The 51,107-nt window shown below is 50.6% G+C and overlaps 4 protein-coding genes across 4 annotated transcripts; 2 read left to right on the top strand and 2 right to left on the bottom strand.

The window, feature by feature from the left end:
- Positions 1 to 3,136: 3,136 nt before the first annotated feature.
- LOC311216481 (antigen WC1.1-like) lies at positions 3,137 to 9,976 on the bottom strand (the record flags this gene model as incomplete). The annotated part of the gene is made up of 10 exons (XM_084298013.1): positions 3,137 to 3,234; positions 3,859 to 4,011; positions 4,715 to 4,810; positions 5,471 to 5,611; positions 6,042 to 6,356; positions 6,683 to 6,997; positions 7,078 to 7,395; positions 7,504 to 7,809; positions 8,219 to 8,356; positions 9,616 to 9,976. The coding sequence occupies 10 exons, from the start codon at positions 9,974 to 9,976 to the stop codon at positions 3,137 to 3,139; spliced, it is 2,241 nt and encodes a 746-aa protein (XP_084154139.1).
- Positions 9,977 to 17,719: 7,743 nt separating this feature from the next.
- LOC311216583 (olfactory receptor 14C36-like) lies at positions 17,720 to 18,565 on the bottom strand (the record flags this gene model as incomplete). The annotated part of the gene is made up of 1 exon (XM_084298116.1): positions 17,720 to 18,565. One exon carries the CDS (start codon positions 18,563 to 18,565, stop codon positions 17,720 to 17,722), a length of 846 nt encoding a protein of 281 aa, XP_084154242.1.
- A 17,131-nt stretch (positions 18,566 to 35,696) lies between these two features.
- On the top strand, positions 35,697 to 36,629 carry LOC311216480 (olfactory receptor 14J1-like; the record flags this gene model as incomplete). The annotated part of the gene is made up of 1 exon (XM_084298012.1): positions 35,697 to 36,629. The coding sequence occupies exon 1, from the start codon at positions 35,832 to 35,834 to the stop codon at positions 36,627 to 36,629; it is 798 nt and encodes a 265-aa protein (XP_084154138.1). The 5' UTR covers positions 35,697 to 35,831.
- Positions 36,630 to 41,312: 4,683 nt separating this feature from the next.
- On the top strand, positions 41,313 to 46,902 carry LOC311216479 (olfactory receptor 14I1-like; the record flags this gene model as incomplete). The annotated part of the gene is made up of 5 exons (XM_084298011.1): positions 41,313 to 41,316; positions 46,037 to 46,266; positions 46,486 to 46,569; positions 46,642 to 46,678; positions 46,808 to 46,902. 5 exons carry the CDS (start codon positions 41,313 to 41,315, stop codon positions 46,900 to 46,902), a joined length of 450 nt encoding a protein of 149 aa, XP_084154137.1.
- Positions 46,903 to 51,107: the final 4,205 nt, after the last annotated feature.

Genomic DNA, 51,107 nt, shown 5'->3' with positions numbered 1-51,107 from the left:
TTCTTCCTAAGCTCTAGCCACAACTCTCTGTTCAGCCAGGCCAGTCTTCTTCCATGCTGGCTCATCTTTGGGCACGTGGGGATGGAAAGTCTGCTCCTGAGCCTTGAAGATTTCCTTCTTGAAGAGTGCTCAATCTTTCTGGACCCCTCTGCCTTTCAGAACTGCCTCCCAAGGCACTCTGCCAACCAGTGTCCTGACCAGCTCAAAGTCTGCTTGTAGAACGCCTCATCTGTCTCCTCATCCTGGTTTGGCGGTCAATAAGATATCCCCACCACGATGCCTGCCTCGTTGGCCTTCCCGCTGACCCTAACCTATAGGTACCCAACAATATCATTCCCAGATTGAAGTTCTGCAACATCAAAACACTCCCTAATATAGAGAGCCACACCACCACCCCTTCTTTTCTGTCTGTCTCTTCTGAAGAGCCCATAACCAGTCATTGCAGCACTCCAGTCATGGGAGTGGTCCCACCACGTTCCAGTGATGGCAACCAGGTCACAGCATGCCTTTTATTTCTTTTATTTCTTTTTTATTTATTTTATTTATTTATTTATTATTTTATTTTTATTTTATTTATTCATTGCTATTGAGCAATGGCTACATTTATATTATATTGTACATGCAATAATAAAATCTCTGTTTATGGCCCAGAAGAATTAGGCACTTCAAATATCACTCAGATGTCACTCTGCCATCTCCAATATCACCTGGTGTCTGCCTCTGAACAGCTCCCTCTTGGTCTCTTTCTCCATTCAAAGTGCTGAGAGCTGAGACAAGCAGCTTCCATGCTGCCTGGTTTGTGCCCACCTGAACCAAGGCAAGAGGAATCCCAACTCCAGTGGGATTCTGTGAGGCACGGGGAGGCAGCTAAGCCCCCTTCTAGCCTCTGAACTGCAAACAAAATATGAGATGCCTGGTTTGACTCAGCTGAAACTACGGGACAATAATGGACAGCAGAAATCGTGTGTACATGGCTGCAGCTGCCTGGGACAGTGGTTTTTTCTATGCTGTGCTGCACACTGCCAATACCTTTTCCCTCCCCCTCTGCCAAGGCAATGCCTTGGATCACTTCTTCTGTGAAATTCCCCAGATCCTCAATCTCTCCTGCTCAAATGCCTACCTCAGAGAAGTTGGGCTTATTGTGCCTAGTGTGTGTTTAGCCTTTGGGTGTTTTGTTTTCCTTGTGCTTTCTTACGTGCAGATCTTCAGGGCCATGCTGAGGATCCCCTCACAGCAGAGATGAAACAGAGCCTTTTCCACATGCCTCCCTCACCTGGCTGTTGCCTCCCTGTTTCACAGCACTGCCTTTTTTGCCTACCTGAAACCCCCCTCTATGTCCTTCTCCTCCCTTAATCTTTTGCTGGCAGCTCTGTACTCGGTGGTGCCTCCAGCAGTGAACCCCCTCATCTACAGCATGAGGAATCAGGAGCTCAAGGATGTAGTATGGAAAGTGATGACTGGATGTTTTTCAGAAGGAATAAATTGCATATGGTCTTAATGTTAACTGTATACAGACCCAGAAATCTTTTTATTTTTTTTTCTATTTTTTTCTTTTTTACTTTGCTTTACTCCTCATAGTGTTTCCCACAAAGAAATACCATTGTTCATACCTTCCTACACTGTATGTACCTGTCTCACATGACTCCAAGTCTTTGTATAAATTGTGGGTCAGGCTTTCTTTGTATTTCAATAAAAGAAAGGACCATGCATTGACTTACTTGCCTGATACCCTTCCTTGTAGACCTGTGGTGGAGCTTCAGGGACACATGGCAGAGGTGGAGGGGAGAAGGATCCTGCCACAGCAGCATTGCCAGGCTGCACCTGTGATTGTTCTCTATTCTTGGATAGCACCACAGAGACAGTGAATTCACCTGCCTCTGTACACAGTGGGTGAGAGGGATAATGGCAGACAGGCTTCTTTCAGGAGGAAAGAGGGAGCTGCCAGGAGAGCCCAAGCACTCGGCAGGGACAGTGTGTGCCAGGGAGTCAGTAGCACGTGGAGCCCATAGAGCACGGGCACGTCCCAGGTGGAGCCACCCTGAGGTGCTAAATCTGGGTGGGAGCAGGAAAAGCAGAGCTCTGCAACTCCAGGGAACACAGCAGGCGTAGGGAAAGCTCTCTGTTGAATTGGTTGTTATACCTCAGATGAAATTTCATGGACTGAATACAGTGAATCACCCCAAAACATATCCTGACATTGGAAGTGAGTTGGACTCGATGATCCTTGTGGGTCCCTTCCAGCTCAGAATATTCCATGAGTCTCTGACTCTCAAGAAGGCCGGCTATCTGTGCCGGCTATCCATGGCCAAGGAACCACTTGTGTGGGAGGCAGTCAGTGGCAGTGCCCCCCACCAGCTGGCTCTGCCTTCCCAGCCTGACCAGCAGGGCCCTGCAGAGTGCCCCCACGGCTCCACACACCACAGCCCCCTTGCTCTGCAGAGCAGCACCACAAGATGGGGGGCTGTGGGCAGCATGGGCAGGGGCTGCAGGAATGGCTGCTCAGGCCATCGTCTGCAAACTTACTGAGGGTACACTCAATCCCCTCATCTAGGCCATTAATAAAGGTATTAAACAAGATAGGCCCCAGTACCAACCCCTGGGCGATGCCACTTGTAAAGGGACACCAACTGGACTTAACTCCATTAACCACAACCCGCTGGGCATGGCCCTCCAGCCAGTTCTTCACCCAGAGAAGACTATACACAGCCATGAGAGATGACCCAAAGGGATTAAATAGATGCTCCAAGAGGTGTTCCAGCCCACCATCCCACTACCAAAAGCACCTCCCAGCCTGCAGCAGAGGAGCCTGCTGGGGAAGAGCTGGAAGGCTGTGGGGACCCACCAGCAGGAGCTGGTGCCAAGTCCTGCCCAAGGGTCCAAAACATCGCCCTGTTCAGCTCTTTTACCTGATCTTTCCCTGCCTGTGGGTGCTGGGAAGACATCCTTGGGCTTCATGGGGGCCCAAGGCAGCAGAAGGTGGGCACTGCAAGGGAGTGTCTCATGGGACTTCCCAGAGATCCACTTTGCCTGGAAACTGCCTGTGGCTGGCAGGACGGAAATGTCTCTGTCAGTAGGAATAGTGTCCAGGGACCAGGGGCTCTGTCAGCCCCAAAGCCAGACCCCGATCCTGCTGGCTCTAAGATGTGTCCCTTCCCAGCCATTGCATCTTTGAGCTCCTCTCCACTCCATCAGCCTCAGGGAGATGTCCAGAAACATGGTCAGGGAAGACTGGATCTGGGGCAAAGCCCCCAGAGGGTTTTAATATGAACAAATACCAACATGCAGCATAAAAACAGGGGAATACCAAGAAGGCAAATACCCATGTGCATCTGCTGACTGCTGGAAAAGGGAGACCAGACCATTCCCTGGCACTCACGGCTCTCCCAGTGGCACTGAGCTCTCCTCCCTCCCGGCTGCACCCAGCTGCTCAGCAGGGCTGGGCTCTGCTGGCCTGGGGCTCTGGAACTCTTGTGCATGGGGCTCTGGTGTCACATCCTGGGTGTCCTCATGGGGACATGCCAGAGACACCTCTTCAACATCGTCATAGCCCGTGGTCCCCAGGAAAGGTGACGAGGTGTCTCCCTCAGCTCCAGGGACCCCAGCACTTCTCCGGGAGCGCAGGCTTCCCCCTGTAAGCATCAAGGCAGGCTGCTGTGGTTGGGCCTGTGGGGTGCCCTTCGGGGCTGTTTATCACCTTCCTCGTCCTCACCAGCCTGAGACATTTGGCCCATTCTCCAAGCCCCCACAAAATATCCCAGGACAGGTTCTCCATGGATGGTCAGGCTTTCAATATGGCATGGATTCTCCTAGGCCTGGGGTTGGCACCTAGGAAGTGGCAGTGCTGCATTGCCCTCTCACCTGTGGCTGCATCCCTGCGCCCATCTCCTTCCTCTGGTGTCCTGGGCACTTCCCAGTCCCCCTGCCCAGGGACAGGATCCTCCCCAGGGTCAGAAACCTCCCCAGCATCATCATAGCCATCTGCTGGGTCACCTCCGGGCAGGACAGGGACATCTGAAAGGAGAGGGAAGGTGGTGGCAATGAGAAGAGATGTCCTGCAGAGCAGAGGATGGGAGGGTGTGTGGGACACAGGGCTGACATGCTGCTGGTGTCAGGGTCACAGCAGAGCCTTCATGCTTCCAGCTCTGTTGATAATACTCGGTGGCACTGCTGTTCATCTGGTCTGTCTGTAGGGAGGAGAAATGGAGCCCTTCCTCCCCTCACCACCTCTTATACCTGGGTCTGGCCCCAGACCATCCTCCTCCTCATGTGCCTGGGGTAGGGCTGCAGCTGGGTCAGGGACCCCTCTGAAAAGGAGGCTGCAGAGAGCTGCAGTGGGTGCTGTGGGATGAGCCCTGCTGCCCTGACTGGTGGTCAGCACTGCTGGGGATGGGCACCCACAGAGCTGGGGGTGCATGGGGAGGAGACCAGTTCCTTGGAAAGAGACAATTCTCAGAGGAACTCCAACAGCTGCCCTGGGAAAGCCCTTCACTTAGTCCTTGATTCAGGGACAAGCAAAGAGGGGCTATCCGCTCTGGGATGGGCAGAGCTGGTGGGGAGGAAGCTCCTTTTTGGGGCTCAGCACCTGCATGCTCTCCCAAAATCCCCACAGCCCAGCGATTTTGGGGACCATGGGCAGGAGCTGCAGGACACAGCCCTGGTCTGGGGCAGGGAGAAAGGGCCCCGCAGATGTGCCTCCACAGGGACCTGCACCCACCTGAGAGACTGAACCTCGGCTGCTTCTCCCACGCCAGGCTGTAAGCGATCTCCTCATACACGGCCTCAGGGAAAGGCTCCCCAGCTCTCCCGGAGCCTGGGGACAGAGGCAGGGCTGGTCTGGGAATGGGCAGAGAGGGACAGAACCCCACTGGGTTCCCTCAGCCCCATTCCCTAGGCCAGCACAGGGCTGTCCCCACAGCACAGCCCCACTGTGTTGTGTTGGCACTGCAACCACATCCCCAGGGAGGGCAGCATCCCCATGGAGATGGTCTGGGGCAGCCTCACACCATCCCTTTGGAGACAGCCCTTGTGCCCCTTTGGTCCCTGGGTCACATCCCACTGCAGACCCTACACCAGTTCCCTCATTCCTCCTCCCCATGGAGCTGCTCCATCTCTGCCCCACACATCAATAGCACAGCCCGTGCCCTGTTGGAGGGTGGCTGACACCACAGTGATGGATTCTGCTGCCCCATGCTCCTCCTGCCAGTGCTGCCCAGAGCACTGCCAGCAGTGCATCCTCCCCGTCTCACCCAGCCCAGCTCTCACATTTCTCTTCTCACCCCAGAACTGATGCCTCAGGCTCTGGGCTCTCTCCACCCCTTGATGTTGGTGCCCCATGGTCTGTCAGTCAGTGGGGCAGCACATGGGGCAGGAGGCAGCACACAGCTCTGCCTGTACCCATCTCCAACACCCTCAGCACCCCCAGCCCTGCCAGGAGTCATCTCCCCTCCAGGACCACTGGGGAAGGACCCACCTCTGCGCCGAGCCCTGGCGCTTCGCACCTGCCCAGCCAGGAGGGCCAGGAGCAGGCAGAGGAGGGCCCCCAGGATGATGCAGAGGATGACAGGCACCGAGAGTGTCTTGCTGATGGTGGTCGGACGGCCCCGTGGGGGATCTGCATGAACAGGAACATGGCAGGGGCAGTGTCAGACAGAGGTTGGGGGCAGGACATGCCACTCCTGACCACACAAGGCAACAGGGGCTGGGGACGACATGGCTGGGTGATGGGGCAGCTCCCACCCTGCTGGGTACATCACAGACTTCCACCAGCTCCCACATATTCCCTCGAGTCTCACAGCCCAGCATGTAGCCCCCTCCTCCCGACTGGTCTTCTCTGAGACCCCGCCTGGAGGTGCCTCTGCATCCTGGCAGCCTGACCAGGTACTGCTGGTGGGCATGGGTAGCTTTGAAAGCTGAAGTCACCTTTGTTCCTCCAGCAGCTACAAGGTCTAATGCAGAAAGTCAAAGCTTCTCTGGGTTCCTTCTCTGCATTTCACCTTGTCCAGTGGGGAACAGGACCTGGTGCCTTGATGGCTCAGATTTACCATTGCAGATGATGTGGGTCTCTTCTCGGCTGTCATTACACGACTGCGGATGCCAGGGAGCAGAGGGACACTGCCAGAAGGAGCTGTTGCTCTTCCCACACTCCACGTGATCCAGCCATGCAGTACCAGACAGCTTGGCATAATTAGAACGCGTTTCCAGTTCCCCTTCATTCCCGCAGCCCAGCTCCTTGCACACCAGTGACACCGTCTCGGTGGTCATGAAGTTGGAGCAAACGCTTCCCCACTTCCCATTGTAGAAAATCTGCAGGCGCCCAGAGCAGCCGTCGCTGTTCTCCAGACTCAGGGCCATGAACTCTGGAAGGAGGAAAGGCCCCAGACAGAACAGGCTGGTCTGGGGCTGGTGGTACAGAGGCTCCTCTGCACCCCAGGTGCTCAGGAATTCGGAGGCACAGCCAGCAAATCTCTTTTGCATCTGGGGGCAGAGAGGTCTCTGAAATACTCCTTTGCCCTCCCCACTCACTGTCAGGGTGGATGGGCTCCCAAGAGTCTGTGTGAGGTTTTCCCCAGGATGGGCTTGGGCAGGGGACCCAAGGCAGCCAGGGACATCACCGGCCTTGCCCAGCTCTGCCCTCACCCTAGTCTCTGAGGCTCCAGCTCCCAGCCCCACTCCCAGCACAGACCTGAACAGATGACTCCCGCGTCCTCCTTGTGCCCGCAGTCGTGCTGCCCCCAGGCCTCGGCAGGGCAGTCCCAGAGAGCAGCTTCGGCCCCGGAGCAGTTGACGCCATCCAGCCAGATCTGCCCGGAGCCCTCCCCAAACCGAGCAGAGCCGGCTGCCTCCAGGGCCCCTCCACAGCCCAGCTGGCGGCAAACGACGGCGGCGTCGGCCAGGTCCCAGGCGTCGTCGCAGACGGTGCCCCAGCGCCCCTGGTAGTAGATCTCCACTCTCCCGGCACAGCGCCCGGCCCTGTCCACCAGCCGCACCCGCTGGCTCCCTGCAGCAGGGAGAACCCCAACGCTCAGGGGCTGGCTGCCTTCCCAGCCCCACACCTGGGGGACGTGCAGCACCACTCACCCTGGCACACGACCCCCACGTCCTCCATGATCACTTCTGCCGGTGTGCTCTGAGGCAGGGAGGTGTTGCAGAGGCTCAGGTTAGCCTCGTGCCCTGCACACCGCACCCCACGCAGCCCCACAGGTCCGCGTCCTCGCTCAGCCCTCACGGGGGTGTAGGCTGCCTCTGCCTCTCCGCACTGCAGCTGCCGGCACACCACGCTGGCCTCCTGCATGTCCCACTGCTCATCCAGGACTCTGCCCCACGTCCCGTGCTGGAAGACCTCCACGCGCCCGTCGCACCGGCTCCCTCCGCCCACCAGCCGCAGGGACTTGGGGCCTGGCGAGAGGAGAAATTCAGCCTGGCACTGCCGTGGGGTCCCCAGCTGTGGGTGGCCGTGTCACACACCAGGGGCAAATGGACTTTGCAGCACTGCCCAGCACTCACCTGAGCAAATGACAGCAGCAGCGTTCTCCTGGGAGCACGGCGAGGCCCCCAGGGCAGTCACCGGGCACTGCCCCAGGTGGGCTTCAGTCCCGTCACAGTGGAACGAGTCTCTCCAGACGGGGCCAGTTCCTCTCCCAAAATGCCCTCCTCCAGGAATGGACTCAGCAAAGCCACAGCCGAGGTGCCGACAGAGAACGTGGGCGTCCGACAGGTCCCAGCGGGAGGCACAGAGGGTGCCCCATGTCCCCAGCACGTCGACCTCCACCCTGCCCTCACACGCTGTGCTGCCGTTCACCAGCCTGAACCCTGTGTACACAAGGACAAAGGATGGTGAGAGAGGCCACATTTGTGCTCTTGCTCCCACAGGAGCTGCAGGAGTGGCCAAAGAGACAACGTGCCTTTCTCCTCCTGCAGCACTCTAATTTTAGGGCTGCAGACCACCACCTCTCCTCACATCTCCCCCACCCAGCACAGCCCAGTGCCCACACTGCTCTCCAGCTCCAACCACAGCCCCCATGGCCATCATCCCACTCCAAGTCCTTACGTGTGCAGGTGACATGAGTGCCATTGCTGTGGGTGCAGGGCTGGTCCCTGGTGGCCGCCGTGGGGCAGAAGGAGAGGACGGATTCATTCCCCACACACTGCAGCTCTCTGTCCCAGACAGGACCGGCCCCTTCTCCCAGCTGAGCTGCCCCATGGACAGACAGGGCTGTGCCACACTGCAGCTCCCTGCACACCACCTCGGCAGCTTTGGCACCAAAGTGGGAGTGACAGACAGCTTTCCACTGGTCCCTGTCGTGGACCTCCAGACTTCCTGAGCAGGGGCTGTCCCCTCCGACCAGCCGGACAAATCCTGGAGCAACCAAGGAGATCTGTGAGTTCCCAGAGCCCTCTGGCGCTTCCATGCCCACCTCCCACCTCATCCCTAAAGTGGCCAGATTCAGAGCTCCACGGCCATCCCAGCAGCTCTCAGTGGGTGCTGATGGCACAAAGAGGTCAGCCCCCCCCCCCTCCTTGATGATCCTCTGAATCCTGCGCAGCACCCATGGGCTGCCCTCTCTCCCAGCCCCCAGCTGCAGGCACCGCTCAGACAAACTGCTGCTACCCGGAGTCCCTGGGCTGCCCAGCACCGGCCCCAGCACTGCAGCACTCAGAGCATGTGGACCCATGGAAATGGGCCCAGGCACTGGGGGCTGCTGCAGTTGGCTCTGCCCCACCGGGCTCAGGCCAGGCTGAGGAACCCCTTGGAGCTTCAAAAAAAGTCCCCTGTTCCCAGGGGCTGCTGCAGCTCTGGTGGAGCTGCTGTTAGAATGGGGCACATCCAGGGAGCAGGTAAAGGGGGGGTCCTCAGACAGGGACAAAGTGTGGTGCTGGGCATGGATGACCCCATCCACCAGCCACACACAGAGCAAAAAAGCAGGCAGAGAGCAGCCCTGGGCTGACACATGCTCCTGGTATGAGGGCAGGCACCAAGGAGATCCAGAAGGTGTTGGCACAGCCCCTGGCACACAGGGTAGGCAGGAGAGGCTGGGCAGCGGGTCAGCACGGCCTGGAGGGGCCATGTCCCTAGAGGTTACCTCTCATGGGTTGACCCCGGGACAGGAACAAGGTGCTGCCTGCCTCACTGCTCCTCTGTGCAAGCCCAGTGCTCCTGCCCTCTGAGTAGCCCCTCTGCTTTGGCTGCAGTTCTCTTGTCTGCCAGGGGTACAACCCAAAAGTCCTGGGCCATTGCACGCCCTTCCCTGAGGCTGCTGGTGGCTGGGGGAGCTGCTCTAGATTCCCCTGGCATAGGGACCAGCCTGCCAGACAGGGCCTGGGTGAATGGAAGAGAAAGATGGGAACCAGGCAGCACAGTGGGGAAGGGTGGGGGCTTTCCTCTCCCAGCCCTGGGCACCTCCCCAGGGTTGGCTGCTCCAGCCTCATGACCAGACTGGGTGTGCTCCCACTGGGCTTTCCCCAGGGACAAGGGACACCAGCAGTGACAGACCCAGCTCAGAGTGCAACTTGACACACAGAGCCATGTTCTGGTGTCCACTTGTTGCTTCCTGAGGTCACAGCCAGGTCCCTTTCACTGTCCTGGTCCCAGAGATAGGGAACAAGTTCAATCCTTACCTGAACATCTCACTCCAGCGTCCTCATCGTGATAGCAGTTTGCTTGACCCCATCCCTTGTGGGTGCAGTCAGACAGGGCAGACTCCATGCCATTACATTCAACATCATCCATCCAAATGGAACCAGATCCTGGCCCAAATTGTGCTGTCTGAAGAGCTTCAAGAGCAATCCCACAGCCCAGCTGCCTACAAACCACTGCAGCATCGAAGATGTCCCAGTAGTCGTCACACACGGTCCCCCACTGATGCTGGTGTTTCACCTCCACTCTCCCAGCACAGCGACTGCCACCATCCGCCAGCCTCACCTCCGCAGCCCCTTCAAACACCAACACAGGAAGGGTCAGGAGAGCTTCAATCCCCATACTGGGGGTCTGTGAGAGACCCCTGCCCAAGAAGAGTCACAGGTCCCAGGGTGGGAGCCCTGCCCCACGTGCGGTCCCTGGGGTAGTGTGTGAGGGTGTCTCTCCACTCCCCATGGGCTATGCTGGCTGGGGGTACCCAGCTCTAGACCCCTGGGCCATTCGCTGCCCCACAGCCCTCAACACCTCCTCCCACCCCAGTGGCCCCCTGCCCCCACCCACCCCCACACAGCCCCCAGCCCTCCTCAGGGCTCCCACTCCTCCCCAGTCCAGTGTCCCACAAACAGCCCCATGCCCCTGGGCAGCTTCCATTGCTCATTGCCTGTCACAGGCACCTCCCAAAAACACTATCCTACCCAGGACCTCTAGGGTGCCCACAGGGCACTGAGTTGATCACAAGGATACCAACAAACTGCGTCCCTTCTCCGTCCCTGCTGTCAGACCAGTCCCTGTGCTTAGCCAGGGCCCCAGGAAGGACACCTCTCTACCACTTCTGGGTGCAGATGCTCCAGTCCACTTCTGTTACTGGGACACAACCTGCACTCCTGGAGTCCGTATTTCCCCAGATCCCAGGGGCAGGGAACAGGACACAACCCCTCCGGGACATCCCAGACATTGGCTGTGCCCTGGAGATCACTGAGGGCCACTCTCACTGTCTGGGAGTCCTCCAGACCCAGGGTGACAGTGCCAGGAAAAAAGGGGTCCCAAAAGGGTACCCAAGGTCAAGGTTTCTAGAAATGAAGCCAGGCATGGTCTGCCAAATACATGGGAGCTGTGGAAATGGATTACCCTCTCCCACCCAGACAGGCACAGATTAAAACACAGGGATGAGGGACCGAGCACCTTCTGCCTCTCATTTCAGTGGTGCCTGCAAAGCAACCCCACTCCAAGAGGGATCCCAATGACCGCACAGCTGCCCACTGGCCCCAATCTGTTGAAGAAAGCAGGTGCCACTTACCTCTGCAAGGCTGCACCCAGAGGAGCAGCCACAGCACCCAAGGGGACAGGAGTCCCTCTGTCCCCATCCTGAGGCTCCTGTCCTGACAGCAAGGCCCTGCTGGTGGAGTTCCTGGGGACCCACAAGGAAATGGAGATGATGGGAGGGCAATATATCTGTGCAGATGCTGTCCCAGCTGCAAGAGGAGCCAATCAAAGCAGTAAGCACCTTTTTAGAAGTTATCGGCACTTATCTCCCCTCCGACGCAGCCCAGCTCTCCAATGAACTTCTCCAGCGCTCTTCATGACCATATATGAGGGACGGCTCCGCTGCGGGTCTCACGTCACTGCGGTGGGAGATCATCGTGGGGTAGGGCTGGGTGTGGGGGCAGATGGCTCTGACACCCCTTGCAGCCTGCTGTGGGAGCACGGAGCATCTCCTAAGCTGTAGCATCCAAGAGCCCAAGGTGTGATTGTCCGGCCGTCTCTGAGCCATGGGATCCAGGGGACTGGTCCTGCAGCGGGGCTGTGTCAGTCTAGGAAGAGACCAGCCCCTGCCCCTGCTACAGCTCCCTCTGTGCTGGCAGCAGCAGCTGGGAAAGGCCCTTGGGCAGGGCCAGAGCCCCATTATGGGGGTGCTGCCTGTCTCGTCCCTCCCCAGGGAGCCTCGTGTGGGGTCCCGGCAGCAGCCAGAGCTGGTCCAGGGCCTGCCCTGGCAGCAGAGCTGCAGCCCAGAGCCTCAGGCGTCTCCCTGGCTCTCAGCGTGTCACCCAGGGGCCGTTATTCCCCGCGGCGGGTCGGGAGCTGGAGCCTGCCTGCCACTGCAGGTGCACAAACCGCAGCCCACGTGACATGGCGCCCGGGCAGGAAGACGGTGGTTTCCTCCTGGCCCCGTGCCCAGGCATGGCCCTGCGGTGCCTCCCAGCCTCCGCACAGCTCCAAGCCTGGCAGAGTCCAAGAAGTGTTGGGACAATGCTCTCAGATGTACAGTTTATTATATATATATATAAATATAAATAGACACATATATATATATTTTATATTTTTAATAGAACACATGTTTTTATGAATATATACAATATATATATATTACTTATACATTATTATATTTTTAATATTTTATTAGATTAAATATTATTCTTATATATTTCATGTATTATTATATAGTTCATATTATAATATATAATTACCGATATTATATTATAGATTATATTATATTTTTATTTGATAAATATTTTTATTACATAAAGTATTCCAGTATATTATACTGGATTATGTTATATTATACAGTATAATATATTATATTAATTATATTATATTATATATTTTATCTTATTTTATTTTATTTTTCATTAAATTAATTTTACATGTATTATACATATGTAAAAGGTTTATTTTTTATAAATCTATACATTATATATTTTAGTATTTTTAAAATATATTTACAGTTTGTATAGTTTTTTAGATACATATATAATTTATTTTATTGTCTGGTGGCTGGAGTTTGACTCACTGATCCTTGATTCTTTCCAACTCGGGCTATTTCATGATTCTGCCCAATACAGCTCCAGGTGATGCCATAGCATCTTCACATGCCATGGGCCTGCTCCTGGCCTATATTCAGACAGCAATGACCTCACAAACACCTACAAAAGTTCTTGGCCTGTTCCAGGCCTGCCACCTCCTCAGGCACCAGTGACCTCACAGGTACCTGTACAATCCGTGGGCCTTGCCCTGACCTATCAGCTAATTGATCACCAGTGACCTCCCCACAGACCCACACAAGCCATGTGCTTATTCCTGGCCTCCTGGCTTCTCAGGCACCAGGGTCCTCCCAGCATCTAGCACAGGCCACCCTTGCTCTCAGCCAGTTAGTTACACAGGCACCACTGGCATCCAAATGACATCCACAGGCCAGGGGACTGCTCCTGGCCTATCAACTCCTCAGCTGACCATGACCTCATAGGCACATGTTGCCTAATGGAAGGTGTCCCTGCCTGTAGCAGAGGGATGTGGACTAGATGGTCACTAGAATTCCTACAACCCAAACCATTCTATGACTCTGTGATTCTCTGATATCCTTGCAGCTGATGCATACTCACCATGGAAGTAGTCAGGCTCCAGTGACCTCCCAAGAACTTATATGGCCATGCACCTGCTCCTGCCCTGTTGGCTACTCAGCCAGGAGTGGCATCACAGGTACATTTCCCAGGCATGGGTCTCCTTCCTGCCTGTCATCTTCTCAGGCTCCTGTGACCTCACAAGCTCTTACGAGAGCTGTGGGCCTGCTGCTGGTCTGTCAGCTCCACAGGCACCACTGACCTGAGCACCACATAGACACCTGTTTGGTTTCTGTTCCCAATGAAGTAGTGTGATGCACCAGTAGACAGGTGCCTGGGGTTTCTGTCGGATTTCAGGAATAATCAAGCATGGGGTGCCATCGCTGACATGACATCATAAGCTCCCAAAGACCCACACAAGACATATGCTTATTCCTGGCCTACTGGCTTCTCAGGCACCAGGGTCCTCACAACACCTAGCACAGGCCACCCTTGCTCTCAGCCTGTCAGCTACTCAGGCACCACTGTTATCACAGGAATATTCACCTGCCATGGGCCTGCTCGTGGCCTATCAGATCTTCAGCTGACAGTGACCTCATAAGCACAGATGATCTATTGGAAGATGTCAGTGTCCCTGTCCATGATGGGCGGTGGCTGCTCATGTTCAGCTGGCTGTTGACCAACATCCCCAGGTGCTTTTCTTCTGGACAGCTTTCCAGCCACTCTTCCCCAAGCCTGTGCTACTGCATGGGGTTGTTATGATCCAAGTGCAGAAGCATTGTTGAATGTCATGTGATTGGACTCAGTCCATTAATCTAGCCTTTCCACATCCCTCTGTAAAGCTTTCCTACCCTCAAGCAGATCAACTGTCCCACCTAACTTCTTGTCATCTGCAGATATACTGAGGGTGTACTTGATCCTCTCATTCGGATCATAGATCTAAATATTAAATAAAACTGGACCCAATCCCAAGCCCTGGGGAACGTCACTGATGACTAAACTGGACATCTGGAAAACTGACACCAACTGGACTGAACTCCCCTCACTCCTTCACTCTTTGAGCATGGCCATTTAGAAAGTTCTTCAACCAGCAAACTGTACACTTGTCCAAGCCATGAGCGGTCAGACGGGTTGTCATTCTGCAGGGCTACTTCTGGTGAGGCTGAGTGAATACTAAGATGTAGCTCCTTCTTTTATGCTTTTTCTAATGCGCTGTTCTCAGTCCTTTCAAACCAACTAAGAATGAATCTGGTGCTTGTGATGAGCTGGTGCTCAGGTCGTGTTCCAGTTACTTGCTATATCATGTATCATTGTCCCTGAGTTTGTACAGCACTGGCATTCTCGCACTCCCTTGTATCTCTGTTTGCTTGAGTCTGCGGTGTCAATGGTAGTTCAGGAAGACTGGGAGGGGAGTGGCTTCAGGGGAAGCACGAGGTTGCTTCTGTCACAGTGGGACTTTGGTCTGCCTGCACAGTTCAGTGGCTCAAGCTGTGACACAGCCAGGAGTTCCACACTTCAAGGGAATCCCAAAGGTAGTTCCTTCCTGAAGGGCGATGCCATCCTGAGTCCTGTCCTTGCCTGTGCAACATCTATCAAAGTGTCGATACAAGTTTGTCCTCATAAGAAAGGCCCCATCACAATGGGCTGCCTAGAGCTGGGCTCCTCTCTACAGTTCTGACCTGGAGTCTTCTCCTGCAGGGCCTCTCCGTGGACTGCATCCTCCTTCAGGCCACATCCACCTGCTCCCACATGGGGTCTTCCATCAGTTGCCATGTGGAGATCTGCTCCAACATGGTGCACCATGGGCTGCAGGGAAACTTCTGCTCTGCCACCTGGAGCACTTCCACACCCTATTTCTTCATTGACCTTGGTGTCTTCAGGGTTGTTTCTCTCAGCTTCATGAGGCCAAACTGCTTCAGTTAAGTGACTAAACCAAAAGAATGCAGGATTTGGGGATTAGGTGTTCAGGTTAGGGTTTAGGGATTAGATCTTGCCTTCCAGGGTTAGTGGTTGGGCAGAGTATTAGAGGGAGGCCTGTGTTTACTGCTTTGGGTTCTAGTCTGTGTCTAGTGTAGAGACTATGTTATGTTACATTGGGATTTTCTTCAGGGCTCTGTTGAGGAATTATGTTAAGGCTGGAATTCAATGCTAGGGATGAAAGGCTGAGGAATAGGGTAAGAAATGAGCTAAGAGTGTATGGTAAGGCCTTATGGATTTGGGACTTGGCTAACCCATGCCAGGTGAGGTTTGAGGTTGGGGTAAGAGTAGTGGATTCCTTGCAGAGAGAGGGATAGCATTTAGATGTAGGGGTAAGTAGGGCTTACGGTTACTGCTTCAAAATATTGCCAGGGCTTGACCTGGATGTTTTCCTAGTAAGTGTTGCAGCAGCACAGCCTTGCCTGAACCCCTCTCACCTCTTCCAGATCTTTCCTTTCTGTTAGCCAAGTCCCTCTTCTCACCCCCAAATCTCCCACCTTTATTCTCTCAGCTTTCCCCTGGTCTCCCCAAATGTGTCACCCTGTTGGGGGCAGCTTTCTGAAGGCCTTTATGACCTCAGAGGCTCTTCCTCCCTGCTGTTGGCCAGCCAGGTGCTGGGACAGAAGTTACCTCACAGCCAGCATCCACAGGGCTACAAGGAGGTGTTGTGCTCAGCAGGCCTCTTCCCAGCCCATCCAGGAATAGCCGGTGTAGGGGATGCCCTGCACAATCCCTCAGGTACCCTGTGGGCTGAGCAACTCATGCTTCAGAACACCTGCCACATGTCTGGACTCACATTTCCCTGGGAGTTCTTCAGCTCCTTCAGGGCATCCTGAAGGAAATGACCACCTCAATATGCAAAAAAATTACCAAGTACTGAGTGCACATGTTAGGGAAGTGTTCAAAACTCTCTGTGGTAGGTGGGAAAGTCTTCATGTCTAGATTTGTTTCATTCAAGTGCATTCCCAGGGCACATTGCCATTAAAAGGAAGGTGACCTTGCGTCACTGTCTGTCCCACAGTATAGTCCTAGGGAATATCTTATGGAACTTCTGCTCACTGGTAGTCATCTCTCCACGCCCACATCTTGTGCACTGTCATATGGAGAATAAAGACATGGACTCCTGATACACTAATTCATTATCCCTCAGAGGAGGAAATATCAACCACTTGTGTGAGCTGTGGCAAGAGCCCCGTCTGGGAATGGTGGTTGCAAGGAGTTGTTCTGGGACCATTGCCCTGAGGCAGCATTTCCCAGAGTGTCCAGAGAACAGTGGTCCATCCCAGCCGGTTCTCTGCTGGTTCTCCCTGTCTCACCCAGGAGGCCAGCTCAGCCCAGACCCTCCCAAGCTCTCCACACCTCCATCTCCTATCCCCAACCCAGCCCAGCCCAGAAGAGCAGCCCATGCTGGGCAGACCCCAAAGTATCAAATGGAGAAGTGGAGGGCAGTGGCAGTATCTCTGCTGCTGCCATCTGCAGGAGATTCCCCTCCCACAGGCATCCTGCAGCTCCCCAGGCCAGCCCCAATCCCCAGCACAGCACAGCACCACACTGCTGGCCCTGGGGCTCTTCAGGCACCACCACTGCAAACAGAGCTCTGCTCTGCTCCCAGGACACCCCATGTCCCACACAGCCTTGCCCCAGCCCAGCACGTCTGGGATGGTCTGAGTAGCCATTCCTGCAGCCCCTTCCCATGCTGCCCACAGCCCCCAGCTGGTGGTGCTGCTCTGCAGAGCAAGGGGGCTGTGGTGTGTGGAGCCGTGGGGGCACTCTGCAGGGCCGTGCTGGTCAGGCTGGGAAGGCAGAGCCAGCTGGTAGGGGGCACTGCCACTGAGTGCCTCCCACACAAGTGGTTCCTTGGCCATGGATAGCTGGCACAGATAGCCGGACTTCTTCAGAGTCAGAGACTCATGGAATAGCCCGAGCTGGAAGGGACCCACAAGGATCATCGAGTCCAACTCACTTCCAATGTCAGGATATGTTTTGGGGTGATTCACTGTATTCAGTCCATGAAATTTCACCAGAGGTATAACAACCAATTCAACAGAGAGCTTTCCCTATGCCTGCAGTGTTCCCTGGAGTTGCAGAGCTCTGCTTTTCCTGCTCCCACCCAGATTTAGCACCTCAGGGTGGCTCCACCTGGGACGTACCCGTGCTCTATGGGCTCCACGTGCTACTGACTCCCTGGCACACACTGTCCCTGCCAAGCGCTTGGGCTCTCCTGACAGCTCCCGCTTTCCTCCAGAAAGATGCCTGCCTGCCATCATCCCTCTCGCCTATTGTGTACAGATGCAGGTGAATTCACTGTCTCTGTGGTGCTATCCAAGAACAGGGAACAATCACAGGTACACCCTGGCAGTGCTGCTGTGGCAGGATTCTTCTCCCCTCCACCTCTGCCATGTGCCCCTGAAGCTCCACCACAGGTCTACGAGGAAGGGTATCAGGCAAGTAAGTCAATGTATGGTCCTTTCTTTTATTAAAATACACAGAAATCCTGACCCACAATTTATAGAAAGACTTGGAGTCACATGAGACAGGGACATACAGTGTAGGAAGGTATGACCAACGATGTTTCTTTGTGGGGAACACTATGAGAAGTAAAGCAAAGTAAAAAAGAAAAAAAAATAGAAACAAATAAAAAGATTTCTGGGTCTGTATACAGTTAACATTAAGAACACAGGCAGTTTATTCCTTCTGAAAAACCTCCATTCATCACTTTCCGCATGGCTTCCTTGACCTCCTGATTCCTCATGCTGTAGATGAGGGGGTTCACTCATGGAGGCACTACCGAGTACAGAACTGCCAGCAAAAGATTAAGGGAGGAGAAGGACATAGAGGGGGGTTTCAGGTAGGCAAAAAAGGCAGTGCTGATGAACAGGGAGACCACAGCCAGGTGAGGGAGGCATGTGGAAAAAGCTTTGTGCCGGCCCTGCTGTGAGGGGATCCTCAGCACGGCCCTGAAGATTTGCATGTAAGAAAGCACAAGGAAAACAAAACACCCAAAGGCTAAACACACACTAGGCACAATAAGCCCAACTTCTCTGAGGTAGGCATCTGAGCAGGAGAGCTTGAGGATCTGGGGAATTTCACAGAAGAACTGGTCCAGGGCATTGCCTTGGCAGAGGGGGAGGGAAAAGGTATTGGCAGTGTGCAGCACAGCATAGAGAAAGCCACTGCCCCAGGCAGCTGCTGCCATGTTGACACAAGTTTTGCTGGCCATTATGGTCCCGTAGTGCAGGGGTTTGCAGATGGCAATGTAGCAGTCATAGGCCATGATGATGAGAAGAGAAAACTCTGCTGAGATGAAAAAGAAAAAGAATAAAACTTGTATAGCACATTCCGAGTAGGAGATGGTCCTGGTGTCCCACAGGGAATTGGCCATGGCTTTGGGAACAGTGGTGGAGATGGAGCCCAGGTCTAGGAGGGCGAGGTTGAGGAGGAAGAAGTACATGGGGGTGTGGAGGCGGTGGTTGCAGGCTATGGCTGTGAGGATGAGGCCGTTGCCCAGGAGGGCAGCCAGGTAGATGCCCAGGAAGAGCCCGAAGTGCAGGAGCTGCAGCTCGCGTGTGTCTGCGAATGGCAGGAGGAGGAACTCAGTGGGGAATGTGCTGTTGGACATTTGCTGCCTCAGAACATGGTTGGCTGTCCATGGAGGAAAAGACTGTGTCAACTTAGAAAAACTTCTCTGCACAAAACCTCATTTGTGTTTCACAGAAACCCTCTCCACAAGACATACTGTCTATTCCCTATGAGCTCTGTTTCTTTCTGTCTAAGGGTGCCTAAGGGATCAGGTGGATCATCTGTGTGATCAGCATGATTCAGTACTGTGCTACGGTATGTGGTAACGTGCATTGCACACGGATCTCAGATGCCCACAGTCCAGAGGCATGCTCTTTGAGCTTCTGCCCCTTCTAATAACCTGACAACTCTTATCATCATTATCATCCCCATGATTCACCCTCATGGCAGGCATGAAAGCAGAGAGTCCAGAGAGTGCCTTCCCTTCAGGTAGCTTCTGCCTTGGACTTCCCTGGCAAGAATCTCCCCACAAAATTCCCTGGGGGTGCTGTGGAGCTCTGAGGAGCCTTCCCCAGGCAAGAGCCTTTGGGCACCAGCAGGACCCTGCCCTACCCTGTCCTGTAAGGGGGCTCCTTCCACCCACAGCTTCTCCCCATAACACCCCGGGCAGCTCCCTGAGCAGGCTGAGTGCTGAGCCTGGCAGGCAACAGAGGCCCTGCCCCAGCACACAGCCCCTGGGGCACAGCAGGGACCCTGCTCTGCACCACAGCCCTGGACACCCCTGCCTGCACCCTGGCTGCACAGCCTGCAGCTGGCCCTTAAAGAAGGAACCCTCATGTCCTGTCCCTCTGACAGTTTGGGCAGGCAATCCCTGCTCTAGAGCTTGTCATACTCCTCTGCAGTATAGAAACTCTGAGAGTGCTCCTGAAAAAATCCATAGGCTGTGGGATTTGCCAGCAAATCTGGACATGGAATTAGGAACAAGAGCTGCATGGCCCTGTAGCCACACACTTACCCTGTTCAGGGCTGTGAAGATTTCTCCCACAGTGAGCTCTCAGCATCCCCCCTCCACACTGCCTTTAACATCTCCCTCCCTTCTCTCAGTTGCCCTTGTCCCCTGCAGGCAGTGCCCCCAGCCCTGCTGTGCTGTGCAGAGGAGCTGCTCCTGGGCAGAGCTGTCTCTCCGCAGTGCTGCCCGCTTTCCAGGAACTCCCCTTGGGCCCATGAGCCCGGCCCAGCTCATCAGCATAGGGAGTGCTTGATAAGTTCCTGGGCCTCCAGGGGAATCAACTTTGAAAAACACTAAAGTAATCATTTATGTTCCTTCCTTCCATTATAGAGGGAGCACTGTCCTTTTTCATTTCAGAATAGGTATGATGTCCAAGGATCACCTTTCCATGTCCTGGTTTTGGGCAAACCACCCACCCAAGGTTCTCCCTCCCCCTGCTTATAGAAGGGTTTCAACTGAGTCAAACCAGGCATCTCATACTTTTTTTTCTCTGTTTGCAGTTCAGAGGCTAGAAGGCGGCTTATCTTCCTCTCCCATGCCTCACAGAATCCCACTGTAGTTGGGATTCCTCTTGCCTTGGTTCAGGTGGGTACAAACCAGGCAGCATGTAAGCTGCTTGTCTCAGCTCCCAGCACTTTGAATAGAGAAAGAGACCAAGAGGGAGCTGTTCAGAGGCAGACACCAGGTGATATTGGAGATGGCAGAGTGACATCTGAGTGACATCTGAAGTGCCTAATTCCTCTGGGCCATAAACAGAGATTTTATTATTGCATGTACAATATAATATAACTGTAGCCATTGCTCAATAGCAAAGAAATAAAAGAAATAAAAGAATTAAAAGGCATGCTGTGACCTGGTTGCCATCACTGGGACGTGGTGGGACCACTCCCATGACTGGAGTGCTGCAATGACTGGTTATGGGCTCTTCAGAAGAGACAGACAGAACAGAAGGGGTGGTGGTGTGGCTCTCTATATTAGGGAGTGTTTTGATGTTGCAGAACTTCAATCTGGGAATGATATTGTTGAATCCTTGTGGGTCAGGGTCAGAGGGAAAGCCAACAAGGCAGGCATCCAGGTGGGGATATCTTATTGACCGCCAAACCAGGATGAGGAGACAGATGAGGCTTTCTACAAGCAGACTTGGAGCTGCTCAGGACACTGGTTGGCAGAGTGCCTTGGGAGGCGATTCTGAAAGGCAGAGGAGTCCAGAAAGGCTGGACTCTCTTCAAGAAGGAAATCTTCAAGGCTCAGGAGCAGACTGTCCATCCCCACGTGCCCAAAGTCCAGCCAATATGGAAGAACAGAGAGCAGAACAGAGAGTTGCTGCTAGAGCTTAGGAAGAAAAAGAGGATTTATGACCTTTGGAAAAGAGGGCAGGCCTCTCAGGAGGACTATAATGATCTTAAGAGGATGTGCAGAAACAAAATTAGAAAGGCCAAAGCTCATCTGGAGCTCACTCTGGCTACTGTTGTTAAAGATAACAGAAAATGTTTTTATAAATACATAAACAGAAAAAAGAGGACTAAGGAGAATCTCCATCCTTTACTGGATGTGGGGGGAAACTTAGTGACAAGAGATGAGGAAAAGACTGAGGTGCTTAATGCCTTCTTTGCCTCAGTCTTTAGCAGCAAGACCAGTTGTTCTCTGGGTACTCATCCCCCTGATCTGGTGGAAGGAGGATGATCTGGTGGAACTAGCTGCTGTGCGTCAGAGAGGCTGGGAGTCCAGCAGCAATGCCATGGGCTAGAAGGATCACAACCAGCTCACTTCCACCTGGGCAGATTCTGGCCCAAGAAGGGAGTGTTTTATAAGTATGGTATTACGAGGGCAGTGGTGCCTCAGAAACTTCAGTAAGTCTAGAAAGTCCAGTAGGAAGCAAATGGCTGTTAAACAGCCTGTGAGTTGACTTCTTTCTGAAGCAGCTGACAGGTCATCGCTTGACTCCTGGCTGGGATCTGTGCCTTTAGGCTCATATTTGCTGTTCTCCATGATAGGCCAGCTGATGCACCTGCTTTACAAATAGTCTGTGAGATCCTTTCTTCCTAAGTACCTGATAGGCCCCATAGAGGAAGAGGTCTTGAAGAGGTGTTGTCATGTCAGAGGTTTTGGCTTTTGACTCATTCATCCTTCAGGGCTGATTTCAAATTTCTACACAGAGGAGGCCACTGCCTCTGAGATGTCTGGGGGAACACAAAGCCCTTATAAGGGCAGGGAAAAAGTTACCCTGGGTCCATAGGAACCATTCTGGAACCAAAACATGTAGGCAGGAAGCAGACTTTTGTGGTGTTGCAGAGCTGCTGGGCACATTGCACGGGGTGCTCTGACAGCCTTTGTGTCCTTCTTCATGCTGCCTTAGGAGCTGCTTCTTTCTCAGGAACAGAGTAGCCAACGGAGGTGAGACAGATACTCTAGAGTTCATGAAAGCCATCAGAAAGCTGCCCCTAAGAAGATGACTGATATGGGGAAGGCAGGAGGAGCCTGGCCAGGAGAGATGTGAGATTTGGGGGAGGAAAGAAGAGCATGGATAGCAGAAGGTAACGATTTTGGAGAGGTAAGAATATTCAGGTAATGTTGATCCCACCATAAAGCTGACTTAAAGCAGTCATGTGAGGCCCTTACCCTTTTTTACCTGTTACATTAATACCTAAATCTAGCCACTCTACACGCTGACAGGAATCCACTGCTCTAATATTGACCGCAATATCCCTTGAATCCAAAATTAGTCCATAACCCCTTTCCATTAGCTTTCCTCTCTTGCTCACCCTGATTCCTTCCCTTAACACAAAGCATGTTCCACACTAGCACTGTGTTGAACTTCAAGTTGGTGATGGCAAAGTTGAGAGACTCTGAGTAAGGATTAAGGGATGAACAAATAAAGGAAGGTTGTTGTGGGAGTCCAGTTGGAGGAATGTGACTGTGGAAGTGACTGTGAGGTCACTTCTGTCTCTGCAGTTGATAGGGCAGCAGCAGGAACATGTCACGGAAAGGGACTGTGAGGTCACTTCTGTCTGAAGTAGTTGACAGGTCACACTCCTACCTGGGATCTGTACTTTTCAGATGACATCTGCCAGTGGTCCTGGAAGGCCAGCAGAAGGCACCTGTTTGGCATGCTGACTGTGGGATCCCCTCTGCCCACATACCCAGAAGGATCCAGACAGAAAGAAGACCCACATATGGGTTGTCCTGTCCCTTCTGTTTGAGTCCATGACTGGACAGCAGAAGGCACAAGTCTTGGTTGTGTCTACAGAAAAAGCTGTAAGGTCAGCAGCTGGACCATGGCTTAGAAGATGCTGGTGAGGTGACTGCTGTCTGGTTAGTTGACAGGCCACAAGAAGGCCGTTGGGTTGGGATGCCTACTTTAGGAGTGGTTTCCACCCTGCTGGAGCTTTCTTTGGAAGTAGGAAAGAGCAGGAGAGAAAAACCTGCCAGAAAATGCACCTAGGAAGGTTAGCACTGGCCATGAAGAGGAAGAAATGTCCCTCAAAGAGTTGTGCTGTGGTGCTAGAGGTCACCCAAAGAGTATCTTTGATCAGCCCATGGCCTTGTGTTTGAAGGAACAGCTGGTGAGGGTTGACGAGACATTGGTGAAACCAGAGAAATGCCAGGATGTGAGCAAGGTGGTGAACAGAGATGGGTGTCTGCAGCCTTCAGGGAAATAGGACAAAGTGTGGGGCATCACAGGGAAGTCTGGAGGCAACAAGGAGGTGGGTGCTGGCAAGAAGAGAAGGCCCCAGCAGCCCTGACATTTTTGTCCCCTTGGATAGAGCTTCTGAGGAGATGAGATACAGTCATTGCAAGGGGGCTCATTGCTTTCTTGAGACCCTGTGCAGAGGCAGGGAGGTGTCATACTATTGTTCTACTTGAGGCATCACACTGCCCACCATATCCCACAGACCCCAAGCAAGACCCCAGAGCCAGACATGGGAGTGCAGGACATTCCCTTCCAGTGGCTGGAGTCAGGACCTGGCCCTTTTACTTCAGCACAATAAACCCAGACTTTTCTCAGCACAGTGCTTTGCCTATCTGTAATCATGGCCTCCAATTATCAGCCCTAACAAGTCCCGGAGGAGAATTTCCTGGTAACAGCCCTCAGTGGGGCCCATTAATACTCAAAGTCACTTCAACTTTTCCTTCTGACTTTACTTGCTCAAGCAATTGCATCATTCTCCTCTCATTACCTCAGGTTCATAGACTAAGCACCAAAATCCACCATGGAACTCATTACAATGCAGAAACAACTAAAGAACCATGTCTTCCATTGTTTTATTCAAGTCTTCAAGATTAGGACAACTAATTGGAGAGCTTTCATAGTGTAGTTAAGGAGAAAGATTTCAAAAAGCACCTAATACAAGTCTTTTCTCATTTTAAAGGATGATTTTTGTTGCATTTCAGTTTTGAGCATCTTTCTTCAATTGATATTAATCCAAGGCTTCTCCTATGGAGACGTCCATAGGGAGGAAAAGCAGAGTCTTGAGGTCTGACAGTGCATAGGCAACCTTGCTCCTCACCACCCCAACCCTGACACTTCTCTCATTGGCCACCTGGTGCTTGCATCACTTTTTCTTACTCCACACTTCTGCACTGAAGTCTGCAGCTGGATGTTACAGCCCCTTTGCACCAGCTCCCACCTGCTTTCCTTAGAGACCTGGCTGCACACAGAAGGGTTTTTCCGTATTATAAAACAGGCAGGAATAAACATGCAGCAATTTCCCAAACAGCAAAACAAGTTCTTCATCTTGTTGTACTGGGTCTGGCTGGAATGTTAACTTTCCCGGCAGCAGCCCATTCAGTGCCGTACTCTGTACTTGTAGCTGGAACAGCAGTGTTATCACACCAGTGTTGTGTCTACTGCTGAGCAGCAGTGGCACAGCATTGGGCCTTTCTCTAACCCTCCTAGGGGGTGGGCAAAAAAGTGAGGAGAGAAACATCACTAGGGCAGCTGACCTAAACCAATCAAAGGGATATTCCATACCATGTGGTGTCACACTCAGCAATAAAAGGTGGAAACAGGAAGAAGAGGGGAGGGGTGGGCTCTCGTTGAGAAGACGTCGGTCCTCCTCTCGAACACCGGCTGCGTGCGTTGAGGCCTTGCTTCAAGGACGTGGTCAATCATCGCTCATTTGTGGGAAGTAGAGAGTAATTTCTTTCCTCTGCACTTCCATATCGCTTTCATTTGTTTTGTTTGTTTGTTTTCCTCCCTTTTTCCCCTTTCCCTTTTATTTCCCCTTAGTTAAATTGTTTAGTTCATGGTAGTCTTTATTTAATTATTATAATTATTTCCCTTTAATTAAATTATCCTTATCTCAACCCGTGAGTTGTTCTTTGCTTTACTTCTCCCTCTCCTTATCTAAAGGAGGGGGAGTGAGAGAGCGGTTGTGGGGTTTAGCTGCCCAGCACGGTAAAACCACCACAGTCCTTTTTGGCGCCCAACGTGGGGCTCGAAGGGTTGAGATAACAATAGAATTGATTAAACGCATACAACTAACACACTTGCTTGCTAGTTTCCATGTTCCTTGCCCTGTTAATAATAATGGCTTTGTTCATATGTCATGCAATTCGTGTCATATTCTCCTTTCTCCTATATATCCGATCCGACAAAGTGCTACAATCTGTGTTCACTTTTTTTAATTCGTTGTGCTGCCAAGCACTGACCTTGGCTTTACTCTGGAATTCAGGCTCTGCGCTGTTATCATTTGGGTCCCATGGAAACTATCTTTCAGAGAATATTCAGAACTACACTGCCTTCCTTTTCTCATCTGGACACCAGTTTATTAATAATATCAGGAATGGTACCTTTCCCTTCTTTCACAGTGGGCTAATTACAACAGTTTGGGAGTATTTTGAAGATCCATCTGTAACCCATGTATTGCTATTTCTAATTCTGAATAACAGGTTTCATTTTCTCTCTAAGATTAGTCGATTGTTTAGAAAACTTATTTGGGAATCTGTCCCGAAACAGTCTCGTGGTGAGTGGCACGGTGTGTGGGATGATGTTAGCAGATACCTGTCACGAGTGTCTCCTCCAATAGTTTTGAACTTCACCCCTGAGCAAGTGCTAAATCCTAAAAACTTGGTAGAATGTTTGAGAGTTGTATGTCCTGATCCTGATAATGCCGGAGAACAACAGCTTGCAGCATTGTGCTGGGTCCTGGTTTATTCCTATCAAACACTGTTTAACATCATCCAGCAACTTGAAGAGAGGGAGGAAGTCTCTGAATCTGATGACCAAGTAACACATGCTGTGGCTGACCCAGAGGACCAACCAACTATGGTATCAGTCGCCCCCATAGTCAAGTCAAAACAATGGAAACGGAGGTCAGCTCGTTTAGTAAGGGAAGAAGGCTCTCCTAAGAAGGAGGGAGAAGGGGAATTGGCAGGCACCTCTAAAGCAGAGCCATCACAAAAACAGCAGGAAGATGAGACGGAAATCATAAAGGAATCAGAAATCACTCGATCCATATCCCTGAGTGAGATGCGAGAAATACGAAAGGATTATGGTCGACGCCCAGGTGAACACATCCTCACTTGGCTGCTCCGATGCTGGGATGCTGGGGCCAATAGCATACAATTAGAAGGCAATGAAGCCAAGCAGCTGGGATCCCTCTCTAGAGAAAGGGTAATCGACAAAGTAATCGGGAGAGGAGCACAGGACCTCAGCCTCTGGAGACGACTCCTGGCAGCTATCAAAGAGAGATATCCCCATAAGGAAGATATTGTATATCACATAGGCAAGTGGACCACTGTGGATAAAGGTCTCCAGCATCTGCGGGAATTAGCTGTGCGGGAGATGATTTATAGTGATTTGGACAATGCCCAGACACCTCAAGACCCCGATGAAGTCCAGTGCACAACATCCATGTGGCGTAAATTTGTGCGGAGTGCACCATCAGCACATGCCAGTACCCTGGCAGCAATTCGCTGGGACGTGGAAACAATGGGACACAAATCTACCAGAGGCCACTTGGCTAGTTAACAATAGGGGGTCTGACAGCCATGCTGGTCCTGCCAAAACAAAACCCCTACACACTGTGAAAGGAGCTAAAGTTCCCGTAGTGCATATAGGAAGGTGGATGGGGAAGGCAGTGTGGGTTGCTCCTGCCTCGGGAAAAGGCAAACCCACTCGTGGGATTGTCTTCGCCCAAGGACCAGGGTATACCTGGTGGGTCATGCAAAAGAATGGGGATATCAAGTGTGTGCCTCAAGGAGATTTGACATTGAGAGAAAACTAATCTATAATCTAAGTTATATGTCGTAGGAAGATGCTGTAGGATCAACGACAGGTCAACTTTGCAAGGAACCGGGCAGTGCAACAAGGACTTGAGCTAAGCTGGTGCTGGTGTCCAGACATCCAACTCCGCCTGCCTTGAGTGGCCACTTTGGCAGATGAAGACCTAATCATCAACAGTTCTTATGAACATTTTCCAAGAAAGACCTATGGAATGAAAAGATACACCTGCCTATTAATCCTGTCCTGTTAAATCCTTGTCCTGTTAAAGGACAAGGGATAATGATGAGAATGCTTGTATGCTAAATTATGGGGATCTGAGTGTGACACAAATGTTATGGAATAAGGGGTGGAGGTTGTACTGGGTCTGGCTGGAATGTTAACTTTCCCGGCAGCAGCCCATACAGTGCCGTACTCTGTACTTGTAGCTGGAACAGCAGTGTTATCACACCAGTGTTGTGTCTACTGCTGAGCAGCAGTGGCACAGCATTGGGCCTTTCTCTAACCCTCCTAGGGGGTGGGCAAAAAAGTGAGGAGAGAAACATCACTAGGGCAGCTGACCTAAACCAATCAAAGGGATATTCCATACCATGTGGTGTCACACTCAGCAATAAAAGGTGGAAACAGGAAGAAGAGGGGAGGGGTGGGGCTCTCGTTGAGAAGACGTCGGTCCTCCTCTCGAACACCGGCTGCGTGCGTTGAGGCCTTGCTTCAAGGACGTGGTCAATCATCGCTCATTTGTGGGAAGTAGAGAGTAATTTCTTTCCTCTGCACTTCCATATCGCTTTCATTTGTTTTGTTTGTTTGTTTTCCTCCCTTTTTCCCCCTTTCCCTTTTATTTCCCCTTAGTTAAATTGTTTAGTTCATGGTAGTCTTTATTTAATTATTATAATTATTTCCCTTTAATTAAATTATCCTTATCTCAACCTGTGAGTTGTTCTTTGCTTTACTTCTCCCCCTCCTCATCTAAAGGCGGGGGAGTGAGAGAGCGGTTGTGGGGTTTAGCTGCCCAACACGGTAAAACCACCACACCTGTGTCATGGTACGGCAGTTGTCCACTTCAGAGGCACAACTTGGGATCTGTCCTTGCTGAATATCAGAGAGTTTCAATTGGTCTCTCCTGCCTAAAAGTGGAAGAGGACAAGGCAATTCTTTGATGAATCTTCTCCCAGTAGGAGAAATGACACTGCTGGAAGTAAGTGTCTCTCCCGAGCTGAGAGAAGGAACATCAGGGATTGCTTCAGCCTGATTCAAAATCAGTTCCCCTGGAGTTCCCTCGTGTCAAGAGCTCCCTGTGCTGATGATCTGGGCCGGGTTCCTGGGCCCAAGGGGAGCTCATGGCAAGCGGGCAGCACTGCAGAGAGACAGCTCTGCCCAGGAGCAGATCCTCTACACAGTGCAGCAGGGCTGGGGGCACTGCCTGCAGGGGACAAGTATGGCTGAGAGAAGGGAGGGAGATGTTAAAGGCAGTGTGGAGGGGGGACACTGAGAGCTCACAGTGGGAGAAATCTTCACAGCTCTAACATGGAGCTCTAACATGGTAAGTGTCTGTGAGAGAGCAGGCAGATGCAGAATCCTAGAGGGTTCTTCTATAGCTGCCACTTCCCAAGGCTGATAGGACATGTCACAGGGGCTGTGCTGGCTTCTCTACTATAGAGGACAGGGATGTTCCCCGGATCAATGATTACCTAGCTAAGTTGTCGGAGGGACAGGACATGAGGGTTCCTTCTCATAGGGTTGGCTGCAGGCTGTGTTGGGACAATTATGGAGATTATAAGGGACTTATCAGGTTTTTAGAAGGGACTGAAGATCTTAGAACATTACAGTGAAATAGATTTGTATGTCTGTGAAGAACCTCCTAATTTCCCCTAATACCTGTACAGATTGCACAGGCTTTGTCGGCAAAATGGGCATCTCCCTGTTCATCAAAATGGTTGTCTCCCTGTTCATCAGCAATAACATGTTTGCCTATTTGAAGCCCTCCTCCTTCTCTTCCTCCTCCCTGAATCTTTTGCTGGCAGTTCTGTACTCGGTGGTGCCTCCAGCAGTGAACCCCCTCATCTACAGCATGAGGAACCAGGAGCTCAAGTATGCTGTTCAGAAATTGATTTGGGGGATGTTTTTCAGTACTCAGAAAGTTTCTTTCACTCTCCATAAATGAAAATTGTGTATCCCATTCCAGCCTGTTTTTTTTTTTTTTCTTTTTTTTTTCCTTGTTTGTTTACTTGTTTGGTTTTATCATTATTAAAATTGTTTTTTTTTTTTTTTTTTTTTTTTTTTTTTTTATTTCCGTTTTGACTGCTTTGGCTTCTTGCATTCATCCCCCTGTACTCTGCTCTGTTGAGGCTGCACCTTGAGTACTGTGTTCAGTTTTGGGCCCCTCACTACAAGAAGGACATTGAGGCCCTGCAACATATCCAGAGAAGGGCTACAAAGCTGGTGAAGGGTCTGGAACACAATTCTAATGAGGAGCAGCTGAGGGAACTGGGGTTGTTTAGTCTGCAGAAGAGGAGGCTCAGGGGAGACCTAATTGCTCTCTCCAGCTACCAAAAGGAAGTTGTGGGGAGCTGGGCGTCAGCCTCTTCTTGCAGATAACTACTGATAACTACTGGATTTTAAGGAAAGGTTGGACCTGGCACTTAGGGACATGATTTAGTGGGTGACATTGGTAGTAGGGTCATGGTTGGACCAGATGACCTTGGAGGTCTCTGCCACCATAATGATTCCATGATTCTATTCTGCCCAGTTGCTGTATGAGCTTCAGGGAGATAGGAATTTGCCCCATCTCCCAGAACTCTCATGAACTCCTTTACAGTATTTATCTTTCTATGTTCTATTTTTCTAAGACTTTTCTTGTGCAGATAGCCCTTAGATGCAGCATGGTCATGGCAGGCATTTCTTCTGCACTATGGGCCTGTGTCTTGGTTGTGGAGAAACTTTCCCAAGAGGTCCACCAACTCAAAGAGCATATACCTTCCTACCTCTATGTGTATGAACCAGTACCTCAGCTTTTAAGAGTGAACATGCCTCTGCTCAAGAAAGGGGATATGGTGGGTCCACACAACATACCACTCTGTGGCTTTACCCACGTGACCATGGAGGGGAACAGAACTCATTTTTATCTCTGGAGTGACAGGCGAATCCTGACAGTTAACTGTATTGGAGGCTGAAGCGGAGCTACATTAAGATGATGACATTAAACAGCTATTTGCCTTTCCTGGTCTCTTGGAGGACCCTTCTGTTGTGGGGTTGCTGAGGGTCAAAGAGCAGCAGATGCTGATCACTATCCCAGTGGTGCACAGGGAGCAATATTGCACTAACTGAGACTCCCTGATTCACATTCATGAGTTGGTTTATTGACTGGAGAGACAAGAATCACAGAATCACAGAATTTCTAGGTTGGAAGAGACCTCAAGATCATCGAGTCCAACCTCTGACCTAACGCTAGCAGTCCCCACTAAACCATATCCCTAAGCTCTACATCTAAACGTCTTTTGAAGACTTCCAGGGATGGTGACTCCACCACTTCCCTGGGCAGCCTGTTCCAGTGCCTCACAACCCTTTCAGTGAAGAAGTTCTTCCTAACATCTAACCTAAAACTCCCCTGGCTCAACTTAAGCCCATTCCCCCTCGTCCTGTCACCAGGCACGTGGGAGAACAGACCAACCTCCACCTCGCTACAGCCTCCCTTGAGGTACCTATAGAGAGCGATAAGGTCGCTCCTGAGCCTCCTCTTCTCCAGGATGAACAAGCCCAGCTCCCTCAGCTGCTCCTCGTAGGACTTGTTCTCCAGACCCCTCACCAGCTTCGTCGCCCTTCTCTGCACCCGCTCAAGTACTTCGATGTCCTTCTTGTAGCGAGGGGCCCAAAACTGAACACAGTACTCGAGGTGCGGCCTCACCAGAGCTGAGTATAGGGGGACGATCACCTCCCTAGCCCTGCTGGCCACACTGTTCCTGATACAAGCCAGGATGCCGTTGGCCTTCTTGGCCACCTGAGCACACTACTGGCTCATATTCAGCAGACTATCCACCATCACTCCCAGGTCCTTCTCTGCCTGGCAGCTCTCCAACCATTCCTCTCCCAGCCTGTAGCTCTGCTTGGGGTTATTGCGCCCCAGGTGGAGGACCCGGCACTTGGCCTTGTTGAACTTCATGCAGTTGACCTCAGCCCATCGGTGCAGCCTATCCAGATCCTCCTGCAGAGCCCTCCTACCTTCAAGCAGATCGACACACGCACCTAACTTGGTGTCATCTGCAAACTTACTGAGGGTGCACTTGATGCCCTCGTCCAGATCATCGATGAAGATATTAAAGAGGACCGGCCCCAGCACCGAGCCCTGGGGGACGCCACTAGTGACTGGCCTCCAACTGGACTTGACTCCATTCACCACGACTCTTTGGGCCCGGCTATCCAGCCAGTTTCTAACCCAATGAAGCGTGCGCCAGTCCAAGCCTAGGGCAGCCAGTTTCTTGAGGAGAATGCTGTGGGAGACGGTGTCAAAAGCCTTGCTGAAGTCAAGGTAGACCACATCCACAGCCTTTCCCTCATCCACCCAGCGCGTCACTTTGTCATAGAAGGAGATCAGGTTCGTCAAGCAGGATCTGCCTTTCATAAACCCATGCTGACTGGGCCTTATCGCCTGCTTGCCCTGCAAGTGCCGCGTGATGACTCTCAGGAGGATCTGCTCCATGAGCTTCCCTGGCACTGAGGTCAAACTGACAGGCCTGTAGTTTCCCGGGTCAGTCCTCCGGCCCTTCTTGTAGATGGGCATCACATTTGCTAGCCGCAGAAGTGATCAGCAAGACTTGCTCACACTTTATTAGTCACATATGGCTAGTGTGAATTCTTGACAAAAAGTGGAGACTGACAGTGGACTATTGTGGCCAGAATGAAATCATGCCAGTACTGAGTGCTGCAGTGCTGGACGTGGTAGAACTCCAGTATGAACTAGAATCAAAGCCAGACAAGAGTTATGCCACGACTGATATCACTAAAGTGTTTTTGTCAATCCCTTTAGCAGCAGAGTGCAGTCCACAATGACACAGGACACACTTGAAAGCAGGCAGGCACACTCAGCATTCACACAAACACAAACAGCACCAGCAGCATTATCTTGATAGCCTCTCTGGCTGAGCAAGATGGAGGCCCATTAGTGGGAAATGCAAAGTGCTTGTGTGCACAAATGCACGTGCATGTGCGTGTGTGCAAGGTAGATCCCTCCAGCAGCTGGGATCAGATACTCAGCCTGCCCAGAACAAGTTCCTGACTCCCAGTCTGCCCAGCTGAAGACAGTTGGACATATGAGCCCCCGTGGGTGCAGCCCCACTCGAGCTGCTGGCACACACCACCCCAATCTAACACACACTGACAAAGACACAGGCACACACACATTAAGTCCACACACTCCCATCTCTCCTGTTGCTGACTACAATGACACATGGGCCCTCTGATGCCCTGGTTCTAGTCCAGCTGCTGCACCTACCCCTGTGTATAACCATCAGGTGACCTACAGCCCTTGGCAGCAACCCCATTACTCCAAATGCTGATGCGGAGAGTAGCTGCCAGTGATGCATCTGGATGGGTTTCCACCTGGACACTGGGGTGACAGCCCTCCCAGGGCACTCCTGGAAGGATCTGGGTCAAGATCTTGGCTCCTCAGGAGCCAGTGACTTGGGTTCCCACCTGCAATGGCTTTGTGTTCTTTGTTTGTGCTTTGTGTTCTTCTGGGCTCATCGAGATGGGCTTTTGTTGAGCTGAGGGCTCTCCTGTGATGGGCCTGTGTCACGTTAAGGGGTGTAGCTGATTAACCGTTACGGGCCTGGTTGGATTCAGGGTACTGAACCAGTCGGACATTCACCAAAAATGCATTAACCATCTGGGGGTCCGTTCAGACATTCACTAACAACGCATTAACCGTCTGGGGGTCTGGTTAGATTCAGAACACTGAACTATCACGGATAACCACCCTTACCCTAGTTGCACTTAATGAGAGCTATCACAATGCAATCAAGTATGGTTTATTACAGCAACAGATAATCAGGTTCTTTTGGATTGCCAGCGCTAGTGACTGTCTGCAAAGCAAGCTAGAACGCATGAAATACACAGGTGTTACAGGTGTTACAGGTGTTACAGGTGCACAGCCTAGAAATAAATGTGTTAAAAGGATCAAAGACTCTATAGAGATTTATAAGCAAGTATTCAGATCTCACCCAAAGGCGTCCCAATGAGGGGGGAAGAGAGGCTCAGCCCGTCGACTGATCCCAGGAGTCAGGAGGTCCTAAGGATGTTGTATTCCCTCAGGATGGTATCTCCCCTTATGGTGGTATCTTCCCTGACATCCCCTATTTCTTGGGCCAATTTATATTATTTTCTATCCTTTAGGTGGAGCTTGAGTGACTCTAGTCAAGCATATCTTAGTTATGATTTTTGAAAAGTTCTCCTGTCTCCGTTTAAAGTAATAGGCACCGAGAAATTCAGGGCGCATGCTCAGTGAGGGGTGGTCGCACCTTGGAGGCAGGTAGCTTTTGGGATGGAGGTGTGTTTTGGTATTATAATGACATTATAATGAGCAAAAAGTACACTAGGGTACAGCATTTGTCAAAACATGACAGCTCTTTGGCTCAGGGTGGCAAAAAGTGCAGCTTTGTGCACAAGAACAATCGAGTCCCCACCTGATTACAGAGCCTAGCCGTGGTGTCTCCACTCCACTCTACGCTCCGTGCTGTTCCTTAGGGCTAGCACACCAAGTTTCCCCAGCGCGATAGCATCTAAGGTTGGGAGCCTAGGGAATGCTCAGGTAATGCAGTTATGCCCTACCCTGAAAGCCTCTTCAATGCTGTACCTTTTCCTTAAAAATGTGAATGTTAGTTTTATTTTCCTAGTTACTTCAGGCATTTACACCACAGGCAGTCCACTCATGTGCCTAAGCTCTCAAACACCTTTTAGAAAGTACTGTCTCTAAATTACCGCTTCTCCATTAATCTACTCCCACTTTTGGGGATGAGAGAGATATGTTAAAGGGGAGGTTTATATTATTTAGCTAAATGACAAGGGACAGCTTCCAGGTTAGTGACAAAGCACAAAGGGAGGCCACATTTTTAGGCAGTCTACACTGAAAAAAACTCTAATACCTACATTCCCAGTCTCTGAAGTCCTAACTTAAAGGATTACTGATAAGTCGGACATCCTCGGGCACCTCAAATGTCAAATGGCGTTTGCATTTGAACAACTCACTGTTCTTCTCTATCTCCTTTAATTACCGTGGGAGCTTAGCCTAGAGTATTTTTTACATATCTGAACAGAGGTGAGAGAAATCCCAAATCATGTGGGTTTGTGGCTGATATGGAAGGTTCTTGGCCCCATTACAGGCCTAGGACATCAAACTCAGAATGAGATGCATCAGTTGACTCCCTGTGATCACTTCCCTCAGCTTGGGAAAATGTGATCCCTGCCAGTCACATTCTGGGTGTCCTGCCTAAGAGTGGAAGATGACAAGGGAATTCTTTGATGAAACTTCTCCTGCTACAAGAAATGACACTGCTGGAAGTAAGTATCTCTCCTCAGCTGTGGGAGGGAACATCAGGGATTGCTTCAGCCTGTTTCAATGTTGATAACCCTAGAGACCCAGGGATATCTCAAGGGACACAAGACAGGGCAGAGACAGTGAGGCCCTGGGCTGAAGCTGTGCTGCTGAGCTGGGTTGGGCTCTTGGGCCCAAGGGGAGCTCATGGCAAGCGGGCAGCACTGCAGAGAGACAGCTCTGCCCAGGAGCAGCTCCTCTGCACAGTGCAGCAGGGCTCGGGGCACTGCCTGCAGGGGACAAGGACAACTTAGAGAAGGGAGGGAGATGTTAAAGGCAGTGTGGAGTAGGGGATGCTGAGAGCTCACAGTAGGAGAAATCTTCACAGCCCTGAACAGGGTAAGTCTCTGGCTGTAGGGCAACACAGCTGTTGTTCCTGATGCTGTCTCCAGATTTGCTGGCAAATCCCACAGTCTACGGGAGCTTTCAGGAGCACTCTGCTTTCTCTATGGTAGAGAAGAATGACAAGGTCCAGAGCAGGGATTCTCTGCCATAAATAACAGAGGGACAGGACATGAGGGTTCCTTCTAGAGGGGCTGGCTGTCGGCTGTGCAGCCGTTGTGCAGGCAGGGGTGGCCAGGGCTGTGGTGCAGAGTAGGGTCCCTGCAGTGCCCCAGGGGCTGTGTGCTGGGGCAGGGCCTCTGCTGCCTGCCAGGCTCAGCACTCAGCCTGCCGGGGGAGCTGCCCAGGGTGCCGTGGGGAGAAGCTGAGGGTAGAAGGGAAGGAAGGAGCTGTGACAGGGCAGGGCAGGGTCCTGCTGCTGCCCAGAGGCTGCTCCCTAGATCAGGCTGCTCACATTTCCACAGCACCCCCATTGCATGTCTGGGGGAGATTCTTCACAGGGAAGACCAATGTCTGCTGTATCTGAAGGGAAGGCACTCTGTGAAGTTTCTGCTTTCACTTTTCTGTTTTGAAGGGCAGCTAGGGGGATGGTAATAGAGTTGTCAGGTTTGAATGAATGACTGAAGATCAGAGAACATTACACTGAAAGGTCTGTCGGTCTTTGAGGAAACTCACAATTTTGTTCCACACCCTTTCACCTAGAGAGCACCAAAACCACTGTCACTGTTTCTTGAAAGATTGTTGGATATCCTGCTCAGGATCTGCAAATAGGGAAATACCTCTGGCCAGTGTGCACCTGAGATCCATACCTGGTGCTCTTCACCAGATGCTGTAAAGTAGTACTGACTTCTGATCTCACAGAGGATCTGCCTGATCCCTGACACCCTTAGACAGAAAAAAACATGGCTCATAGGGAAGAAGCAGTGTGTCTTGCTGTGGAGGGTTCTGTGAAATATGTTAGAGGTTTTGGTCACAGAAGTCTACCTAACTTGTGTCTGTCTTTTCCACCATGGACAGCCAGCCATGCCCTGAGACTGCAAATGTCCAACAGGAGCTTCCCCAACGAGTTTCTCCTCCTGCCATTTGCAGACACACGTGAGCTGCAGCTCCTGCACTTTGGGCTCTTCCTGGGCATCTACCTGGCTGCCCTCCTGGGCAATGGCCTCATCCTCACTGCTGTAGCCTGCAACCACCGCCTCCACACCCCCATGTACTTCTTCCTCTTCAATCTTGCCCTCCTTGACCTGGGCACTATTACCACCACTGTCCCCAAAGCCATGGCTAATTCCCTGTGGGACACCAGGGCCATTTCGTACTTGGGTTGTGCTACCCAGATTTTTATGTTTGCTCTCTTCGTCGCAGCAGAGTTTTCTTTCCTCACCATCATGTCCTATGACCGCTATGTTGCCATCTGCAAACCCCTGCACTATGAGACAATAATGGACAGCAGAACTTGTGCCAACATGGCAGAAGCTGCCTGGGGAAGTACTTTTCTCTATGCTGTGCTGCACACTGCCAATACCTTTTCCCTTCCCCTCTGCCAAGGCAATGCCCTGGACCAATTCTTCTGTGAAATTCCCCAGATCCTCAAGCTCTCCTGCTCACATGCCTACCTCAGAGAACTTGGTCTTGTTGTGGTTACTTTATGTTTACTCTTTTTGTGTTTTGTTTTCATTGTGCTGTCCTATGTGCAGATCTTCAAGACTGTGCTGAGGATCCCGTCACAGCAGGGACGGCACAAAGCCTTTTCCACATGCCTCCCTCACCTGGCCGTGGTCTCCCTCTTCATCAGCACTGGCACATTTGCCTACCTGAAGCCCTCCTCCATGTCCTCCTCCTCCTTGAATCTTATGCTGGCAGTTTTATATTCAGTGGTGCCTCCTGCAGTGAACCCCCTCATCTACAGCATGAGAAACCAGGAACTCAAGGATGCAGTTAGGAAAATGATGACAGAATGTTTCTCAGAGGCATTAATCTTCCTGTTTTCATCTACATATCACTCATAACGTAACTTGTTACAAGCCCTGGTTTTCTACTTTTAATTTTATTTTTATTTATTTTGTTTTTATTATTTTTATTTTGTTTTTATTTGTTATTTCTTTGCTTCAGTTGTCATAGTGTTTTCCACAAAGATATGACATTATTCATTCCCTTCTACAGGCAAAGAAGAGCTCTGCTACACTAGGTAACACAGCAGCCATAGAGAAAGGAGCCTGGTGAATTATTTGCCATTCCTCTATTGAAATCAGTGGATCTAGTGAATCACCCCAAAAGACTCTGGAAATGGTGTGAACTCTATGATCCATGTGATCCGTGGATTCTGTGATTCTTGTGAATCCCTTCCAACTCAGGATATTCCACGTGTGGAGAGTAGTTAGACTTGTTTGTGTCACTGATAGGCACCAACACAGGACAAAAGGGGAGTTGAACAGCTTGTTCGTGCTTTCTCTTGTATAAACTTAAAGATGGTGATCCACAATCTTGGTGTGAGAGACAGCTGAAGGAGGGAGTGTTCTAGTGGCAGGACAACCCTGTTTGGTGACAGAACAAAATATTGGCAGCTATAATGTCTAGAGTGAAAGCTTTTGCATGATTATTTGTAAAATGAATATTGATGTTAAGATCTCTGAATATGATAATGAGCTCAATGAAGTACATGATAAACATATGTGACTATAGTAGTCAACTCTGCACCCAAATCATGCTAAATGTCACTTCTCAGGTGGTGAGGGGATGGCAGGGTGGGGGGGTGATGATAACAGATAACAGTAGGATATGAAAGAGTGTTGGTGATAGGAGCATAATTTAGAGATAGGGAAAAAAGGAGTAAGAGTGAGGAAAAAGAAGGGGGGGGGGGGGGGGGGGAGGAAGAAGAACCTGGGGACCTTGTCCTGGTTTCAGTTAGGACAGAGTCAATTTTCTTCCTAGTAGCTGGTAGAATGCTATGTTTTGGCTTAGGATGAGAAGAGTGCTGATAACACCCCGATGTTTTAATTGTTGCAGAGCAGTGCTTACACCAAGCCAAGGACATCTCAGCCTTTTGCTCTGTCCTGCCAACAGGCAGGCTTGGGGTGCAGCAAGAGTTGGGAGGGGACAGACCCAGGACAGGTGACCCAAACTAGCCAAAGGGGTATTCCATACCATCTGACATCATGCTAAACACTATATAGGGGTGGCTAGCCGGGGGAGGGTGGCCAGACTGCTCGGGGTTAGGCTGGGCATCGGTCAGCAGGTGGTGAGCAATTGCATTATGCATCACTTGTTTGTACACATTATTAGTAGTAGTACTATTATCATCATTATTGTTATTATTATTGTTATTGTTATTATAGTTATTATTGTTATTATTATTTTCCTGTCTTAATAAACTGTCTTTATCTCAACTCATGGGCTTCACTTTCCTGTGTCTCTCCCCCATCCCAGAGAGGGAGAGGGGAGGGTGAGTGAACAGCTGTGTGGTGTTTAGCTGCTGGCCGGGTTAAACCACAACAGTCTTTTTGGCGCCCAATGTGGGGCACGAAGGGTTGAGATAATGACAGATCTGACTAGAGTGTGTTAAACTAAAATTCATATAAGTATTAGACCTGCTTAATAGTCACTTGTCATAATGCTGATTGCTTTAATCTCAACTCTGCTGCACCTGTTTTCCAAATTGAGTATTATAGTACATTATTTTCCGTATTTGCTCTCTGTCATGTTGTTTATCCTCTCCGGGCCCTGGTTTAAGATCATTATGGTACTGTGCATTGTAACAGTGGCTTATGAGACGATGAAATATCTGGTCATGACTCTAACTTGGTATTTGTACTCAGCAAAGTCGTCGACTCTATACTTTGGAAATCATATCTCGGAAACTATTAGCAATCATACCTATTGCCTTTTTTCAGCAGGGAGTCAATCTGTGGAGGGGAAAGGGGAAGATATTTTTTCTCACTCGTTCACTGTCCCTTTCTCCTTCACCACCCCCTTTTCCTCCTTGATCACTCTCCCTTTCTCCTTTACCACTCTCTTATCCTCCGAGCTTGTTACAGTAGCTCTCCAAGATATTGAATATCCTTGGGATACTTAGACCAGCATGGTCTTGTTGTTATGCCTCCTGAATGTGCTTCAGGTTTTGCTTAAATTTAAACAACTACTTAGGAATCTCATCCAGAGATCTGCCCGGAGGCAGTATAGTTGTGAGTGGCAGGGAGTATGGGAGGATATGGGCAGGCATTTAGAGCAGTGGACACCTCCAGTGTTTTGGAAATTCACCCCTGAACAACTGCAAAATCCTCAAAAACTGGTAGAATGCTTGAAAAAAAGGTGTCATGACTATGGCAGTTCCAAAGTGACACAAATCATTGTAACGTGCTGGGGCCTGACTCATGCCTATCGAGCTGCAAATGATATTACTATCAACTCAGTGACAGACCCTATGGCCACTCCAAGTCCTGTGAAAGATCCAATGGCCACTGCGACCCCTACGATGGGGTCGTAGCCACTCTGCAGCCACTCTAGCTCCAGTTCCTGCAGCCACTCCAGTTCCAGTTCCTGCAGCTGCTCCAGCTCCTGTGGCTGGGTCAGAGAAATGAGCTGTAGCAGTGCAAGTTGTCCCTGTAGAGGAGGTGAAAAAATGGTATAGGGATTCAGGTCGTTTAGAACGCAGAGAGTCTTCTGCCAAATCTAGGTATAGAGACGACGATGCTGGGCCATCAGGGATTCAGGAGGAGGAACATGAGGATGCCGAAAAATCAACAATAACTACCCAAAAGCTATACCAGCGTGAGCTATGAGATGTACGAAAAGATTTTGGTTGTTGCATAGGTGAGCAGCTTGTCACCTGGCTACTCCAGTGCTGGGACACTGGAGCCAATTGTGTGGAATTAGACGGCAGGGAAGCCAGGTGGCTGGGATCCCTTGCTAGAGACGCAGGCATTGACAAAGCAATTGCAGATGGAGCACAATCTCACAACCTCTGGAGGCATCTCCTCTCAGCTGTGAGGGAAGGTATCCCTTCCAAGAAGAACCTGTATGTTTACCAGGCAAGTTACCACTAAGGAGAAGGGAATCCAGTACCTGAGGGAATGAGCCATACGGGAAGTGATTTATGAGGACCCAGACCTCAGAAAAACATTCACAGATCCAGATGAAGTCAGGTGTACACGACCCATGTGGCGGAAGTTTGTACGGAGTGCACCATCATCATATGCCAGCTCATTGGTGTCGTGGTTCCGCTCGAGTGGGCAGCTGAGCTCCACCACAGCCGCTCTCTCACTCCCCCTCCTCAAAGAGGAATGGGGAGAAAATATGTGAAAAGGGCTCAAGGGTTGAGATAAGGACGAGAAAATCACACAATAATTATTGTAACGGGCAAAACAGACTCAGCATAAGAAGATAGTAAGATTTATTGCTCATTACTAACAAGCTAGAGAAGTGAGAAACAAAGGAAAGAAACCAAAAGCACCTTCCCCCCCCATCCACGCTCTTCCACCTCCTCCCCCCAAGCGGCGCAGGGGAACGGGGAAATGGGGGTTATGGTCAGTCTACAGCACTTCTTCTCTGCCGCTCCTTCTCGGTCACTCTCATCCCCTGTGCTGTGGGGTCTCACCCATGCGATGCAGTCCTTGATGAACTGATCCAGCGTGGGCTTCCCATAGGCAGCAGCTCTTCCAGAACTGCTCCAGATATGGGTCCGTACCATGGAGTCCATCCCTCAGGAGAAAACTGCTCCAACCTGGCCCCCCTATGGGCAGCAGCTCCTGCCAGGTCACCTGCTCCTGCGTAGGCTCCTCTCCACGGGCTACAGGTCCGGCCCAGAATCTGCTCCGGCAGGGGTCTTCCACAGGCAGCAGCCTCCGTCGGTGCAGGGCCACCTGCTCCACCGTGGTCTCCTCCACAGGCTGCAGCGTGGAACCCTGCTCCACCGTGGTACTCCATGGGCTGCAGGGGGACATCCTGCTTCACCATGGGCCTCACCACAGGCCGCAGGGGACTTCTGCTCCGGTGCCTGGAGCACCTCTCCCCCTCCTTCTTCACTGACCTTGGCACCTGCAAGGCCGTTCCTCACTCCCTTCACTCTCCCAGCTGCTGTGTGGTGCAGCGTTTTTTTCCCTGTCTTAAATCTGCTCTCACAGAGGCGCAAAACAACATCACTTACTGGCTCAGCTCTGGCCAGCAGTGGGGCCCTTGCCAAACATGGGGCAGCTTCTAGATCTTTCTCACAGAAACCACCCCTATGGCCCCCTGCTACCAAAACCTTGCCACGTAAACCCACTACAATTGGCAATAATGGCCTGGAAAGACGATGAGGAACCTACAGTGGATAAAGTGGCTAAACAACTCTGGCAGTACGAAGAAAGTCTCTCCTCTTCCTTACAGGCCTGTGTCTCAGCTGTGGAGAAACTTTCAGAAGAATTCCACCAACTTAAAGAGAATTTATCTTTCTCCCCACCTAAATGAACCAGTGTCCACCAACTAAAAGAGAATACATTGGAGAAACTTTCTGAAAAGGTCCACCAACTTGAAGAGAGTTTATTTTCTTCCCCACCTGTACAAAGCAGTGTCTTAGCTATCAGGAGTAAGCATTCATCCACACAAGGAAGACAATATGGTGGGTACACACCCCGTGCCACACTGTGGTTTTACCTACGTGACCATGGAGAGGACATGAGAAAATGGGATGGAAAATCTTCCTTGACCCTGGAGGCATGGGTATGGGAGTTGCAAAAGAAAACAATTGGGAAAAAGAGGTTCTCTGAAAAATTTGCTGCTCCAATTTCCAGCAGGCAGTCCTTTAGACACAGAAACAGAGATTCTGACTAGGATTAGGGGGGCACTGCCTCCAGCCAGGAGGAGAAGAGGGACAACTGAGTTTATTGGACTGTGTGGATTTGGTGGCCTGGCATGTCAGACGCACAGAAGTAGAAGGCTTTAGTAGATAACAGTGCACAGTGTACTATAATACCATCAAGCTATAAAGGGCCAGAACCCATCTGCATTTATGGGGTGATGGGGGGATCCCAGCAGTTAACTATATTGGAGGCTGAAGTGAGTCTGACTGGGAATGAGTGGCAAAAACATCATATTGTGACTGGCTCAGATGCTCCGTGCATCCTTGGCATAGACTATCTCAGGAAAGGATATTTCAAGGACCCAAAAGGGCTTTTGGCATAGCTGTCTTAGAGACAGAGGACATTAAACAGTTGTCTACCTTGCCTGGTCTCTCAGAGGACCCTTCTGTTGTGGGGATGCTGAGGGTCGAAGAACAGCAAGTGCTAATTGCTACCACAACTGTGCACTGGCAGCAATATCGCACCAACCAAGACTCCCTGATTCCCATCCATAAGCTAATTCATCAATTGGAGAGCCAAGGAGTGATCAGCAAGACTCATTCACCTTTCAATAGTCCCATATAGCCAGTGCGAAAGTCTAATGGTGAGTGGAGACTAACGGTGGACTATCATGGCCTGAACAAACTCACGCCACCACTGAGTGCTGCAGTGCCGGACATGCTGGAACTCCAGTACAAACTAGAATCAAAAGCAGCCAAGGGGTATGCCACAATTGATATCGCTAATGCATTTTATTCCATCCCTTTAGCAGCAGCGTGCAGGCCAGTTTCCTTTCACTTGGAGGGGTGTCCAATACACCTGGAGTTGGCTACCCCAGGGGTGAAAACACAGCCCTACCATTTGCCATGGGCTGATCCAGTCTGCGCTGTAACAGGGGGAAGCTCCTAAACATCCGCAGTACATCAGTGACATCATTGTGTGGGATGATACAGCAGAGGAAGTTTTTGAGAAAGGGAAGAAAATAGTCCAAATCCTTCTGAAGGCTGGTTTTGCCATAAAACAAAATAAAGTCAAAGGACCTGCACGAGAGATCCAGGTTTTAGGAATAAAATGGCAAGATGGACATCGTCAAATCCCAATGGATGTGATCAACAAAATAACAGCTATGTCTCCACCAACTAACAAAAAAGAAACACAGACTTTCCTAGGTGTTGTGGGGTTTTGGAGAATGCACATCCCAAATTACAGTCTGATTGTAAACCCACTCTACCAAGTAACCCGTAAGAAGAATGAGTTTGAATGAGGCCCTGAACAACGACAAGCCTTTGAACAAATCAAGCAGGAAATAGTTCATGCAGTAGCCCTTGGGCCAGTTCGAACAGGACCAGATGTAAAGAATGTGCTCTACACTGCAGCCGGGGAGAACGGCCCCACCTGGAGCCTGTGGCAGAAAGAACCTGGGGAAACTCAATGTCGACCCCTAGGGTTTTGGAGTCGGGGATACAGAAGATGTGAGGCCCGCTACACTCCAATAAAAAAGGAGATGTTGGCAGCATATGAAGGAGTTCGATCTGCTTTGGAGGTGGTCGGTACTGAAGCACAGCTCCTTCTGGCATCCCGACTGCTGGTACTAGGCTGGATGTTCAAAGGAAGGGTCTCCTCTACACATCATGCAACTGATGCTACATGGAGCAAGTGGGTTGCACTGATTACTCAGCGGGCTCGAATAGGAAACCCCAGTCACCCAGGAATCTTGGAAATGATTATGGACTGGCCAGAAGGCAAATACTTTGGGATATCATCAGAGGAGGAGGTGGGTCATGCTTAAGAAGCCCCACTGTACAACCAGTTACCAGAGAATGAGAAGAAATATGCCCTGTTCACTGATAGGTCCTGTCGTATTGTGGAGAAGCATCGGAAATGGAAGGCTGCTGTATGGAGTCCTTCACGACGAGTTGCAGAAGCTGCTGAGGGAGAAGGTGAATCGAGTCAGTTTGCAGAAGTGAAGGCCATTCAGCTGGCTTTAGATATTGCTGAATGAGAAAAGTGGCCAGTTCTCTATCTCTACACTGATTCATGGATGGTAGCAAATGCCCTGTGAGGGTGGTTACAGCAATGGAAGCAAAACAACTGGCAGCACAGGGGCAAACCCATGTGGGCTGCTGCACTGCAGCAAGATATTGCGGCCTGTGTAGAGAATCAGGTTGTAAAGGTACGCCACGTAGATGCTCGTGTGCCCAAGAATCAGGCTACTGAAGAACATCAAAACAACCAGCAGGTGGATCAGGCTGCTAAGATTGAAGTGGTTCAGGTGGACCTGGACTGGCAACATAAAGGTGAATTATTTATAGCCCGATGGGCCCATGACACGTCAGGCCATCAGGGTAGAGATGCAACATACATGTGGGCTTGTGATCGAGGGGTGGACCTGACCGTATAGCTATACGGACAATATAGCACAGGTTATTTAGGACTTTGAAACATGCGCTGCAATCAAGCAAGCCAAACAGTCAAAGCCTCTTTGGTATGGAGGACAATGGCTGAAATACAAATATGGAGAGGCCTGGTGGATTGATTACATCACCCTCCCTCAAACACACAAGGACAAGCACTGTGCACCTACAATGGTGGAAGCAACCACCGGACAGCTGGAAACATGTCCTGTGCCCCATGCCACCACCCAGAACACTATCCTAGGCCTTGAGAAGCAAGTCCTATGGCAACATGGCACCTCAGAAAGAATTGAGTCAGACAATGAGACACATTTCCGAAACAACCTTATAGACACTTGGGCCAAAGAACATGGTATCGAGTGGGTGTAACACATCTCTTATCGTGTACCAGCCTCCGGGAAAATGGAGCTATACAATGGACTGTTAAGGACAACACTGAAGGCAATGGGTGCTGGGACATTCAAACATTGGGAAATATATTTACCAAAAGCCACCTGGTTAGTCAACACTAGGTGATCTGTAAAAAAGCTGGACATGCCCAATCAAACATGTTATGTTCTGCAGAAGGAAATAAAGTCCCTGTAGTACACATAAAAAACATCCTGGGGAAGACAGTCTGGGCTATTCCTGCCACAGGCAGAGGAATGATATGCTGACCAATTAATATGGGGAGGCTGGCTGGAGTGGGAAGACCAGCTGCTTGGGGATAGGTTGGGCATCGGTCAGTGGGTGGTGAGCAATTGTGTTGTGCATCACTTGTTTTGTACACATGATTATGAGTAGTACTATTAGCATTATTATTATTTTCCTTTGCTTTCTGTGCTAATAAACTGTCTTTATCTCAACTCAAAGGCTTTCATTTTTTCTGCATTCTCTCCTCCATCCCAGAGAGGGAGTGGGGAGTATGAACAAATGGCTGTGTGGTGCTTAGCTGCTGGTTGGGTTAAACCACAACATCATGGTAGAAACCCTCACCCTAATAGCAGAAAGCATACTTTTAAAATCCATCTACCCTTTGTTCAGAGAGGAGCAGTCAGTGATGACATCAGTCTGCTTCAAGCACCACACCCCAGCAGAGACCCTGCTGCCTTCAGGAGCTGTCAGCCCCGAGGCCTTGGGGACACTTCAAGGGAGCCCAATGGCACAGAGCAAGCGATGCCATGGTCAGGTTCTGTGCTGCTGAGCTGGGCTGGGCTCCTGGGCACAAGGGGAGCTCCTGGCAAGAGGGCAGCGCTGCAGAGATACAGCTCTGCCCAGGAGCAGCTCCTCTGCACAGCGCAGCAGGGCTGGGGGCTCTCACCACAGGTGGCACAGGGAGAGGAAAGAAGGAGAGAGGGCTTGGAGGCAGTGAGGAGTGCAGCAACAGTGGGCAGCGTGTGGCAGGACAGATTTGCAGCCTCTTGACACCATGAGGCTCTGGCAGCAGGGCAAAGCAGGTGGGGTTGCCAGAGGGGTCTTCTACAGCTGGCACATCCGATGCCTGATACAGCATCTGTCCAGACTGTTCTCTCTGTTTCTGAAGTGCTTTAGAGAACGGCATTTATGAGAGGGCATTTCAAGAGGAAGATTGAGGCTTGATTTATCTGAAGGGTAAGTCTTTTTCTGCAGTCTGTGCTTTCAGATTCCTGCAGTGGAGGGGAGGCAGGTTTCATGGTAATGGACTCTCAGTATTTTGCAGGAGACTCAGATGCCCAGGATTTCTGTTTTAGAAAAACTCATCAGGTGTGGTGGGGTAGCAACAACAAACAATCTGACCCCATAAAAGGAAAATTAAAACAAAAAATCCATATATATATATATCTGATCTGAAGTTAGGTGACCTGGGAGCAACACTGGGGCAAAGTTCTTTGATATCGGGGGTGAAGTGAGTCTGAGATTACTCTGTGTTCCTCTTTACTTCTGCCAGGGCATAACTGACTCTTCCATTTCCCACAGAGGAGTCCCCTGCTCACAGGGATACCCTCAGGCAGCATCAGGAAGAACTTATGAAAAGGACCTGCCAAATGACTTCCTGGAAGTGGATGATGTTTTTGGCAATTTTAAATAAGAGATGGGATGAGTTTTCTTCTGATAAGTCGGTTGTACGTTATTACTGTTCTTTCTCTTCTTTGTGCAGGACCACATCCCCAGAAAAGCAGATGTCCAATAGAAGCTCCATAACTGAGTTTCTCCTGCTGCCTTTCGCAGACACACGTGAGCTGCAGCTCCTGTATTTCGGGATCTTCCTGGGCATCTACCTGGCTGCCCTCCTGGGCAATGGCCTCATCCTCACAACTGTAGCCTGTGACCACTGCCTCCATACCCCCATGTACTTCTTCCTCCTCAACCTTGCCCTCCTTGACCTTGGATCCATCTCCACCACTGTTCCCAAAGCCATGGCCAATTCCCTCTGGGACACCAGGGCCATCTCCTATCAAGCGTGTGCTGCACAGGTCTTCTTTTTTGTCTTCTTGGTTGGAGCAGAATATTGTTTTCTCACCGTCATGGCCTACGACCGCTACATTGCCATCTGCAAACCCCTGCACTACGGGAGCCTTCTGGGCAGCAGAGTTTGTGTGCAGATGGCAGCAGCTGCCTGGGGCAGTGGCTTTCTCAATGCTGTCCTGCACACGGCCATTACATTTTTACTGCCCCTCTGCCAAGGCAATGCTGTGGACCAGTTCTTCTGTGAAATTTCCCAGATCCTCAAGCTCTCCTGCTCTCATGCCTACCTCACAGAAGTTGGGGCACTTGTATTTAGTTTTTCTTTAGCATTTGGCTGTTTTTTCTTCCTTGTGTTGTCCTATGTGCAGATCTTCAAGGCTGTGCTGAGGATTCCCTCTGAGCAGAGTCAGCACAAAGTCTTTTCCATGTGCATCCCTCACCTGGCCGTGGTCTCCCTGTTTGTCAGCACCATCATGTTTGCCTACCTGAAGCCCCTCTCCATCTCTTCTCCATCCCTGGACCTGATGGTGGCAGTTCTCTACTCGGTGCTGCCTCCAGTAGGGAACCCTTTCATCTACAGCATGCGGAACAAGGAACTCAAGCAAGCTCTATGGAAACTGATGACTTGATGTGTTTCAGAAGAAATTAATTTTCAATCTATTTCTGCAAATGATTTAAAATGTCACTTATTAAAAGAACAGACTATATTCTCTTTCTTTTTTCTTTGTGTGTGTCTGTGTGTATACGAGCATGTGTTTTTAGTAGTGGTATTTTTTAGTTTCAATTCATCAATGGATTTCCAATAAACTGTCATTATTTGTCCCAGTTCCATTTCAGTATGTATGTGTTGAATGTATATACTGAAACTCTATACATGAGGAGCCTATCTCCCTGTGAACTTAAACAAAAGAAAGGATCCTGCAGTGCCTTCTTTGTCTGACGTCCTTCCTCTGAGACCTGGTCTGGATCTGCAGGGCCAGTGCCCGTGTGCAGAGGAAAAGAGTCCCATCCCATCAGCACGGCCAGGGAGCACCAGCACTTGGTGCATGCAGAGTTGCTCTCTTGCCACTGCCGCTCTCTCCTACTGAGCCCTCCTGGTGGAGGCAGGCCCGGCTGCTCCTGGAGCTTGGTGCCAGTGCTGCTGTGGGGCTGTGCTGGGACTGCAGGTAGGGACAGGAAGTGGGCATGACAGTGGCACAGCTGGTCTCCAGAGAAGTGTTTCAGTACTCAGAAAAGATCTTCTCAGGGCACTGCTTGAAGGCTGACATCTTCTTAAAAAACTGTGGTCAAGAACATTTTCAAGGAATAGACAGCAAAGATCATTGCCTTTCGTGTTTCTCCATTAGCTCAGTGTGTTGAAGTCAGGATCACAGCATGGTCGTGTAGTGACTGAGGGCTCAGCAAGGACTCATTTGCTGTTGGTTGCACCTGGCAGGCAGGGAAAAACCATAGAGCCATTAGCTCACTGCCACCATATGAGTCGAAAACAGAAGAAGTGCAAGAACTCTTCACTTGAGGTAAAGTTAATCTAATAAGAAAACAAATAACAACAACAAAAGAATAAAAATAAAACATAAAAATATAAATATAAAAAATAAATAAAAAAGAATAATAAAATAATAAAAAATAAAAAGAAATCCACCTGTAGCCCATGGAGAGGAGCCCACACAGGAGAAGCTGACCTGGCAGGAGCTGCTGCCCATGGGGGGGCCAGGTTGGAGCAGTTTGCTCCTGACTGATGGACCCTGTGGTATGGACCCATGTCTGGAGCGGTTCTTGAAGAGCTGCTGCCTGTGGGAAGCCCATGCAGGATCAGTTTGGGAAGGACAGTATCCCATGGGAGGGACCTCACAGCACAGGGGAAGAGAGTGACCGAGAAGGAGTGGTGAAGACAAAGTGCTATAGACTGACCACAGCCCCCATTCCCCCATTCCCCTGAACCGCTTGGGGGGACGAGGTGGAAGAGGGTGGATGGGGGTAAGGCGTTTTTGGTTTCTTTCCTTTGTTTCTCACTTCTCTAGCTTGTTAGTAATAGGCAATAAATTTTACTGTCTCCCTACTCTGAATCTATTTTGCCCGTCATGATAATTGATGAGTCATCTCCCCATCCTCATCTAAACCCTTGAGCCTTTTGTGTCATATTTTCTCCTCCTTTCCCTTCGAGGAGGGGGAGTAAGAGAGTGGTCATGGTGGAACTTGGCTGCCCACCAGAGTAAAACCACGACTGTGGCAAACTTATAAAGCTCAACAAGGCCAAGTAGAAGGTCCTGCACCTGGTCAGGGCACTCCAAGCACAAATACAGTCTGGGTGGAGAATGGATGAGGTGATTCTCCCCCTTTATTCTGTTCTCATGAGACCCTACCTAGAGGAGTGTGTTAAGTTCTGGGGTTCTCAGTATGAGAAGGATATAAAGCTATTAGAGTGAGTCCAGACAAGGATGCAAGGAAGATCAAGAGGTTGTAACACCTCTCATGCATGGCATCGCTAGTCAGTTGAGGGGAGTGATTGTCCTGTTCTACTATGCGCTGGTGCAGCCTCACCCTGAGTACTGTGTGCAGTTCTGGGCACCACAGTACAAAAAGGATGTAAAACTGTTGGAGGGTGTCCAGAGGAGGGTTACAAAAATGGTGAAGGGTCTAGAGGGGAAGACGTATGAGGAATGGCAGAAGGCACTGAGCCTGTTAAGCCTGCAAAATAGGAGGCTGAGAGGAGACCTCATCACGGTCTACAGATTCCTTGCAAGGGGGAGTGGAGGGGCAGGCACCGATCTATTCTCCTTAATCACCAGTAATAGGACCTGAGGGAATGGTGTCAAGCTGAGAAGAGGGGGTTTAGGCTAGACATCAGGAAGAGGTTCTTCTCTGAGAGGGTGGTCGCACACTGGAACAGGCTCCCAAGGGAAATAGTCACTGCACCAAGCCTGGTGGAGTTTAAGAAGTGTTTGGACTGTGCACTTAGTCACATGGTCTAAAATTTTGGGTAAACGTGTGTGGTGCCAGGAGTTGGACTCGATGATCCTTATGTGTCCCTTCCAACTTGAGATATTCTATGATTCTATGATTCCTATTAAAACTTGCTGAGGGAGCTGAGGTTGTTCAGCCTGGAGAAGAAAAAGCTCTGAGGAGGCCTTATTGCGTCCATCCAATACTTAAATGGGGCTACAGAAAAGCTGGGGAGAGACTTTCTTTCAGGGTGTTCAGTGAAAGGACAAGGGGAATGGTTTTAAACTGAAAGAGGGTAGATTTAGAGTAGATACTCAGATGAAATTCTTGACTTGAAGGTGAGGCTCTGGCACTGGTGCTGTGGGTCCAGAGGTCACCCAGAGAGAGTTTGGATCAGGTCATGCCCTTGTGTTTGAAGGAACAGCTGGCAAGAATGGAGAGGCATCAGTGAAATCATGGGAATAGCAGAGTGACAGCCAGGTGGGGAAGAGAAGTGGCTGTCTGCAGCCTTCAGAGAGAAGTGGGACAGCATAGAAAAGCCTGTGGAGGAGAAGGCAGAGGGCTCTGACAAGAACAGAAGGCTTCAGCAGCACTGACATCTTTGTCCCTTTGGCCATGGCTTATGAGGAGACATGTTATGGCATTGGGACCATGTATTCTCCTTTCAGCCACGTGAGAATGCTGGAAGGTATCATAACATTGTCCTTCACATGATATTATGGGCATTAAACCCTACCCCACAGACTCCAGGAAGAGCCCTGAGTGAGACATGCGGGTGCTGGGGGTACAGGATCTCCCCTCCCAGTGGCTGGGGTCAGGCTTTGGCCTTCTGCTTCACCAAAACAAACCAAGACTTTTCTCAGCACAGTGCCTTTGGCTATCTGTAATCATGGCTTCCAATTATCTGCCTTAACAGTTCCCATGGGAGGCTTTCATAGTAACAGACTTGAATAGCCAACAGAGTATAGAGTACTCTAATACTACGGAATAGAGTAGTCAACAGAGGTGAGACAGGTGCTCTGATGTTATGAAAGCCATCAGAAGGCTGATCACAGATAGATGACTGATATGGGAAGGTCAGAAGTAGCCTGACCAGGACAAATTTGGGGGAGGGAAGAGGAAAGGAAAAGGAGCTTGGAAGCTTACCTTTGTAGAGGTAAGACAGTTCATGTAATGTTGATGCTGCTGTAACACTGACTTAAAACTTGTCACATATGGCCCTTACACTATTTTCAACAGAAACAATAATCCCTCAACCTATACATCAGCCCAACACCCTGACAGGAATCCACTACTATAAGGCAGACCTCAAAGTATCACTTGAAGCAAAACTCAGCCCACAGTCCCTTTCCCTTACCTTTACTCTCTTGCAGTGTCACTGCCCTTAACACTAACATTAAAATGTTCTGTTTAACCCTAGACTTCTTGACAGACCTAAACAAAACCCTTAACCATAATGAATGCCCATACCCTAACCAGAGACCTGACACCACAAGCAGAACACCAAACACTCCATCTAAAACTTTGTTTAATCTCTAACCCAGAAAGGTAAAATCTAGTCCCTAGGAGACTAGAGAGAAGTCAGCTCTGCCTCAGGATATCCTGCCCCAGCAGGAGGAATGTGACTGTGGAAGGGACTGTGAGGTCACTTCTGTCTGTAGGTGGCAGGTCACCCTTGACTTCTCCCTGGGATTGGTACGTTTTGGCTGACATCTGCCAGTGGTCCTGGTAGGCCAGCAGAAGGCACCTGCTTGGCATGCTTACTGTGGGATACCCTCTGCCTACAGACCCAGGAGGACCCAGACAGAAAGAAGGCCCCAAGTTGGGTTGTCCTGTCCCGTCTACTTGAGTCCGTGACTGGACAGCAGGAGGCACAAGGCTTGGACGATGC

The sequence above is a fragment of the Netta rufina genome, assembly GCF_964035555.1.
Source record: "Netta rufina genome assembly, chromosome: 18".
Taxonomy (NCBI): domain Eukaryota; kingdom Metazoa; phylum Chordata; class Aves; order Anseriformes; family Anatidae; genus Netta; species Netta rufina.
This window is presented reverse-complemented; position numbering and strand designations above follow the sequence as displayed.